We start from the raw sequence: 72,089 nt of genomic DNA, 5'->3' as shown, positions 1-72,089 counted from the left end.
AAACTTTAAATATATTAAATATTGATGTCCCCGTCCCCACCAATTTCAAAATCAAACCTACGCCACTGCACAAATGTATTAGCTATAACATGCAACACTGATATTCCGATTGTCAAATATGTGCAAGTGGATGTGTTTTGTTGTTTAAACACCTTTATAATGATCGCGTTAGTTGAGCTATATTGGGCGGTGCCCAATAGTTGTTATAGTTTACAACACGTCAATTTCTCACGAAATACATGAAAGTAAGTGACCGGTGAACTGGGAGAAGAATAGGGTAAAATGTAAGGCTACTTACACAATGTGTATCTGATATGAATAAAACGTGACGTCTTATTATAATGGAAAGGATTATTATTGACGCTTCCATAGACATCAGTGTATATTTTACAAACTACAAATATATATTTTTTGCTAGTAGTTATGTGTATTTAAATGTCTGAAACCTAAAATAAAAATGATGTGGTTGAAAACACTGAACAGTTGTGATATATGACAGCACTGAGAGCGTATGTCTCTGGCTCAGCGCCAGCCAACGCGTTTGAATTCATTGATAAATAACTTACACGAAGCAGAATAGTGGGTCATATCATATGTCTAATGCTTTTTGAAAACTTAAGGCTTTCTTCTTCATAAAAGAAGTCGGACATCACATTTTTGTATACATTTTTATTTCTTTAAATTAGTAGCCTAAGCTACAGGACACCATCTTTCAAAACATGACCTGCGCGAAAGAGAAAAGTGAATGAATGCGTCATTGTTCCCAAATGCACTTCCGAATGCGCCTCTGTTCATTTCCAACCAAACTGACGCCCATAGATCAAATTCTGCAGGTAAAATTACAATAATAAGGTGACTTGACTTGGACTTGACTTGACCTACTACAGGACTTGACTTGACATAGCCTGTGACTTGACTTGACTTGCCCAGGAAAAAAATACTTGGGACTTACTTGAGACTTGAAGGTTAAGACTTGAGACTTACTTGAGACTTGCACATGTGTGACTTGGTCCCATCTCTGGCTGTCCGTTTCACCAGGTGGGAGGATAAGAACGAGATTTTACAGAAGGCACGACAGAAAACACGAGAATGGCGTGAACGAAGCAACAGTGAAGATGATGGGTGTGACGGCCGAATTCGGGTGTGTGGGATACGGAGAAAGCTGGTTAATTACATGCAAACTCTTCGTCTAAATCAACCTAACACACAAATGTCGCTTCGTTTTGATAAACTTTTTGTGGACGGTTGAGTTTTCACTTATGACACCGAATCTGAGTCTGTGGTTGAAATTAGACTGAATAATAAAGAAACATTTGACACTCGTGTAAGGATGACGGCCTCGGCCCAGATGAATTTATGATCTCAAGATGTTCAAGGGTTAAAGACGAAAGTCAGTAACAGTGAGTTAACGGATACCTTGCGGAGCAAGTCTATCTCTGGTTGACTGAAGTGTGGTCAAAAGATGAGTCTGAATTCTGTCACTTATTGGCTGGTTACAAGTTTTTGTCTCAAACGTGTGGCAGCATTTCCCACGAACGTCAACATTAGACGTGCTGCAGACGTCGAAAAAATACATTGTCTGGCGTTACAAAACAACCCCTTCAGTGGACCGAAATTGGACGTCCGAAAATGACATAGAAAAGACGTCACTCCGACGTCACATTGCGCAGTGGGTATATTTTTATACGCTGACAAAGAGAGTGGATTATTTGGTGATAACATTGTTTTTGCCTTTACGTAGCTATATTTTTCCTGAGGGATCCAGTTCATATAGAAATAGAGAAGAAGAAAAATGGCATCAACTCTCTGGAAAACGATATTTTAAGCGTGCTAGATCAAGTAGGAGAATTAATTATTAGCCTACAGGAGATTTTAATGGTAGAACTGGCAATGAACTGAATATATAGCATGTGGTAGATATTAGCCTACATTTTTGAATGGAATAGAAAATAAAAAGATAAGGTTGTCAACACTTTTGGTCGATGTCTTTTGGATATGTCTCGTAGGCTACTTTAAACATACACTTTGTAAATGGAAGAGTTGGAAAAGATACGGATGGTGACGTTGCATTTGTGTCTGCAGCTGATGACTTTATCATATCCAGTGAACTCTTTGCACATGTTAGGGATTTTGAGATTTTACAGGTGGATATTTCTGATCACTTTCCGCTATTGTATAGCCTACTATGAGAGCAAATAGGGTTGATTTAAGGATTAAAATGAAGAATGACCGTCTTGAACTGGATAAGATTTAAATGGGGAACTGATGGCGAGAGGCAATTTCTGCAAAGACTATCTTATTTGTCGAATGGAAATTTCTTATGTAACTTTTTTACCGCAGTGGAAGAAAATACAAATGTAACAGCTATGATTTTGACAGACTGTTTATATGAAGCAGGCAGATTTCTGATTAATAATATTACTTCTAAAAGTAAACAAACAAGTTTAATTTGACACATTTCTGAGATGAACAATCTGTGGTGGGATGAAGATTGTTCATCTCAGAAATGTGTAAAATATAATGCTTTAAATCAATTCGGAAGAACAGGTAATGTGAGTAATTTGAACAGTTGTCCTTGAGAAGACATTTTAAAAAAACTTATATATAGCAAGAAAAAGCAGTACAACGCTAATGTTTTAGGTAATGTCTTACAGAATAACATGAAAACACAACAGCTGTGGAAGAAAATGAAAAGTTATGGAAAATCTAACACAAGGGCAGATGATTATGAAGGCAGAGAAGTGGTTAAAATATTTTACAAAGTTATTGTCTGAGTCAAAATTTAATATAGATTGTAAATCGTGTGAATACTCATGAAGCTGCCATTTTTTATCAAGTGGAAGTTTTTAATCAAGTTGAAGTTTTGGATAGCAACATTACCTATGATGAAGTATTTAAAACTGTTATGTCAATGAGCAATGGAAAAGCCCCATGAAAAGCCCCATCTCTATGTAACAAAATATTAGACAGAGGTGACTTCCCGTGGCTTGGTGTGAGGCCGTGATTTGCCCATTATATAAGAATGGTGATAGAAACAATGTTGAAAATTATAGAGGAATCTCATTGCTTAATGTAGTTGGTAACATTTTTACAAAGATTCTGAAAAGGAGATTAGTAGCTTTTGTAGAAGTAGATAATATGTTTTATGAAGAACAAGCAGGTTACAGGTCAGGCTATTCCACAATGGATACTATTTTTATTCTACAGTCAGTCGTTCAGAAATATATTACGAAGCGAAAAGGAAGGATGTACTGTAGTGCCATGGGAGGCTCAAAGTGTAGGTCATATAAGAACGTTCACATCTATTCTGAATCAACGACTGAGAGAAAAAGCACATAATGCATGGTACACATCAGTTTTAGAAAATAAGAAGTTGAATATATATTCACAATGCAAATGGTGGTAAAGGAGAGCTACATTGCATCTATATATAACATACAGCTGGTACGATCTTTGTTCTTGTTCAGATGCTCAGGTCACTGTTTAGCCATGTAAACAGATGGAGTAATATACCATTGACAGAGAGAATACCTTGAATACCTCTGTGATTGAAGATGAGAAGCATTTCTTGTATGACTGTTCTTTGTATGTGGATCTGTGTAAGAAATATTTGAGTGATCTCACACTTGTTGGTGATGTTTGTATTGATGTGAACCATGCATGGAGATTGGCATTGTACATATATCATACTATGAAGAAAAGAGCATCCGTCATGCTATGGTCCGAGAGGCCATATTACTGAAATAAATTTGAATTGAATTGAATTGATCTATCTTTAAATATGTCAGTGCCATCGTTTTGTCTCAAGATGCACAACAGTAATGTTTTTTTCTAAAAGCTCCTTAAATATCCTAACTGAACTAAGGCTTAATCCTGGCTTAATCTAAGCCTTGTCTGTGAAACCGGGCCTTAAGAATTAGGATTAATTTCAACATCATCTGAATTAGAATTTCTTTGGGTTCTTTGTGGAATTATAAGGCAGTTATTAGTCGAACTAATGCACACCACAAAGAAACGCCACATGTGCAGATTGTAATTTACAAAGTACTTTTGTTAAGTATATTCTGGCCCGGTTTCACAGAAAGGGTTTAGATAAAGCCAGGATTAGTCCTTGGTTCAATTAGGACCTTTTAAACGCACCTTAGAATAAAATTACTGGTGTTAATCTTGATATAGATATATTTTAAAGGCACACTATGTAGGTTTTTTTCACCACAAGAGGGCGCAGTTTCCAACAATAACAAAGGGGTAGGTTGATGACGCAGTGATGAGCTGAATGATGGGACTTGCTGTCAAGCTGATGGATCTAATAATGTTTATGTATGAGTGCAAACATTCATGTTTTTTAACATTACAGTGGTATGAAGCAGGTCGCGATTGCTAAAGAGACAGATATCACACGCGAGTCCAACGGATATAAAGGAATAAGGACATTTAATTCTACCGAACTACCCGCAAGTGCTGGATTACTCACACAGGTCAGTTTATTAGTCGAATTAAACTTGTGAGGGACCGCAGCGCTGCTTCACTTGGTCTAACGTTACACTATCACACTAAACGGCATTTAAATGTGTGTTGAAAGTTATAATGTTATACTACGTGTTAGTTCGTTTGCTATAATAAACTAGCAGTAAGCTAGATCAACATTAGAATAACATACTGACCATATTCTAACATTTCATCATGTTGAGCTAACGTTATATAACATTGATTTGTTTTATGTACATTTGCTCACCTGTCTAAAAAAGCTGTCAAGTCGTGACTCGTGAAGCTCTGTCAAGTCCAAGTTATGTTAAGTGCATGTTTGAGCTGTTTTAACTGAAAGCAACTTACACTGATAAATCTTAAAGGTACAATATGTAAGAATTTTGTAATAAAATATCCAAAAATCACTTGCACAGTGTGATATATTTCCTGCAGTTGTGTACTTACAATATCCCAAAAGTGTCCAAAGATTTTTTATTTCAGAGAAATTCCAATTTTAAATAAGTGGCCGTCCCGGAAAAAAATGTCGCCTGTCAATGACGCAATATCCGCGCTATTCTCGGTTTCCGTTCGCACTGCCATAGCCATGACGTAACCATGGCGACAGACGTGGAACACTGCGTAGTGCGTAAACACTGGCCGTTTCTCAATACCAAGTACGCAAACTTCGGACTTGCGTCCTTGGTAGTTCGGACTTGCCAAGTTCGACTCAGTATCCGCGCTATCCTATGTTTCCGTTCATACCAGTAGCACCTCATTTCAGTACAAGAGATCCAGGGGGCGGAGTTGGATCCAGATCTAAGGGGTGGAGATGGGTAGGATTAGGGGTGGGGTTAGGGATCAGGGGGCAGAGATGGGTAAGATTAGGGGTGGGGTTAGGGATCAGGGGGCGGAGATGGGTAAGATTAGGGGTGGGGTTAGGGATCAGGGGGCGGATATGGGTAGGATTAGGGGTGGGGTTAGGGATCAGGGGCGGAGATGGGTAGGATTAGGGGTGGGGTTAGGGATCAGGGGGTGGATATGGGTAGGATTAGGGGTGGGGTTAGGGATCAGGGGCGGAGATGGGTAGGATTAGGGGTGGGGTTAGGGATCAGGGGGTGGATATGGGTAGGATTAGGGGTGGGGTTAGGGATCAGGGGCGGAGATGGGTAGGATTAGGGGTGGGGTTAGGGATCAAGGGGTGGAGATGGGTAGGATTAGGGGTGGGGTTAGGGATTAGGGGGCGGAGATGGGTAGGATTAGTGGCATGTAAGGTGGGAGGAGTTGAATCTAGATCCAACTCCTCCCCCTGGATTTCGTGTTCTGCAGTGAGGACCATCTCGTTCATACTGCCATAGCCATGACGTAACCATGGCGACAGACGTGGACAACTGCAGGAAATATATCACACTGTGCAAGTGATTTTTTTATATTTTATTGCAAAATTCTTACATTTTGTACCTTTATGATTTATCAGTGTAAGTTGCTTTCAGTTAAAACAGCTCAAACATGCATTTTAGTCTGACTAGCTTAAGCCTTATCTATGAAACAGAGCAAATTAGTGTTATTTTATGCAATATCAGTTTAACAAATGATTCGTTTTGATATTCAGCAAACAGCAAATGACTCAAAACCATACATTTTAGTTTTGGACTAGGCTTAAGCCTTGTCTGTTAAACCGGGGGAATATGTAGTCAGTAAATACAGTTTATTTGAAGTTTGATACATTAGAATTTGATACAGGGCTTTAAATTTGTTATATTAAAAACACATCATTTATGGATTTTAATATTGACAGATGACGGATGAACCATACTGATGACCTTCATTCATTCTGTGATCTTTATCAGCGAACGCATGAACTGTTGCCTGAAGGCTTCAGGAGCTATTTCAGATCTGCAGTAACATGTCATTGAGCAAATCGTATAATTTCCCGCAAATGAAGACATTTCAAGTTAGCATGAAGTGCAATGGTGAATATGAGAGTCTGAACGTCCTTATTTTAGAAGCAACAAACCCTGACTAACATTACAAGTCTCTTCTGCTCACCAATGCTGCATTTATTTAATCAAAAACAAACACTGAAAATAAAAATATTGTGAACTATTATTACATTAAAAAAAAAACAGTTAAAATTGTAACTTGATCAAAGCTGCATTACTCCAGTCTTCAGTGTCACATGATCCTTCAGAAATCACTCTAATATGATGATTTGCTGCTCAAGAAACATTTTCTGAGTATTACGTTAAAAACAGTTGTGCTGCTCAACTTTTTGTGGAAACTGTGAAAAAAATAAAAATAAAGAAATTACTACTTTTAAGAATGCATTAAACTGATGAAATGTGACAGTAAAAACACTTAGATTGTTAAAAGAAAAATCACGATTATCCACAAAAATATTAAGTGGCAAAAACTGTTTTTAGCATTGATAATTGAACCATTATTAATAATTAAGCACCAATAATAACTGATAATATCTGAGCAGCAAATGATTTCAGAAGGATCATGTGACACTGAAGACACTGGAGTAATGATGCTGAAAATTCAGCTTTGATCACGTGAATACATTACATTTTAAAATATATTCAAATAGAACAGTTTTTTAAACAGTAATAATATTTCACAATATTATACATTTTCTTTCTTTTTAATCAAATAGATGCAGCCTTGGTGAGCGAAAGAGACTTCTTTTTTAAAAAAGATAATAAAAAAAAAGGTAATTATTCTAAACGTTTGACCGGTAGATTAAATGATAACAAACAAACCAGCCTCACTAAAGATGGAGGGATGATGGTTTATTGGCTTTTACACTTGCGTGGTAAGGGTAAAGACAGCTCCATCAGTCTGGGGGAGGCGGTGGCGGCCCGGGCGGCGGGACTGACCCGGTAGGGGTCGTACCCCTCAAACAGGGCCTGGCGTGTCTTGGGTCGAGCCAGCGTCTGCAGACTCTCGCTGGCTACAGCCTTCAGGACACGATCCGGAACCGGCCCAGACACCGGCCTGGCGAGAGCGTGCTCTGCGTGAACCTGTTTAGGAGCTGAGAGTGGAAAACATGAGAGAGAGAAACAGAAAATCACTATTCAAAGCTCTCCTAACGTGCTGATATGGACTCACAGGCCAGCTGCAGTATTCGTGAGGAGGGTGGGGTGGGAACGCCAGACGCGTGGGTGCTTGAATCCACGCTGGGTGCTTGAGTCAACACCATCTTGCCTCGCTTGGGTTGAGCTAAATCACATATCCTAGGACTCAGCTTGGCAGTTTTAACCGCGTAACTCAACTGTAAAGGCACAAGAATCCAGATCTGCCATGTGTCATGCAATAAACCGTGAACACACACTCTGAAGAATGTGCTTGAGGGCTTGTGATGCAACACTTACAACTGTACGCAACTGTAACACAGAGCAACACACTTAGCAATTGAAAGAAACAAGGAGAGCATTGACAAACATTAGAAGATCTGATCACTGCCAGATACTGCAACTGGTGATCAATTTCTGGAGTTTAAAGGGTTAGTTCACCCAAGAATTAAAATGATCCCATAAGTTACTCACCCTTAAGCCATCCCTATTTTTATATGACTTTCTTCTTTCACAGTTATGCTGAAAAATATCCTGGCTAGTCCAAGCTTTATAGTAGCCGCGTTTCCACTGTCAGGCCAGGGCCGAGCCGTGCTAGTGCGTGCCAGGGCCAGTCGCGTTTCCACTGTCACTTCCGGGGCTTGATCGGGGCTTACTCGGGGCCAACGGCCAGGATTTCTGGCCCGTCGAATACCTTGGGCCAAAGCGGGCCAGCTCGGGCTAGAGGCGTGGTTACGAACAGAGGCGGGGTTTACCTGAGTCTGGAGACGACAGCGCCGGATGATTCTGTCAGCATTAAATACTTTTAAAATAATTTAACTCACTTTCATGTTTGAATGCCTTCTGTTTGTGATCCAATGTGGATTATGATCACCGTTTAAGATAGAAATATGTATAGGCCTACTACGCGATGCAAAAGACTATGCGCGTTGCATTACCATAGTAAGCATAGTAGCTAAGATCCGCATGGTAAAAAAAACATGGTGAACGCTTGAAGAAATCAGACCAATCTTAAAGGCTATCACAATCATGTTTTTATTTTATCTGTCAGTAGCATACGTCTCGTCTCTTTATACCGGACTATCATAAAATAAAGCAACTTTTTTTTCGGGAGCTTTCTGTTTATCTGACTGAAAATATCTGTAGCCTACTGGGAGTTGAGAAAGTGCTAAAGCTCATCAGGTCGTATTTTTGGTAGCATATATTTGTAGAAATTATCTTTCTTTCTAAATGTGATGTAAATATGTCCTGTAACTAGCCTACCAAATAAACAGAAACAGACGCGACTGAAGAAGTAAGCGTGTCCTCTTTCTTTTGTGAAACCTAATGGTAATTTATTTCTGTGTGACTAATGTGCAATTTTGACACATTAATTCATGATCAATATATCACTTTTTATTGTAAACCTGTGGTAAAACATCGATCCTTGGGTTTTAAATATTCAAGTAAACAACACAAATTTCAGCAAACGGTCGCTTTTATCATGTTTGTTTTGCAATGCACGCTGTTTCCAGTGATTTATTTCTGATTAGTTTTCTGATAAAACTTCCATTGGTTGGTGAAATGATGGGTTAGTGTGACGTTGTTCCAGAGAGGCGTGTTTTAGTGAAGCGCTGTGGAGCTTCTGGCCTGACAGTGGAAATGCAGGCCCGGTGCTACTGGCCCGAGGCTATTAGCCCGGCACGGCCCGTTTAAAGCCCTGGCCCGCACTGGCCCGACAGTGGAAACGCGGCTAATGGGAGTGAGTAGCCTGAGATTTTGAAGCCCCCCCAAAAAGTGCATCCATCCATCATAAAAGTAATCCACACGCCTCCAGAGGGTTAATAAAGGCATTCTGAAGCGAAGCGATGCGTTTTTGTAAGAAAAATAAAGGATTTTTTTTTAAAATATAGGATTAATACATGATATTTTTTAATATAACTCCAATTGTGTTTGGCTGAAAAAAGAAAGTCACATACACCTACAGTTGGATGGCTTGAACATTAAATTATGGGATAATTTTCATTCTTGGGTGAATTAACCCATTAATGCCTGGTTCAGATTACACGATTTTAGCCCGATTTTGGCACGATCCGTTTGACGTAGGGTGTCGTGGGGATTCGTAAACGACAACGGGCGTCTGGACGCAAGATTCGATCGTATCATCTCGTATAGTGTGTCATAGTGGGCGACAACCTACGTCGCGTCTGCGATGCTTCACGACATCACGATAAAAAGACTAGCATGTTTATTTTTTTTAACGGTCGTCCACGACGGGTTCCGTCACGTATGAGGTTGACCAATTAGGAGCACAGAAGCTTTTCCGTACACAACTTTCAAAAATGGCGAAACGAAAGAGAGACGATGGTGCTATAGGTGGAGTTATGACATGGAGGAAAGGTTCGTGGAGCTGTGGGAACAGTAACAGAAAACAATATTTTACCTCAAGTTCTCTTTGGAGGATTGACAGCCCATACTGTCCTCTTCGAGCAATCCAGGAACGTGTCCATTGTCGGGTTTTTGTTTCTTTTTTTTTTAACGTTTTTCTGAACACAGGACAGCCAACACTCACCGCTTCATCCATTGTTTGTTACTGTCGTTTCCGGAAGTCACTCGCTACTAGTTTCGCCTTCTCGATGACATCACGCGCGTCGTTAAAGACGGCACGCGATGACTGGTCAGGAAGCAACGGGTAGTCTGACATGTTTCTTGTCCACGACAAGATTTTAGGAGTCAAAATCGCGTAATCTGACACAGTGACTAACAGACAAAAAAAAAAAGTCGTGTAATCTGAACCAGGCATAAAGAGGACCTATTATGTTTTTCTTTATAGCCACATTTTGGTTCATGCATGTGAGTTTAACTAAAAACTATTAACTATTCTAAAACTGGGACAATCCCTTCAGTGTCTTCCTGTTTCAGTATGAAATATATTGTCGACACTGGAAACAATACTACATTCATCAAGCCATGTCCTGGGCTCTGTGATTTAGTAAATGGAGATGGATGGTAATCTGAGCTATGAATAGATAAATGAAAGATATCTGAGCTATGAAAGTTATGATTTGGTATGTTTAATGTACAAAAAATTACTGTATGTTGTCTTTCTAAAACAGGGGTCTCAAACTCGCGGCCCGCGGGCCGGGTGATATTTTGTGGCCCCCTACTTGACATTAAAGTTGAATGTTAGTGCGGCCCGTCGTTGCGTGTGCCGCGTTTTAAAAAAAAATATATATATTGTTTATCCCTTATGGGCTACCATAGATAGTCTCGTGACAATTTACGGTGGGTTTGTTGTCAATAGTTGTCATAGACAACCGCGAAGTACAAACATACTGCGCCTGGAAAAAATGAGCGCGTCGCTTCAATTATGAGCGCGCTTGCCGCGCGCCTACATTTGAAATAACGAACTTGAGCGCGCAAAATATGTGAGTGCGATATGTGAACGGGAGCGACGTGTTGGAGAGAGACCCTGCTCTAAAACAATGTGAGAATAATCATTTTGAGCTTGTAATATGTGTCCAACAAGTTGATAAGAAGGTTTGCTTTGATTTGTGCAGTATTTGCCTGAGACACTATGTGTAGAAAGAATTCAATAAGACGGGCAGACATGACTGCAAATATTTTTATTTCAAAAGCAATAATTGTTTTTCTAAGTATAATAAAAGGAAATGTGCCTTCCAAAAAAAACATTCAATATCATTAATGTGTTGTATAAAGAAAATAAAAAGGACATAAGCAAATATAAATATCACAAATATGTGTTATAGACAAAGAAAGTTTGTAAAATGAACTTCAACTGTCAGAAGGACAGCTCATGAAGAACCAATCATGTACAGAAAGGAATGTTCAAATTCAGAGGAACAGATCAGAAGAAACGTTAATAATAAATATTGAGAAGATTGGATCAGTTGTGCTCCTTTTTTGGAATACTTGAATACTATTTTTTGTGGAATACTTGATGCGGCCCAGCCTGACCCCGACTCTACCTCCAGCAGCCCCCAGTTAAGTTGAGTTTGAGACCCCTGTTCTAAAAGCTCAAAGTCTGAACGTTCCCACCACACGGGAAGTATACTTTTATTGATCGCCCAAGTCTCCGAGTTCAAAATGACACAGGCATGTTAGAACGTAAGGTGTAGTTAAAGGGGATCTATTATGCTCTTTTAAAAAATCTTGATTTTGTTTTTTGGGGCTTTACTTGAATAGTTTTTTGTGTGAGTGTGTGTGTGTGTGTGTGTGTGTGCCTTTGGTGGGAATTATTTAAATGAAGAATATTGCGATATATTCGTTCCCTTAATAAACCTCAAGACTACAACAGGGACTTTCTGCTTTTTTATCTTTGCAGACATTTTTCATGCTCAAACAGCAACATTACACACTAAAAAACACACAAGCACACTTTCAAAGTACTAGAAACGGTATGGTATAATACAGTATGAGTTTGGGAAAATGCTTCTATTTTGAATTACTTATAATTTAATACAAATTTAAATTAAATAATTGATAAATAATATTTAAATAATACTTTCCCCATTACATTTACAATTCACCATAGATCTCCAAATTATTAAAAATTATTTTATTGTATTATTATTATTGTAACAGCTTTCCAAATATCATTTATTCCTCAGTCTTCAATGTCACATCATCCTTATCCAACATGATCTGCTGCTCAAGAAATATTTATTATCAATGTTGAAAACAGTTGTGCTGCTTCATATTTTTGTAGAAATCGTGATACAGTTTTTTCCTAAATTCTTTGATAAATAGCACTTTTTTTAAATAGAAATGTTTTGTAACATTATAAATGTCTTTCTTGTCATTTTAATGCATCCTTGCTGAATAAAAGCATTAATTTCTTAAAAACACTTTACATTTTTTTTGTAAAAGTTTTTGTAACCAAGTTTCATTGGTTAACATTGGTTAGTTGACTTAACAATAAAAAAGCACTTATTAATCTTAGTTAGTTAATTTCAACATTTACATTACAATCAAACGTTGTACCTGTTAATATTTGAATGGACCATGAGCTAACGTGAATTAACAATGAACAGTAATATTTTTTTATGAACTAATTACGTTAACAAAGATTCATAAATACTGTAACAAATGTATTGCTCATTGTTGGTTAATATTAAGCAATGCATTTACTTGCATGAACTAATGGAACCATATTTTAAAGTGATACCAAAAATCTTAAAGTGCATGTACTGGTTCTTTAAAGAACACAGAAACCAATATAGTCCAATATAAAAGATTTTTTTGGATTATATTGTGGGTTGTGATCGCATTTAGTCTTGTGGTAAAAAAGGTTCAAGGTTTTGCAGTCTTGGAGTGGGAAAAGCCTACACACGACACCGAGTGGAACTTCCTCCAGAGAGGTGAGAAACACTCATTTGTAACCACTGGGAGTGTGTGGGTGTAGTATTGATGCTGATAAAGATTACAAACCAGTTATTGAGGGGAAAACCACTTTTTTTATACATCTTGATACTACTATGCCATTTTAAAATAACTAATATGATTTAGTTTACATTACAGGCATGACGGAATCGAATGCATATTAGATATGAAAGTCCTTCTCCTTTGAACAACTCAGAACGTCAGTGGAGAAAGGCATTTAGTTCATCATAACATCGTAATATACTGCACATCATATACATAATTCACCCCCTATATTGCTAAATCTATCCATCTATCTATCTATTGTAGCGTATCTGGGCCACATCAGGGTGAATCATGCATTCCAACACTGGGAACCGTTCTAACCGTTGACTAGTGTCAGTCAGTCATATTTATCTATAGAGCACATTTAAAAACAACAGCTGTTGGCCAAAGTGCTGTACAAAGTCTAAACAAGTATCCATAAAACATAAAACCACAAATAAACAATGCACAAAACAATGCAATACCACTACAGCCGCTTATGACCATAAGCAGCAGTGAATAAGTGGGTTTTAAGCAACAATATATCTTTATATACGATGACAGATTGTTCCAAAGCTGTGGAGCGGCCACAGAAAAGGCACGATCTCCTTTTAATTTTAGACGTGTCCTCGGGACAGTCAGCTGTAGACTACTGGTTGACCTGAGATTTTTTTAAAAAACATTATGGTGGGCTGAAAGGAGATCAGAGATGTATGGAGGACCCAGTCCATGCAATCCCTTATAAACAAACAACAGTGTTTTGAACTCAATACGATGTGTAACTGGACGCCAATGGAGAGAGAACAATACTGGCGAAATATGTTCTCTTTTCCTTGTTCCTGTCAGCAATCTAGCAGCAGCATTTTGGACCAGTTGAAGACGTGACAGTGAGACACCCAAGTATACACAAATCCGCCACAAACTCTATGGGCGCCGCCATTACTGCGGGCCTGCTAAGGGTGACGGTGTGACACTTGCCGGTGCCCTCTAATGACATTTCAATGAAAGCGGATCCTGCTCATGAAAGAAAAAGTCTGGTGAAAGGGAACATTGGGTAGATGATGTCAGGTATAGTGGCCAAAACTTACAGATAAAGCTAATTTATTGACAACACTGTATTAATGTAAAAATGCGTCAGCCAAATGTAATGTAATTAAGACGTGTATTAATTGATGACAACAATAAAACCGAACGCTGTCATTACTAGCTGTGTTGCCAATATGTTCACAAGCTTCACAAGTTGCAAATAACTCAGTGTTTCCTATACTATAATACTATAACGTTACCCCGCAATAATACTATTTAAATACGAATCCTACGTGTTCTGTGTGAATGAATGGTGCAGTTGACGCGCAGTTTCATTTAAAACACACGCGCTGAAGCATGTGTGACGCTCGAGCTGTTTATTTGCCTACATGAGGACACACACGACTGCATGAACTTCGTCGAGACGCACGTGCATGGTCTGGTATGTCTGAATGCGCGCAAGTGCGCTCCCTTAATAATTCCTAAAAAGCTGACATCAGTTCATCGCAAACTCACAAATCTCTATTATTATCAATGAAGCTGACTGCACAATGAATCTTTCATAATATACACACTTTGTTTGTTATAATTAGAGGATTTGCCAGCATACAGAATTCACACACAGAGTGAGTGCATTACCGTCCGCGCCCGCACCAGGAACTTTTGTATGACTTGTGTATACCGTATGGCCGTAAACATGGGCAGTCAATGCGCAACAAAGGTTTGTGAATTTCACAAATGGTTTTATTTGTTGTTAAAACAGTCAACCACACAACACGCTCTTCCCGGCAGGACAGCATACGTACTAAAAAAACTACATAGAAATAACATTTCGTACAGCTAACATCTGCTACAGCCGTCTACGGGACCAACGCTACTCCTTAGCAGCAAGGCCCGCAGTAATGGCGGCGCTGCTTTACTTCCGTGTTTCGCCGGATTTGTGTATAGTACATTACAGTAGTCTAATCTTGATGAAATAAAAGCATGTATCACAGACTCCATGTCTCTGGGTGATAAAAATGCCCTTTAATTTCGCAATATTCTTTAACTGATAAAGCAACTTCTGACCACACCATTGATCTGTTTATCAAAAGTCAAAGCAGAGTCAAAAATAACACCCAGATTTCGAACATGTGTATGGAGATTGCCAGATAAAGGTCCCAATTTACTGGCGACACTTAGATGAGCCAAAAATTTCGACTTCTGTCTTGGAATCATGTCTAATAATTCACCAACGCCAGAAAGTCTGGAGTAGATTGCCTTTTTGACACTTTTTATGGGTCCTCAGAACAATACCAGAACATCCCACACCTTCTCCCAGCTCTGGGTTCCAAGCTTCAAAAAGATCTTAATCGGCGCCCCTAGGAGGGTACTCTGCACATAAACTTCATCCTATAAGACATTATTAAGATATATTCAATATGTTTTTAGGCCCACGTCATAGTGGGGTATCTGTGATGTTATCGTAGTATTAAATGACTTAAAAGTGCTTGTTATTTATGCATTGAGATGTATCTTGGTATTCCTATTATTCGTATATGCCTTATTTGGTACCGTCTTGATACTCTCGGCCTCACGGAGTTAGACACACAGGAAATTACAGTAAAATGTATGATTCTATGTGCAACCGCTTTCTGGTTAGAAATTGCATCTTTTAACAAGGCCGTAAACTATGCAGATGAGCCGCTTTGACAGGACAAAGGAACATCTTTCCCGCTCACAACTCTCGAACGTGATTGGCCGTTCACCCCAAAGGAGGTGTGAACTCCATTGTCCTCAAAAGGATGGAACGCCAGTTCCTCTCTCTCTTCATCTCTTCAGCTCCTCATCTCTTCAACCTCTTCAACATCTTCTCTTCAGTCCGTTAGTTTAGTTTTGTTTTCCCGTTTCATATTCTACTTTGTTCATTTCCACAGACGAGTGAAATGAACTTAGCCTGAATTATTTTTCTTTGACTTCACCTTCAAGGGACCTTTAAATCCGCCGCGTCTCCGTACACCCGGAAGGATCACGGAGAACGCGTGACGCTCTGAAGGAACTACACCCACGCACCTTCTTTACTCAGCAACATAAGAGAACCATATGTGCAAGTATTCGTTTTATCGAGCTTTTAATGCGTTTAAGATTTGTTTACCCCATTTAGGGTGATTTGATATCTTGGTGTCTCTCTCTCAAGGTTCCTTTGTCTGTGATTTTGCCATATTGTTGACAACTTCCTACCTCTTCTATCATTCTTCTATCTCTCATTTTCTTTCATTGTTTGTTGCTTCATTGTGTTGTATATACATTTTATTCCATGTAATTGTAGTAACCGGTATACGTAGTTTCCTTTATTAAATACATTATATTCATTTGATTGAAGTCCCTTAAATGTTCGATCAAGCTACGAGCTTCACAAACTTGTCGATACTTAAATAGTATTTTTATAGAAAGGAAAGTTAATCCTCATGGCCAGAGGAATAGCTTCTCTTGAACGTCTATAACAACTTTCATGAGGTTTGATGAAGATCGGACGATCAGTTTTGCTGGACAAGGCAGATTATTCGATAATAAATTGACCCCATGAAAGGTTATCCTGACAATCGATCTATTTTAGACAATTGACATATTAATATTTAATTATAATTCGTTGTGATTGATTATTGATAGTACAATTGATCTAATTTTGCCTAGCTGTATGGAGAACTGATTATAATTCGTTGTATTCTATCTATCTATCTATCTATCTATCTATCTATCTATCTATCTATCTATCTATCTATCTATCTATCTATCTATCTATCTATCTATCTATCTATCTATCTATCTATCTATCTATCTATCTATCTATCTATCGATCTATCTATCTATCTATCTATCTATCTATCTATCTAGTCTAAAAGTTTAATAAACTATTCCATTTCAAAAAATATTTTTAGGAGCGCAGGCCTGATCTGAAATGGTAAGATATAGTGTTTTTACTCACAGGAGCCAGAAGGGGGCGATCAGGCTGCCATCCATCAACAGGCACACGAGGCGAAGCCAGTGAACACACTCTTTGAGAAGGACATGCTTTTAGAGCCGCCGCACTAACCATCCACTCCGGTGACCTTCTGTGAGGACAGACGTGTAAGCTATGTTAAGGATAGCATACTACCATAATACTATTTCTGCAGTACACTGTGCATATGCAAAAATAAAAGGTCAAGAAGCACTCAACTTGACCTTCCATTTCATGTGAAAATGTCTGTTGCTGCATTATGTTTTCTGTTTCACATTGTATTTTTCTAAACTAGTACTGCCATGAATCGTGATCATGATCTTCTAGCTTCTTTCTTTTCTTCAAATCAACTAGATGACACCCGAGAGAGCTGGATTCATATTTGCTTATTAACTAATTTCAGATGCGATCATCAGTTGAGAACGCAGCCAATAAAAGCCCTGTGATGAGCTTTGAGACTGAGTTTAGCGTTTGAATGGAACCATGAGGACAGCGAGCGGGAGAGCAGTTATTACATGAAGATGTCAGTTGTTGTACTGTATGCGTTATTAAACTCTAAACGGAAACTGAAATTATGAGATAAGCATCCTGGGATATTTTGGAAGTGATATTACTGTTTTAACTCTCATTACTCTCATCTGTTGCATATACACATGAAGACGGGGGTGTGTAGTGCATGTGAAACAGTCAATTAAATTCAATTAAAAAAAAACTTCAAGAATGAATGGAAATTATATTAATACATGCAAATATTTCTATAACTTAACATTTGTTAGTATATTGGAGAGTCTAATTGAAATGGCTTGTTACGCACATGGAGTTAACATGCATTTTTACAGCCCTGTGTGGTGACTATTTCTTTAAGAGCTGTAGCTTTACATTAGTTTTAATGGAAGTAAGATTAGTCACCTGCTCTCCTTAAAGAAACGGCTTGATTGTTTGCTCTGGGCGAGCTGCTCCAATCGAGGAGTCAGTTCTGTGGAGACAATCAATTACCTTTTTAAATGAACATCTTTACTGAAAATATTTTCAATATACACAGTACAGATTGTAAACTTTCACACTGTAAAAAAAAAAAAATCATTTTGAAGTGAGGTAAAAGAGGTGCCAGATTTGAAACCTCGCGTCCATTAAGATTATGTTAACATTTTCATAATGCTTCAAGGCGTTCGGTTAATGAAGTGATTCTCATACCAAAGGCCGTTGTGGAGATGTTCTTTGACCTGGTTGGTAGTTCATCAAGCCAGTATACTGAGCGCCTATTTTGATATTTAAAGAATACAAAAGAATTAATTATTGCAGAAAAACACAAAGATAAATGGGTGAATTGAACACATTTAGTATCATATACTCTTAAAAATCAAGGCATTTGCAGTGATGCTTCCATGAAGAACCTTTTCAATGCACAAAAGTTTCTTTATAGTGGAAAACGGTTCTTTAGATTACTAAAATGTTCTTCACACTAGGAAAAGGTAGTTATTTTATGAATGGTTCACTGAAAGGTTGAGGAACCAAAAATGGTTCTTCTATGGCATCACTATGAAACCTTTATTTTGGAACCTTTATTTTTACAGATACATTTCCAAAACTATTGTTGGGGTCAATGTCACTGCAGTGATATTACAGGAATGCGGCAGAGACAAGTTAATGTGAAAAAGCATGAATAATTCACAGAAGAAGCATAAGCATGTGCTGCTGTTTGAATGAGTCAAAGAGCCCCCCTGTGGCCAAACACGCCAGTTCATTTAAAAACTAGGTCAAGCACAGAGGTTTTGACCATGTGAGAGAATGGCAGTCTCTATTTTCCTGGGACACAGCAGTTCAGTTGTGTCCTCTGTAGAGGATGTTGCCACATATAAGTCCTTGTATGTCTTGTATATCTATATTTTCGAATGACATTCAAAGCAGAGTAAGATGTTCTTTACATATTCTGAATTATTACTCATTATTTATCTATATATAAATATATGGTAACTATTAACTATAACTTTTGTTTCAGTAAACTCCTAATTACTGCTTATTAATAGTATAAGGTAGTAGTTACAGTTTAGGTATTGGGTGGATTAAGGGATGTAGAATATGGTCATAAAGAATAAGGCATTGCTTTAAGTACTAATAAACAGCAAATATGCATGCTAATTGCAACTTTAATAATGAGAATTGGACCCTAAACTAAAGTGTTAGCAAATTTGTTTTTTCTCCGGCCCGTCTTTGACTAGGTTTTCTTTGATTAAACCATCTTGAAATCCAACTCTTCATCTTGTTGACTTGACCACACATCTACTTCTCTCCTGAAATTCTGCCACTCTGTCATCTTTGCACCTGTTTCTTACTTCATTGATACATTTCTTACCTTTGCTTCATTTCCTCTGCCACTCAAAACTACCGCAGTTTCCCCAGTTCTCAAGAAACTCAACCTCAACCTCTCAGTTCTATCTAATTATCGTCCTATTTCAAATCTACCATTAATGCCAAATTACTGGAAAGAACGGTTGCTTCCCAGCTTCAGTCTTTTCTAGTTTAAAATAATCTCTTAGATCCCTTTCAATCTGGTTTGTGCCCATGTAATAGTACTGAAACTGACCTTGTTAAGGTGTAAATGATCGACTACTTTATGATGAATTTCTGGTGATCGACGACTGATAATTCTTTATTAATTACTAATGGGTTCCCTGTATTTTCACTTTAGAATACTGTTTCAGGTTCTAAATAATTCCTGAAGAATGATCTAATAATTCTTTATTAATTACTAATAAGTTCCCTATATTTTCAGTTCCCCTCAGTTGTTGCCTAAAATAGGCTACATGAATTTACTCAATGGCATATGCTGAGGAAACAGACACACAGTAGGCTATATAAAATATAAAACTAATCTGAGGTCAGTTTTGTATGACTGTTCATACTTAGCTATTTTCCTTGAAACTTAATTAGTAGATAACTAGTAGTAGTTCTTCAGGAGGTATGACATAATTCATTAGTAATTGATTAACTAACTGTTACTTAAAACAATCATAAAATTATATTGATTAGTTAACACATCTTCCTTAGTAGTTAACAGCAGTGAAGAAGTAGTTAATGAAGAATTAGCCTACCTACTAGTTCTTAAATAATTCCTTATTAGTTATGCAGTGTAAGATACAGTAGGCCTATTCTAAAGTGTTACCCAGTTTTTTTGTCTATATTGAGCGATAAGAAAATTGTAAACATTTATTTGTCAAGTAAATTATGTAATTTGAAACCTTGGCACCGGGATGTTGTATATACACACGGCCGTATATAGGACAAACCCCGCTGTTGCTATATTAGGAATGTGCTGGTGTACCTGTCTGGGAATCTGAGTAGGTTTGCTTTGGGCTGCGCGAGGCGGTCTGTGCGCGTGGCCATGGTGAAGCGCGTTCCTGCTCACTAAACACAACAGCTTACAATAGCCGAACTCTGGAACAGAAACTTGTACTTAACCTGTATAAACATATGAAACCATTCCAAATATATCTGCATATACATGTAGGCTAATTGAAGAAAAATAAAGTGAATGTTGGTATACATTCGAATGTAAAAAAACCAAAGCGAAAGAAGCCTAACCTATAACTTCAGACAATACCGTTAAATACCGTTTAAAGGTTGTTTTATTAGATGAACAGAAGCTTCCACAACTCACTCACCGATCCAAGCGTCAGTGCGCGTTACGTGTCACCATAGCGACCGGTGACGTGAGGACGCTCTATATACCCGGATCTTCATTATATGCGTTGGGGAAAAAAATCAAATGGAGAGGTTTAAAGTCATTTTCTGTAGGAGTCAGATGTTATTACAAGGCCATTAGGAAGGACATTTTCAAATCCCGTATCACGTTTTAAAGACACATAAGAATAGATTCTCTCTCAATTAGGCTACTCACTCGTTGTTTTCATGTTTTATGGGGACTTTCTATAGACATAATTTTATACGGTACAAACTGTATATTCTATCACCTTACTCTAACCCTGCCCCTAAACCTACCCATCACAGAGAACTTTCTGCATTTTTACATTTTCAAAACACTTCACTTCTATGATTTATAAGCTGTTTTACATGATGGGACCAAAAATGTTTTCCCATTTAGTAAAAAATGTATTGGTACCTTTGTGGGAGACAACAATAATGAGTCCCCATGAGTTAAAAAACACACACACACACACACACACACACACACACACACACACACACACACACACACACACACACACACACACACACACACACACACACACACACACACACACACACACACACACACACACACACACACACACACACACACACACACACACACACACACACACACGATTATATATTACAGTTTCAATTTGGACAAAGTTGTGAGGTGAAACCAACATAACCACAGCTAGAGAAAACAGACATTTATGCAATTTATGCAAGATAATCAATTCAATGATAATAAAAGCAATTCTCTTGACTTGCATGAAATAAACAGTTTGTAAACAGTTTGAGGTGTAGCTAATTCTGCTCAGATAAATAACAGTGTCAGTGTGTGAGAGCTCCAGCACACATAATGATCAGCAAAGTCAAATGTTAGACTGTAACTGAGCCCAGGAGAGGGGGAACCACGAGCATAATGCTGGAGATTACAAAAACACAAATGCTTCAGTAAAGAAGGCCATCAGCAGCTGTTGGCACGGACTCATCAGTGTGTGTCCTCTTTCATTCAGATCTCACTGCACCTCCTGCCAACTCAACTCAACCTTTATATCATATTGGGATTGGTCAAACGCACTCTACAATGTTTGTACAGTGACCTCTAAAGTGGTAAAAGATCCATGGTCTCCTCCCTTGTGAAAAAGCATACTTTGAAAAAGTGTGGAATGTAATGTTTTAGGACACTTAATTGCAAGTTATTTACAATTAAGTATAAAATTATTATTATTTAATTACATAATGCATTTAGATGAACACAAGAATGCTTTTTGGGCCATTTAAGTATGCAATCTCACAATTACTTCTATTGTGTTTGAAATATGTTTAAGGTGCTCTGCCGTATGGACTGACAAGCGTTTATGATAAAGTAAAATATAGGTAAATTCTGGATAATTGGGACAAATTTATCTGAATTCACCTGTATTTTACTTATAGGCCAATTCAAGTAATTTGGGACACTTTGTGCCACTGAGACGTCTGGGAAAAAATGTCCCAATTATGCTGAATTTACCATACTTTAATGCAATTTCTACTGAAACTTGTTTTTAATATTTGTAATGAAGTTGCAATTTAGTACATTTAAAAGGAATTTAAAAAAAAACATTAAATAACATGTTAAAAATATAATCATCAAAACAAGTATATATATTTAAAGCATGACAACACATTATTAAAACAATGATTTATGGTGTACTTTAAAATAAAACTTTTATTGTGACTGTTGTGACTGTGTACATTTAAAAGTGTGATAATTGCTGCCTTGAATTTTTAAATACAATCAACTTCGATGTTTAAGTCAAATCAACTTAAATGACATTAAACTGACTTAAAAAATGAGTTGAGTCTTGTATAACTTATAAAACTTGTTTTGATGAGAAAGCAATGTAAAAACATGTTGTCATAACTTATTAATCATGTTTGTTTTAGTGTACACACACTTAAGTGACTTTTTATTTCATTAATATATTATCTGCAAGAGTTTTTTTTAAATGATACACTTAAGATTTGAAGTACACTATAAGTACACATTCAATACATTTAAGTGCACTTATTTTCACAAGGTAAATATTTCATATAGTAAAATAAACTCATTGCAATATTTCACGTCTACTAAGCATTAGTGCAATAAGCTGGATAATATTAAGTATCCATTTACTAAGTTGGATAATGTACATTGTAAATCAATCCTAACAGGACACAAGAACCCTAATTCCTAAAATAAAGAGGGTTCTTTGCTGAATCATACCAGTCATTATATAAATATCATAATGAGGACATCAATATAATCTGCTAAACCATAAAGCTGTTAAACCCATGTGAAGCTTAAAGATCTTTGAAGAATAAAGGTGAATGTTATGATACGGCTCTTAATAAAGGGCTGTACTGTCACTGCAGGGCAAAACTCTGAACATCAGTGTGTTTCAACATGCTGAAGTATGTCACATGAGCACAAATCACTGTACATGTAGACACATGCCAAAAATTCACCACCATATTTGTCTTGCCCGATAATTCATTAACAGGGTGAAATATTACATTTTTCTAGAGTAAAATCCACAAAGGCTTTAAAGGGATAGTTCACCCAAAAAAGTTCACCCATTTACTCATCCTCATGTTGTTCCAAACCTGTATGAGTTTCTTTCTTCTGCTGAACACAACAGAAGATATTTGGAAGAATATGAGCAATACAGTTGATGGACACTATTGACTCCCATAAACTGTTTGGTAACCGACATTCTTCAAAATATATACACTCACCTAAAGGATTATTAGGAACACCATACTAATACTGTGTTTGACCCCCTTTCGCCTTCAGAACTGCCTTAATTCTACGTGGCATTGATTCAGCATTCTTTTGAAATGTTGGCCCATATTGATAGGATAGCATCTTGCAGTTGATGGAGATTTGTGGGATGCACATCCAGGGCACGAAGCTCCCGTTCCACCACATCCCAAAGATGCTCTATTGGGTTGAGATCTGGTGACTGTGGGGGCCATTTTAGTACAGTGAACTCATTGTCATGTTCAAGAAACCAATTTGAAATGATTCGAGCTTTGTGACATGGTGCATTATCCTGCTGGAAGTAGCCATCAGAGGATGGGTACATGGTGGCCATAAAGGGATGGACATGGTCAGAAACAATGCTCAGGTAGGCCGTGGCATTTAAACGATGCCCAATTGGCACTAAGGGGCCTAAAGTGTGCCAAGAAAACATCCCCCACACCATTACACCACCACCACCAGCCTGCACAGTGGTAACAAGGCATGATGGATCCATGTTCTCATTCTGTTTACGCCAAATTCTGACTCTACCATCTGAATGTCTCAACAGAAATCGAGACTCATCAGACCAGGCAACATTTTTCCAGTCTTCAACTGTCCAATTTTGGTGAGCTCTTGCAAATTGTAGCCTCTTTTTCCTATTTGTAGTGGAGATGAGTGGTACCCGGTGGGGTCTTCTGCTGTTGTAGCCCATCCGCCTCAAGGTTGTGCGTGTTTTTCGCCCACAGGACTGCCGCATACTGGATGTTTTTCCCTTTTCACACCATTCTTTGTAAACCCTAGAAATGGTTGTGCGTGAAAATCCCAGTAACTGAGCAGATTGTGAAATACTCAGACCGGCCCGTCTGGCACCAACAACCATGCCTCGCTCAAAATTGCTTAAATCACCTTTCTTTCCCATTCTGACATTCAGTTTGGAGTTCAGGAGTTTGTCTTGACCAGGACCACACCCCTAAATGCATTGAAGCAACTGCCATGTGATTGGTTGATTAGATAATTGCATTAATGAGAAATTGAACAGGTGTTCCTAATAATCCTTTAGGTGAGTGTATAATCCCTTAAGGAAAAAAAACAGCAAAATGTGATCTATTATTTATGGTCAGGCATAATACATACTTCACATGTAAACCTCATCCTTTATCAAATTCAAGTACTTGATCTTTAAGCGTACAGAAAATGAAGATGTGTACCTGTACAAAAGTCACAATCATGATGCAATCTTGAGAGTGATCGTTTAAAAGCATGATTTGAGGTGTCGTCCTCTTTATAGCACAAACATCGCAAGACAAGTTTAATAGTTTGGGTTTAGAGCAATAATAATAATGATGATGCTTAACAAACACCAGTAATAATCTATTACAGCACTAACACTGACATAAAACAGTTTTCAATAATTCAGTTTTTCTCTAATGCTCACCAAGGCTGTATATATTTGGTCAAAAATAGTTATATTATGAAATATTATTTTAATTTAAAATAGCTGTTTTTTTTGTGAATATGTAGAAAAGTGTAATTTATTTCTGTGATCAAAGCTGTATTTTCAGCATCATTACTCCAGTCTTCAGTGTCACATGATCCTTCACAAATCACTCTAATATGATGATCTGCTGCTCAAGAAACATTTCTGATTATTATAAATGTTGAAATCAGTTGTGCTGCTTCATATTCTTTATCAAACCCATGATACATTTACATTCAAATGTTTGGAGTAAGATTAAAAAAATAATATCTAAACTGATCACAAGCGCCAGCATAATACATTTATCATGTTACAAAAATATTTCTACTTCAATTAAATGCTGTTCTTTTGAACTTTCTGTTCATCAAAGAGTCCTGCATTTTTTTCATCATGATTACCTTCATTTATATGGTATAATTCTGCAGAAGGTCTAAATTGTCCACACCCTTCGGTTGCCCTTTTCTGGTCTTGTTGGATCAGGCCGAAGGGATCAGCTGTTGCCGTGGTGATCAAGGTGGTTTCCTGGTGCTTGTCCAGGAATTTTCTTTGACCCGACACTGATGAAATGTTCCTGCTTCAGCGAACAGCACACACACAGACACAGACACAGACACAGACACAGACACAGACACAGACACAGACACAGACACAGACACAGACACAGACACACACACACACACACACACACACACACACACACACACACACACACACACACACACACACACACACACACACAGAAACACACAGACACACACACACACACACACACACACACACACACACACACACACAGAAACACACAGACACACAGAGACACACAGACACACAGAGACAGAGACAGAGACACACACACACACACACACACACACACACACACACACACACACACACACACACACACACACACACACACACACACACACACACACACACACACACACACACACACACACACACACACACACACACACACACACACAGAGACACACACACACACAGACAGACACAGACACACACACACACACAGACACACACACACACACATACAGAGAGACACACACACAGAGACACACACACACACACACACACACACACACACACACACACACACACACACACACACACACACACACACACACACACACAGAGACACACACAGAGACACACACAGAGACACACACACACACACGAATGAACAGTTACAGCCCAAGGCATATTAATCAGAAAACAAATATAGAAAACTACTATGTCATCATGCCTTTTATTTTTCACTATTTGAATCACTTTTTGCCTTCACTAGTTTATAATTGTTGTATAATGATAATTCATAATAATAATAATAAATAACAAAATTCTGTTTAAAATACTTTAGATAGAGTGTAGCATGTCAACTACCAAATGTAAACAGTTATTATAATAAACATCTTGTCAAGCGGACAGTAACGCAGCGAGACATTCTCAGCATACCGACAAAAACACAATGCAAGGATGCGGGACAGTTCTCCTCGTGTGACTCACTCAGGACAGTGTTGACACTGGATTCCTCAGGACAGCATGTCAGAATGTGTCTATGCTCATGAGACGCTCAGGGCAAAGACGCTAGGAGAACTGAGAAGAAAAAGTCAATGCCAGCGAGTCTATCTGGAAGTATATCACACCTGCATGATGCCATCTTTTCAATATCTCGTTCGGAAGCCCGTTTCTGCCACATTATGATTTGGTAAATCATAATTATGACATAAAATGTCATAACTGTGACAAGTCATTGACCTCATAATTAGGACATAATTTTTATTAGTACATCATAATTTTGCATTTGTCATGATTTTTTTTTATCTCATTTATGATTGTTGAATTGAATTTTGACCATTAATTTAAACTTTTGCAGTAATGTCATTATTATTACTGTCTTAGTTTTGATTTGTCACGATTATGACTCTCATTTTTCACTTTTCTCATAATTAAGAAAAAAGCTAATAATAGCATCATTTTGACAAAATGTTAGATTCATGACAAAAAATAAAAAGACTGATACTAAGTTATAATTATGCAAACTCACTGACAAAAATTGACTTCAATTGATCTCATAGTTACATTTTTTATGACTGTCAATTGATTTTTAGCTCAATTATGATTTAATATCTCACAATTTCAACTTGTGCCATAATTATTACTGTCTTAGTTTTGTGCCATATTAGTACTGTCATAATCATGACTGTTTATCTCATCTTTGACTTGTCTAAATTTCAACTTATCTTATAAAGAAAAAAATGCTTTGGTATTTTATAATTATAACAAAAAGTTATATTTATGACAAAAAGTCAAAACTATGAGATACTAAATCGTTATTATGTAGTCACTGACAAAAATGCCTTCATCTTATAATTTAAACTTTTATTACTGTCAATTTTGAAATACATCAAGATATGTGGTTTAAACACCACATATCACGTACAGTATATACATCTGCATATGGCTTAGTGTTTTGAAGCAAACCATCGTTTGTTGGTCTAGAGATGCTGAAGACAAAGCCGCAAGAAGACTTAAGAGCAAACTAATAGATGGCCTTTAAAACAGTCACAGAGCTCTTATCATCTGCAGACAGTGCCATATGAGAAACATTTCAGATGTTATTTCAGTCTTGACAGCATAAATCAGCTGTGTCGAGCCTGAGTCTCATAACACACACATACCCAGAAGCGTAAGAGCTCAGAGTCAACAACAGAGTGTGTATAAGCTCGGTCACATGGAGGAGGTCTGACCTATTTTTTACAGTGTTGCATGAACGCTTTATAAGGCAGGACCCTTTCGCTGCCATCTTCAGCCCAGTAATGCCACATCCAGGCTGGATACAACCGTACAGCTGTACCATGGGATAATAATTCAACACACTTTATTAATTTTTTTAGAAAAAAAAAAAACGATTTATTCCAAAGAAAAGCTGGAAAACAGCAAATAGAAAAAAAACCATAAACTCACTAAAATTAGTCATCATAACAAAACAATAGCTACCGTGTGGATCTCTATAGCAAGTCAAAAATGCAGTAGTGTGTGTCACGTGCAAGAAAACCAATCCCAAACCACGTTAATATGAAAGCTGTTTATCATAACGTACACTATAGAGTGGGAGATTGTGTTTCTTCAGAGGGAAATGCTAGATTTCACCTGCAAAATATACAGTTGTGGTTCACGATTCTGTGGGATGGTGGTCAAACTGACCTTATTTCAAACATCACGTTAACCTAAAGGAACTCAAGAGTAGATAACAGTCATGTAAGAAGCTTTAAGTATTGCTAAAAAGTCCTCGGAAACGACCCGACGGCACTGAGCAGTATCATGATGGGTCGCATTGTGACAGCAGCCTTAAGAGAAGCGAAATGCCACCGTAATAAAGACTGCTTCCTGTCTTACTACAAGACCGGAGCACTGAAGCCAATACAAGCGCAGCATTAGATGGTCTGAAGACATCACTTCCTGTTTTCATCATCCTCTGCCGCCTGGGATTCTGGGAGCAGAACAAATCTCTGCGCAGACCGCCATCCGGACGAGTGAAAGTCACATTCGGAACATTCCAGTGTCGTATCCTCACTTCCCTTGCCATTAAACCATGATTCATCGCTTCTAGTTACTGACAAAAGGAAGTTAAGGACCGCTTTCCTGTTCCTGTTCCTAAAGAGAAGCCCTGATTTTCACCTACAGTCACTCAAAATTAAATTCGGTCATTATTCACGTCATTATTCTAAATGTACAATACAATGAAAGTGGATTGTCACCATCGCGGTTAAGCTCTAAAAAAAAGACAAAAAGCACCATACATGTAGTCCATATGACTTTTGAAGCTAAAATTTAAGTTTCAACTTATTATGTCATAATTTTTATATGGCATATTTTTTTCACATGTTAATTATGGCTCAACTGCAACCTTTTGTCATACTTGATTATGATTTTGTGTCAATTTCAAATTTGAAGTTATTTGTATCTTTCCCTCTGCCCTAGTTTTATTAATGCACATACAAATGAGAATCGAGAGCTGCAACATGGTGAAAAATCGACATAAATAAAATTGTGGTGTTAATAACTATCACATAAAAAGTCAAAATTTACATGAGATAAAAAGTCTAAATTATGACAAGGCATAATTGCCAAAAGAAATGACTTGTCAGAATTGACTTATCTTATAATTTAGACACTGTCATTCTTTCAACTTTTTATCTTATATTTAGACACTGTCATTCTTTCAACTTTTTATCTCATAATTATGACCATGTATGTCAATTTCGACTTTTTATCAAAAGTGCAAATTTTAAGTTATTAGTATCTTTCCCTCTGCCTTAGTTTGAAAATGAGGAAACACAAATGAGAATTAAGAGCTGCGACATAATGAAACATTAATGAATAACAACTAAAATTGTGCTGTTTTCCTCACACAAAGCTGCTGTATGGCTTCAAAAGACTTTGAATATTGTGCACAAGTCATATGGACTATATTTATGATTTTGCCCTTTTTAGTGCTTAACAGCCACGGTCATCATTCGATTTCATTGCATGGAAAAAGAGCAGCTTAAAAAGCATCAAAATATCTCCTTTGCCATACAGGTTTGGAACGACATGATAAGTAAATGATGACAGAATCGTCATTTTGAGTGAATTATTTCACTTTTGAAAACGAGAAACTCTAAAGAGGATGAGATTTGTAGTGTACATCATTGCTTTTTTTTTAGTATTGTAAATCTTTATAAATACTTTGGTCAGTTTACATCTTATCCTCAAATCTTAAATCTATCATTTCAAGAGTTTGGAGCAGAAAAAGAATATTGCAGTTCCCACAGTGATGCAAAGAAGCATTAAAGTCCAGCGAGAATATTCTTCATATGTGTGTGTCGCACATCAATTCAGTGTCATTACAGGCCCACTGTGTTTCCGTTCGCATCACGCTCCGGAAAAATCAAATGCACACTCCGAACACAAATCAAAGATCTGCTCGAGCCTTCGATGTGTGATTGAAAATGAAGTTAAGCCCTAAGTGTGTGTGTGTGTGTGTGTGTGTGGCCTCAGAGCGTCTGCACCAGCACCGGGAAGAGCAGAGACAGGTGTTCGGCTCCGCGGATGGGCAGTTTGTTTGTGGTGTAGTAATGAATGACTTCAGGGATGGAGTCGAACGGAGGACTGTTCTCTCCCAGGATGAACTTGCCATCACGAGACTGCGAGAACTTCATATGCATGAACCCGTGACAGCTCCTGCAGAGAGACAAAGCCATTGAGTTTGCATGTTACTTTTCATGGCATGCAATGAATTGGAAGAAATGTGTCAGCTGGTAGAGACTGCGCTATACTGTTTGCACAATGCTAGCTGTAGCAAGCCTGCTAAACGTCATGTACAAGTGAAATAGTGTTGTTGTTGTTGTGAGGGTGACCTAAAACTATCGAAAATCATTTTAATTCGATGAAATAAAGCTGAAATAAAATCCAATGTAAATATTAGAAGTTTGCCTGCCTTGGCAACTAAGGCCTCGTTTACACTGTCAGTGAAATGTGACCCAAATCCGATTTTTTACTCGTATGCGACACAGATCGGATGTGTTCTATGACGAAACATTGTGTCGTCGTAGGAGAGGAATGTGGACACACGCTGACACAACATATCAAAGGTTGGCTTACTCATCCTAAAATTTCGGACCCACTGCTCCTCGTTAAAGCCCGCCACGATCTCATGAAAGTGGGTTTATTGCACGATTTTTTTTTTCACGTGGCATTTATGCCAAAAATAGTTTTTGCGTGCATGATACGCACTTTATGGCGTTTAATATTAACAGTGCGTATCATATGCAAGCAAAAACTATTTTTGGCGTATAAATGGCATGAGAAATAAAATTTGTGCTATAGATACTCACTTTTATGAGATCGTGTTGTATGTTCCCACCTGTCCTGAGATCTCGCTGCGCGTTCGTCCATCTGAGCAAGAAGACCCCTTTAAACATGCGCGATGTTTCAGTCAAGTGTAAACACATGACTCGGATATGGGTCACAATTTAAAGAACGTGTAAACGGACGGATATAGGCAACAAATCAGAATTGGGCATCAAGAGCTGCAGTGTAAACGAGGCCTCAGTGAAATAAAATTATTCAAAATACAACTTGAATAAAATTTAAGTTGCATAGAAATACAAAACAAAAATGAAAAAAAAAAGCACATGACTAAAACTTAAGATGAAAATATAAAAATAAACGCCAATTCAAAATATTAATAAATACTATAAAAGTATACAAATAATACTAAAATAAATAAAATAAAACTGTTACAGTTTACAGTTTCTGAGCGATGTTGCAACTTGGGGAAAAAAGGGAAAATAATGAAGCAAATATCATTTGTAAAGTATTAAATTCACCGGATCATTCATAAAAAGGTCATTACAACATGAATACATTTTTTGTTTACACTTTATTTTAAGGTGACAGTTACATTGTACTTACTCAAATAACTACTATTAGCTAATTAACAACATGTACTTACTATAGAGTTAGGGTTAGGTACTTGTAATTATGCATAATTTACTGTACTATAGTAAGGACATGTGGTAACGAGTAACTGTCACCTTAAAATAAAGTATTTTTTCAGCAAAAAACAACATGGTGATCTATATAATTTAAAAAACTTGATAAAAGATGCACACCGTGATGTAAGATTTTGGTAATTCTGCTCACACCTATACCCACACCCATGCTTTTTAGTGGGCACTACATTATTAATAGCATGCTAAACACATTCAGACCCACACAAAACCCCTCAAACCTGAATAAATTACACATTAAACCAGAATAACTAGATGTAACTAACTTCCTTCCTGGGGATTGCTATGTGGTTGCTAAGGTGTTCAGGCTGGTTGCTAGGTGGTTGCTTACTGGCCTAAGTCCAAACAAAACCAGCCTCAGATATTCTGGTTTCTATTTCACTCTGGGCCTTCCTTCAATGTACATCTTGAATTACATTATCAAATGATAAATCTGTAAACCGTCATAAAATCTTAATATCAAATGTTTCATTTAGATCGTTTATGTGGATTTTCATAAACCTGTAAATATTAATGGTGGTCATGTGTTTTGTGTACACAGAAAGACTCTGGCCTTAATAACCACATAAACATTTGGCAAAGACGCAGAAGCAGAAACATGAACCTAGCAGGAACAATTTGTGCTATTTATAGAGACAAATGACTCCAACTGTTTCATGAAACAAAAGCGAATATGGGACAAGAACTTCAGTTATTATACCTCTGAAAACAATCATAACAGACAGTACAAAACAGTGGACAATTATACCACACTAAAATAGAGAAACAGCAGTCATTTTCTACTCGGAATGACTCACAACACAGACTTTGATTTGCAGAAGAAAAGGAAATGAAAATCAGAAGAACAGCACAGTGTCCTTCAGAAGAAATGACTAAACTTTAACTGAAATGATGTCACTGCATCAGTTTATTGGGTTCTAACAGTGAGTTTACCTGAGAGAGAGCGAATAGTCGTTTCGGATGGTCTGGCTTTTCCTCACCAGATAACTGCACTCCTTACAGAGCGTGAGCAGAGATTCGGCTTCTGAGCGCGTCAATGCACCGTGGTACCACCTAAAACACACACACCACACACACACACACACACAGATGGGTCACTACTAGGGTTTTCACGATACAATATACTCAGCAGAAGATACATGTAAAATGTCACGATACTCATAACTTCTGTTATTTGAAAATACAAAGAGATTGAATACAATTCATTTGACCAAATTAGAATACACACATAATTAAGCTAAATAATTAAGATAACGGACGGACGGATGGACGGATGGATGGATGGATAGATAGAACAACATACAGACAGACAGATAGAACGACAGACAGTGACAGACAGATAGATAGATAGACAGACAGAACGATAAACAGACAGACAGACAGATAGATAGGGACGGACGGACGGACGGATGGACGGATAGATAGAACAACATACAGACAGACAGATAGAACGACATACAGACAGACAGATAGAACGACAGACAGTGACAGACAGATAGATAGATAGACAGAACGATAAACAGACAGACAGATAAATAGAATAACAGACAGACAGACAGACAGACAGATAGAGACAGATAGACAGACAGACAGACAGACAGACAGACAGATAGATAGAGACAGATAGATAGATAGATAGATAGATAGATAGATAGATAGATAGATAGATAGATAGACAGACAGATAGACAGACAGACAGACAGACAGATAGAACATTTTTTGAACAGATAATCGCTATAAAATAGAACTATATAAATTACTCCTGGTGTGGGAAATTCACACACATCTAAAGTGCAGTGTTATGGAACCATTTCCTTTACACATCCAATATCCAACAAATTTTTTTTTTATATATTTAGCAAAACTAAACTTCTGTATGAAAACAGGTAATGGCAATAAAATAATATATAAATAACAAATAAAATAAATATAGCCTTGCAGTATAAAGATATTTCACACACACACACACACACACACACACACACACGCCTATTGCAATCACTTGTACATCAATGGAAAGTTATATTTCTCAAACAGTTCTTCTCTCATCTGACACATGTCCAGCCAAGCTAAACAGGACAAGTGGAGCATGTGCAGGGAAACGGTTGGGAAATAATCAAAACAAGTTTAAATGGGTACATTTTCAATAAATATTTTTGAGTCTTCATTTTCTTTCTGACATAGCCTAGCCTACTTCAGTTCTTGTTAAAACACACCAGACATGCAAATTCTGTGCATTTTGGGCACTTTTTGTGTGAAATCATATTTATTTTGTCCATCAAAAGTGTGCTTTCACTTTAATTGAGCGCGAGCAGAATAGACTCGGCGCCGAAACCCCCGCTTCACTGTTGCTCACGCGGCGCTCCTGCTCGACGCTCCCGGTGTGAATGCACTCATTGATTAACAAGCACGCCGAACAAAAAAAAAAACGCACTGCTTCTCGCTTGCTGTGTGAAACAGCCGTAATTCATGAGGTTTCCTACATGTGCGCGTTCCGTGTGCACGTGTGATGCTGATGTTGCGCGATTTTAATCATGCGGCGCCCGAGTTGCCGATCACGTGAAAATCCGCCGATTCCGTCTCAGATAGATAGATAGATAGATAGATAGATAGATAGATAGATAGATAGATAGATAGATAGATAGATAGATAGATAGATAGATAGATAGATCTCAGATTTGCAGATGTGAATACCTACACCTGTTTCTCCAGGGCCAGTGTGGGGTCCACCCTCTCACCCAGGATGCAGTGGGAGTGGCTGGAGTGGCTGGTCTTGCTCAGGCTGGTGGCTCTGCTGGACGGGGGACTGATTCTGGACACTCCTGCTTTCCTCAGGGGCTCGTCACAGGGCAGAGTACACTGATCCCAGTCTCCCGCCTCAAACGTCACTACAAAACAAACATTACAAACACACTACAGGTTAGCTTTAGGGTCTGTACCTTTTTTATATATATTTTTGAAAGAAACCTCTTTCTGATGATCAAAACCATTAATATTATTGCAATTTAAAATAGTGTTTTCTATTTTAATAAATTATAAAATGTAATTTATTCCTGTGATGCAAAGCTGTATTTTCAGCACCATTACTGAGTTGTAATCATAAATATTAATGCATTAAAAAATTATACAGTAAACATCTTGAAATTACATCTTTTTATAACAATAAAGCATAACTTCCCTACTTTTTTGCATGTACAAAATTCACGTTTATTATATTATATAGAGTATCAGATATAAGCATAAGTCGTGTCCACAGTACAAACAATGCAAGACGAGTTACAGATGCATTAGCGTTAATACTTGTCGTGAGAGTCAAATCACTAACTGAGTATGGAATAAGCATTAAAGGGTTAGTTCACCCAAAAATGAAAATGATGTCATTAATGACTCTCCCTCATGTCGTTCCAAGCCCGTAAGACCTCCGTTCATCTTCAGAACACAGTTTAAGATATTTTAGATTTAGTCCGAGAGCTTTCTGTCCCTCCATTGAAAATGTATGTACGGTATACTGTCCTTGTCCAGAAAGGAAATAAAGACGTCATCAAAGTAGTCCATGTGACATCAGTGGGTTAGTTAGAATGTGTTGAAGCATCGAAAATACATTTTGGTCCAAAAATAACAAAAACTACGACTTTATTCAGCATTGTATTGTCTTCCGGTTCTGTTGTGGATCCGCGTTCAGTGACGCTGCTGACGTGTGTCTGGTGTGTGTGTGTGTGTGTGTGTGTGTATTCTGGTTCTGTTGTGGATCCGCGTTCAGTGCCGCTGCTGACGTAAGACGCTGCTGACGTGTGTCTGTCTGGTGTGTGTGTGTGTGTGTGTATTCTGGTTCTGTTGTGGATCCGCGTTCAGTGCCGCCGCTGACGTAAGACGCTGCTGACGTGTGTCTGTCTGGTGTGTGTGTGTGTGTGTGTATTCTGGTTCTGTTGTGGATCCGCGTTCAGTGCCCCCGCTGACGTAAGACGCTGCTGACGTGTGTCTGGTGCGTCCGTGTGTTCGGGTTCAAATAAATATGGCTGGGCAAAAAAATGCAAGTCTTCCTCTGTGTGGAAATCCTTAGACATGTTTGCGAAGATTGTTTTGTTTCCAGCGTGCGTCTCCCTCAGACTGTAAACGAAGCTCGGGCGCACCAGACACACGTCAGCAGCGTCTTATGTCACACACACACACCAGACACACGTCAGCAGCGTCTTACGTCAGCGGCGGCACTGAACGCGGATCCACAACAGAACCAGAATACACACACACACACACACACACACACACCAGACACACGTCAGCAGCGTCTTACGTCAGCGGCGGCACTGAACGCGGATCCACAACAGAACCAGAATACACACACACACACACACACACACCAGACACACGTCAGCAGCGTTTTACGTCAGCAGCGGCACTGAACGCGGATCCACAACAGAACCGGAATACACACACACACACACACACACACACCAGACACACGTCAGCAGCGTCTTACGTCAGCGGCGGCACTGAACGCGGATCCACAACAGAACCAGAATACACACACACACACACCAGACACACACACACACACCAGACACACGTCAGCAGCGGCACTGAACGCGGATCCACAACAGAACCAGAATACACACATACACACACACACCAGACACACGTCAGCAGCGTCTTACGTCAGCGGCGGCACTGAACGCGGATCCACAACAGAACCGGAATACACACACACACACACACACACACCAGACACACGTCAGCAGCGTCTTACGTCAGCAGCGGCACTGAACGCGGATCCACAACAGAACCGGAATACACACACACACACACACACACACCAGACACACGTCAGCAGCGTCTTACGTCAGCGGCGGCACTGAACGCGGATCCACAACAGAACCAGAATACACACACACACACACCAGACACACGTCAGCAGCGGCACTGAACGCGGATCCACAACAGAACCGGAATACACACACACACACACACCAGACACACGTCAGCAGCGTCTTACGTCAGCAGCGGCACTGAACGCGGATCCACAACAGAACCAGAATACACACACACACACACCAGACACACACACACACACCAGACACACGTCAGCAGCGGCACTGAACGCGGATCCACAACAGAACCAGAATACACACACACACACACACCAGACACACGTCAGCAGCGTCTTACGTCAGCAGCGTCACTGAACGCGGATCCACAACAGAACCAGAATACACACACACACCAGACACACGTCAGCAGCGGCACTGAACGCGGATCCACAACAGAACCAGAATACACACACACACACACCAGACACACGTCAGCAGCGGCACTGAACGCGGATCCACAACAGAACCAGAATACACACACACACACACCAGACACACGTCAGCAGCGTCTTACGTCAGCGGCGGCACTGAACGCGGATCCACAACAGAACCAGAATACACACACACACACACCAGACACACACACACACACCAGACACACGTCAGCAGCGGCACTGAACGCGGATCCACAACAGAACCAGAATACACACACACACACACACACACACCAGACACACGTCAGCAGCGTCTTACGTCAGCAGCGTCACTGAACGCGGATCCACAACAGAACCAGAATACACACACGCACACACCAGACACACGTCAGCAGCGTCTTACGTCAGCGGCGGCACTGAACGCGGATCCACAACAGAACCAGAATACACACACACACACACACACACACCAGACACACGTCAGCAGCGTCTTACGTCAGCGGCGGCACTGAACGCGGATCCACAACAGAACCAGAATACACACACACACACACACACCAGACACACGTCAGCAGCGTCTTACGTCAGCGGCGGCACTGAACGCGGATCCACAACAGAACCGGAACACAATACAATGCTGAATAAAGTCGTAGTTTTTGTTATTTTTGGACCAAAATGTATTTTCGATGCTTCAACACATTCTAACTAACCCACTGATGTCACATGGACTACTTTGATGATGTCTTTATTTCCTTTCTGGACAAGGACAGTATACCATACATACATTTTCAATGAAAGCTCTCGGACTAAATCTAAAATATCTAAAACTGTGTTCCGAAGATGAACGGAGGTCTCACGGGCTTGGAATGGGTGAGTCATTAATGACATAATTTTCATTTTTGGGTGAACTAACCCTTTAATAAGAGTGATAATAGTGAATCTTGCAAACTCTTTGTCAGTTATTGTAACGCAGCACTGGAGGATTCCTGGTCCCTCTCTGCCCTTTTGAGAAGCTCTTGTCATGTTTGTGTGACAGAGCGTGAGCAATCCATGAGCAACTGGCAATCTGATCAGAAGTGGTGAAATGACAGTGTGTGACATTTCAGTCACATAGGGAGAGATGATCTGAGTGTGTGTGTGTGTGTGTGTGTGAGATGGAGAGCAGAGGTCACACGGTGGCGCTGATCTTTCTGCATGACTGCTCCTCTCCTCTGGTCTCCATCTATCGTGTGCCCCACATCCCTCTCCTCACAAAAACATCCAATAGAAGAGAAATCTTCCTTCCTCATGTGCGAGATAAAAGACAGACTGTAATCTGTGTTTACAGATTAATCCGTTGATGCGTTAAATCAGGGTTCAAAACCAACGTGCCAATGGCTGGTGACTTGAGAAAACTTACTGGCCAAAATAGTTTCAGTTTTTAAATGATGTAATAGTCTATAATTAATTAATAAATGTACTATTATTCAATTATGTACACAAAACTACACAAATCAATAAAGATATATTACTACTACTATAATTCTATCAAGTAAACAATCAATGCAACAGTAAATTGAGTATTTATAATTAATAATAATATTGTTTATTTATTTATTATTATTATTTATTTATTTATATTTAAACTACACAAATCAATAAATAAATATTACTACTGCAATAATACTATCAAGCAAACAATCAATGCAACAATAAATTGAGTATTTATTATTATTTATAATAATATTTGTATTTAATATTTTATGTGTATTAATTATTTTTAAATTACTCAAATCACGGAATAATAAACTGATTATTTAATGATAATAATAATAATAATAATGTTATTTTATAGAACAATAGTAAATTAAAATACTAATATTTATTGACATCTCAACTTATTTGCTTTCAAATGCTAAACCACAGAGGTTTTATTTTGTCCGAACGGTTACCGACCGACACGGTTTCATACACTCGCATTTGCTACTTGGTGACTGATAATTTTGGACCCTGCTTGTAGAGTAGAAAACCACATTGTCAAAAGTATGAAAATGCACTGTTGTGGAACAGAGCCCATTGCTACATCATCTTACCAGCGAAGGCTTTGGAGATGTTCTCCTTCTTCCACTCCCAGGGCTGGTCGTACTCATCGGCGGGCCTCTCGTCGTCCTGGGGCAGATGGCTCTCTCTGTCGTCCTCTGCGGGGGCCTCCCGGGGCCCAAACCTCTCCTCATACGGACTGTCGTAGAGCTGCGGGCTGCTCCTGCCCCCATCTGAGCTGTGCTGGAGCTCTGAACAACATCAAACACAGTCATTAGCACCAGATGACACGACGATATGGCGTTGTTTATTATGAGAGTGTATGAGGACTGGAATTGTCAAGCTTTGAAGAACATGCAAAAAGGCCCCATACCACAAATTAAACAGACTAGAATATCAATGGCTGAATAAAAGCATTTTTTCACATCTCTTAAATGCTGAGAGATCCAGCAGGGAACTACTGTACCGCTTATGAAGCGCTGGGCCTCAAACGGCTCCATGTAACTGCTGGAGGCCTCTACAGCGTTCTGCTCCCAGCCGGGTCTGGGCCGCGGGTCTGGCCTTGCGTCAAACGGGTCCGAGTAATCCGTCTCCCCGACCACAGGAGCTGAGGGAACCACCTGGGGAAAAGAACAAGGAACGAGGGTTGAGTGATGTCCGAGTGAAGGAGAATCAGAAACGAGGACAACTGGAGTGCTTTACGCAATCATAAAGATTTTTTTAATCAAGCGTTTTCATCCAACAGGGTTATTAGTTAACTAAACCAAAAACCATTTTCGTTACTTAAGTGAAATAAATTAAAGAAAACTTTAGTTGCCAAAGGAACATTTCTGATTTTAATTTACTTGATGTACTAAAATAATTAAAATTGAAATAAAAATAATTAAAAAAACACATAAAAAAACAATAAATAACTAATAAAAATTCAAATAATAATTAAAAAAACTCCCCAAAATCAATTCAAAATACTAAAATAACACTGTGTTTTTATACCTTTCAAGGTATTTTAGAGCAAAAATATTAGGGCTCGGTAAAAAATATCGATTTCTCGATATTAATCGATTCTCATTTTTACGATTTTTCGATTCTTAAATCTCAAGAATCGATTAGTCATCCTGTTTTCATTTGATGAATGAATGGGACATTGTAGCGCGCATCCCATCCAATAAATCGCAATAATCTTTGTGCTTTGTTACTATTGATACTAAATAAAGTCTCAAATTACGTCCATTTTCTTACGAAATTCAAAAACATAAATACCGTTTTGGCGCTGTGGCGTGAGATCGCTCTGGCTCAGCTCAAGAGAAGCAGCAGCGCGAGCGCACATGATCTCCTCTTCCGCCTTAATAATACCAGTTACAGCGCGAAATAAACATGAATGAACGTCTGAAAGTGTGTTAAAAGATAGAGTACAACTTATCGAAATCCGTATCATGGTCACATGGAATCGCTCAATCAGTGTTTCAACCGTGGAAAGACGTCAGTAAAACAACTTGTAAACAATGTCATGTAACGTCACATGACCATAAACTCGTTAGTCAGCTAGAAAAATTTACTCTAAAGAGGAGCATTTTGCTAAATATATGCACCACATTACATATTCATTATAATTTTTAATGTTCTTTGATATTTAATGCATGTTTGAATAAATCTGGCAAGTTTTTATGACAGCCACAATTTAAATGTTTATATTTCATATAACTTTATTATTATAAAAATAAATAAAAGTGTAATTTAAGTGTTTTTATAGCTACAAATCGGAATCGAATCGAATTGCAAGCTTGTGAATCGAAATCGAATTGTTAAATTTGTGTCAATCAATACCCAGCGCTAAAAAATATACATCAAATATCATCAAAAGCCTAAATAATATCAAGAAATTGTGTTTTGACCTACATCGGCCAGCCCGTCCCATTCTGAATATGGAGATACATAGTCTCAAAACTAAGGCATTTGCAAAATATAATTCACAAATACATACATTTATTGTTTTACAAAATAAGATTGGCAAAGGAGGAAACCGTTTAGCAGGATGTTCATGATGCTCTTTTCCATAAAATGAAAGTGGATGCGGACTGGAGCTCTCAGACTCCAAAAGTTGCCATAAAAGCAGTCCATTCGACTTGTTTCTACACTGCCCAGCTAAAACAACGTCGCTGTTTGGATTTAAACAGGCAAATACTTAGTCTATGATTGGATCATTATTGCAGTGATTATTATGTTTCTAGTATGTTATATGTTTGGCAACGGTTCTTCTAAACCTAATGTTGATGGAGTGTGTAGCTTTTCATTTCTTAAACACCCATGTATGAAGACGCATCATGGTCATATTCCAGGATGACAATGCCAAGATTCATCAGGATCAAACCGTGAAAGAATGGTTTTGAGGATCATGAAGAATCATTTTCACACATGAATTGGCTCCTCTCAAGAGGGATGTGCTGGAGGAGACTTTACACACACCTGGACTCTTCCATTGCCAAAACAACATCTTGACCAAATATTGATGCACCTCTTGATGGGAAATACATGTAGTGATGTTATTTCCATCAAGAGGTGCATACATTTTTGATCAAGATCTTGTAAAGGCTCCTCCAGCACATCTTACCCTCCGCATATCTTCAGGCAAGATGTTTGATGTGCACATGCCTGAATGAAGTTTGAGAGCTATGCCAGAGATTATTAGTCTCTCAAATAAAGTTATCACATGACTTCATTGTTAACTAAATCTTTTAGGGTGTGTTCACACTGGGTTCGATTAAAACAAACTCTGGATGCGATTGCTCTGTTAGATAGATTGGTTCATTTGAATAAACATTACCATCTGAACCCTGGTGCACACCAAACAAGCGGACCGTGAGCGAATGCGACACGGACCAAAGACATGTAAACGAACCAAAAACAGGACATGTTTCATAAGATGACAGAGTGCTTATGCTTAAACCTGTTTTTTCTCGTCATAATCGTGATGTTGCCCATCACAGCTCAGTTCAGGCATCAGAACCTGCTGCAGAACTCGCGCTCCTCGCTGCAGATTCTGGTTTGTGTGACGGAGGGATTCCTGACGCTGTTTTGACCTCTTTACACATTTTATAAGCTCTTCACGAGTTCTCAGCTTCATCAGATGTAGCTACACTAGAGGTCTGCTACCCGACCCGAGCCCGACGGGTCCCGAAAAATGTGCGGGTTTCGGGTCGGGTTCGGGTTAATGTTTAATGAACAGCCTCGGGTTCGGGTTTAACTAAGAAAAACTAAATAGGCTATATATAGTTTGCGTGCCGTGTGCTTTGCCTGCTTGCTGTGTTGTGGTGACCGGCACGCGAGAGAGAGAAAGTACATACGTGCGCAGATGTGCAATATGTGCATACACACAGACACACAGGCTCTCTCTCTCAAATATAATGATAATGATAAGTTTTGTTTTATTTTATCATATGATTTGCGCATGAGCGCATGTACCGCTCTCGCGCACTATTTCAGTCACAATACAGACAGACAGCAGACGTGAAAAAATGGTATTTGCTGTGAGAAACAGAATGGACCTCGGGTTCGGGTCGGGTTCGGGCTTAATATGTAAATGTAATTGTCGGGTCGGGTCGGGTTAAATGATCGCGGGTACGGGCCGGGTTCGGGCTTCAGTTTAAAGCCCGTGCAGACCTCTAAGCTACACACACACAGCAAGCGCATTTAGCCCAAAACACAGCATTGTTTTGGATGTTTGACAAGTTCCGTCGCAAAATATCATAAATATCTTTTTTTTAATCTTTAGGTTCTGTCTTAAAAATTACAGTGTGAATACTAAGCGAATCAGGACTAAATTTATCATTTAATTTATTTTTTGGTCCGGACTAAATGGACAAAGAAAACAGAAATACAAGTGTGAACACAACCTTAAAAATTATTTGAAGTAGTTAAAAGAAAATTTTAATATTAGATGAAAAATTTAAAGAAAACAATTAAAAAGTTAACAGATTTTTTTTAATTGATTAAAATGACAAAAGCAAATAACAAAACAACTAACAATTAAACAAATTAAAACCTGACAAAATAGAACAATAAAAGCCATTTAAAATGTATTAATTTTAATAAACAATGTAATAGAATATAAATAATAGTTAAAATGACCTGAAATACAGCGCACGAGCCAAGAGGACTTCTTTTATAGTGCTTTTTGTCCTTTCTAATGATTGACAGTCACCGATCATATTATGCTTATATTGTACAGAAAAGATCATTTTGCTCTTTTGTTTCCCTAAAGAAAAACCAGACGAATGAAACAAGAATCCTACAGATTTAGTGTGATCTTTAAAAGGGAGAAAGAATGGTGGTGTGTGATAGTCTATAACCCGCAGGCATTGGGATTAAATGTATTTGGGTTAATGAAATGGATTCCCTATTCCCCCACCTTTCATTTCCGACAAGACAATCGTCACCCGGACAAGCTCTGGAAACACGGCAGAATCGTGCGTCTGGGTTTGGTTTGTTATGACATCCGCAAAACTCGTTCACACGTGCACCAATCAAATCTTCTCTAAAAGAATCACACATCAATGTAAACAATCTCTGCCACGGACATAATAACCACCTGATCTGTGATATATCAATCTATTCATGAGACAGAAGTTGACTGGAGGGTCTTTATGCCAAGAGAACAGACCATATAAAACCACCAATAAAACACTTTCACATAAACAAACTAAAGTTTACTTGACATTATGATGATATTCAAGTACACATTAGAAGGATGAAGTGCTTAAAAAACACAATTATCCATTAAAAACATAGCATAGGCCTACTACTAAACAACATTTTGATACTTTCTGAAGAGGTGTTTGTCTAATCCCAAACATTTTTCCAAATATCAACCCAGAACATCTTTCAAAACACTCCATTCTTTCTGATAACAGTCCAGTAAGACCAATTTAAGCTCTCTGTATGTTAAGAAAACAAGAACTTACAGGGGCCTGCGGTTCCTCAAAGGTCACGATGTTCAGCGGTACTTTGCTACGCCCGAATTCCTGAGATTCCACTTTTATCAGTCTGTGTTTGGGAGACACAATCTTCACCTCCAAGCCATTGGACAGCACTGTGCCAAATGCGGGAAACACTTCCAAAGACCCCGAGCCGTTCACCACGCGGTTCTCGGGGGGTTCGTAGGGGTCCTCAAAGTCCAGCTCTTTCTGAGCCCTGTAGGCCCGTAGGATCTCGCTTTCGGTGTAGTCTGGTTTCGGGGGCTGCGGCGGTCCTTTCCTGCTGCCAAAACTCAGGTGATCTCTAAACCACTTTGCCATGGGTCTACGACCAACGCGAGAAGGAAACAGATCCAAATATATATAAATGAGCTGTTATGCCTCTTAAAAATCCCTTTATCCTAGTTCTTCCATGGAACACCATCCATAAATCTTGAAACACCTAACCAATAAGTTACTTATTACTCACAGTGTGTCAATAAACGGCACATAGGATATGATATTGTGCAATAGCTCACCTCAGTTTCCCCAATGCATCGACCCTTTAGAACATCCAACTTCTATTTGGTAGCAATAAATTGATCTGGAAAGTAGAAGCAGAGTCATATTAATAAAGAGAGAAACGAAAAAAGTTGTGACGTAGCCTAAAAAGATGTGGATTATTTTAAGCCTCCACCACTAGACCTGCCCCAGTTGAAGACATAGCTATTAAAGGGATAGTTCACGCAAAAATGTACATTATGTCATCATTTACACACCCTCAAGTTGTTCTTTCAAGGAAAAAAACTAAAAAATAAGGTCTGTAGGAGTTGACAAATTGGCCGCTAAGCACTAACTAAACCTAACTTGCTCTAATAAGGACTTTGGACAAACTAAGTAAATTATTAGTGAGTACATTATGGGATGATTTTAATTTTTGGGTGAACTAACCCTTTTCCATGGAAGAAAGAAAACAATACGATTACACATTAGCATAATTAAAAGGTTTGGCTGAGCGGTTCCTTTAAAAATACACATCATACTGTGGAACAGGCGATAAGCCTGTATAACCTGATCTACTGTAGATCAGGTTATACGCTAATGCATTTGTACTTGGGTCATAGATTAAACATAACGGCGATGATTTCTTATTTAAATGAAAACATATAATTAAGTATTACTCAAAGAGAAAGTTTCACACTCCCACAACTCAAAGAATCCTGTCAAAACAAAAACATGCACCAACTGTACACACCCACTTTAATACTGTTCCCATTTAACTTAACACCTAACAGGGAGATATTAACGTATTTTAGACTGAAATTATACAAAAACTGTCAATATAGATTACAACTAATGTTAGCATGCTGGCTAACATCTCTAAACTTCGCCAGACGACATTATTTTCACTTTCTTTGTCGACAAGTGTGATTATATACACGGATACTAGAGTATATTGAATATAGAGGTGGAATTCTGCATTCATTTGGAACTCAAAATTAAAAAGCAACAAATTTAAGCTGCATTTTGTTAGCCGGCTTGCTTGCTGGCTAACTATGCAGCGCGCGAGCCCGATGGATAGTCACTGAGGAGCGTGTGCAAATTGTTCATCTAAAACGGCAGTTTTAGTAAAAACAGTTCCGAAACAAACAAACCCCCAAAGCATTTGCAGAACACTCACCTCTTAATGACGGACGGATGGAAGCGGGTATATAAAGAAGCTGTGAGGAAAATCTCAAAAAGTGGTGAGCGTGTGCACGTGCACATGGATGGATGAGTTGCATCGGATTGCATTGGTTGCAGCTCAGCTGGTGAACAACACATAAGCTCGACTGACTTGTTGTTGAAGCCCACTGGAGAGTTGCATTGTCTTTGTTCTTGCTGAGGCATTTCATATGGTGCCTCGTGCTGTTTTACATGCATTCTGCAAAATGCTGCATGTCTGCAAATCAATTATGAAAGTATGTTTTAGGTGAAATAAAGAGATTGAGTGCAATTAAATGCATATAAACAGGGGCTTCTTCTAGTCAACCACCCACAAAAAGAAACGATCCGATTCAATACACGTCGCCAAACCTCATTAACACCTTATCCGTCAGCAAACAGAGGTCAGATTGTAAGGTTAGAAGGTCACCAGGTGGATCAATATGACAGATGGTAAACAATGGAGTGTTGACACATTAGACTGCATTTACATACATTAGCACGTGTTACCTTGCAAATGCGCCATTAGCGATTTAAATGCAGAATGTCAAAAATATTTGATACACAAGGTAGAACACGTTACATGTATTTACCATAGTAATAACTAAATGTGGCATTATTACATGTAACTAACCCTAAACCTACCATAATCCCATAGTAAGCACATAATCAATCAGGTCCCATTTGTTAGCGTTAGTTAATGCATTAACCAATAATGAAAAATACATGTTACAGATTCTTTGTGAACGTAAGTTAATAAAAATACAAGTATTAACAGATACAACTTTTGATTTCAATAATGTATTCGAAAATCAAATGTATAATAATATTTCAAATTATTTTATTTTTTTGTGAAAAATGTGAAAATAAAACAAATGGAAAAAAATAGTCTAAGCTTGGAAACGAAACACAAGGAACATTTTATTAGTTTGATGTTTGGGAAGAAGAAAGTCTATTGGAGATGATCAGCCTAAATTAGATTTAGATTCACTTATCTCCACTTTAACCCTCAAATGCATTTCCTCGTATTGACTGAACTAACATGGAGAAACGAATACTACATTATAGTGCATAATACATTAGAAACACATTACAGAGTACATTAGAGACACTGGGATGACGCAGATCTAATAGCAAATAAATGTCAGGCAATGGAAACAGCTTCTTATAGACAAGACAGTGCTTCTCCAGCTAAAAAGATCACTGAAAAATAAAAATCTCTCAATTATACTTTTAAAGAGCCCAAGTAAAGGAACATTATAATGGTCTGTGAAAATTGAGGTGGTCATTCATTTTTGCTGGTCTGAAAATAAACATTTAAAAACAGCACACAGTGTTTTCTCAGCCTAGTCAGAGTTGGTGTCATCGCTGTCTGTGTACGCCCCCAAGAGGCTGAGCGATGAACCGCTCTGAGACGAGACTGGCTGCCCGTTGGAAGCACTAGCTGAGGCTATGGAGGACGCGGGTTTGGCAGCACCGGCCCCTGAATGATCCGGAAACACAGAGAAGAAGCAGGTTAACAGATGTGAAGGAATGAGGGAGTTTGATAGGTAAATTCAACATCAAGCTTTCACTCACAGGCAAGGCAAGTTTATTTATATAGCACATTTCATACACTCTGGCAATTCAAAGTGCTTTATAGAAAAGGCTAAAAAAAAAAAATCACAAAATAAAAGCAAGGAAAATTAAAATAGATATAGATGTATATATATATAAAAGAGATATATGATACAGTTATAAAATTAATTAAAAGAGTAAAAAGATGATAGATATGCTTTTCATCTGGCAAAACACCGGTGTCTCATATTTTTCACAACTCCCAGTTTTACTCTGAGATTTTCCCATGGTGATTACACATTAGGGTTTGTTGGTGGAAACTGTAGTTGGTCAGGCATAATTTATTCAAGCCCCCTTATTTTATTAAATGGTCAATTTTGTCCACACCCATTTATAAAATAAAATAAAAAACAGCTTCGCAATCCACATCTGTACCATTCCTTGATTCCAGAGAAATAATAAAACAAAAACATAATACAAATACTCTACGAATCCTGATATACATCCACTGATGTAGAATTGCAATTTTGGTTTAATAAAAAAAATAAACAACAAATATCAATTTATTTATTAAATAATATTAATAAAACAAGTCGTCAAGAAAATAACCATTAATTAGCAATTTTAGTGTTTTAAATATTATTATTATTATTATTAGTAGTAGTAGTAATATTAATATTAATATATACACTACCGTTCAAAAGTTTTGGTCAGTAAATTAGTTTTTAGAAAGAATAATACTTTTATTAAGCAAGGATGCATTAAACAAACAAAAACTTTCAAATAAATGCTGTTCTTTTGAACTTTCTATTTATCAATGAATCAACAACATTGATAATAATGATTAATGTTTCTTAAATAAGTAAAGTAAATCAGCATGTTAGAATGATTTCTGAAGGATCATGTGACACTGACTGGAGTAATGATGCTGAAAATTCAGCTTTGATCACATGAATAAATTACATTTGAAAATATTCAAATAACAATTATTTAAAATTTATTTTAAACTGACCTCAAAATGTGCTATTGTGATAGTTTAAATGACTGAATGAATGCATTATTTCTTTCATAATTGCTGCTTACACCCCCCCCCCCCCCCCCCCCACACACACTTGTTCTGACCAGACTGTCCCTCACACTTTTAAAGTAATCACAAATTGACTAGTTTTAATAGATCATGAACCTTTCTGTGTGTCAGGAGCCTGTGGTTTCTTCCTCACCACCAGAGACCCCAGAGCTCCCTTCCCGCCCAGACCCCCGACACTCCTCTCCCAGCTCTCCAGCTTCTGCTTCTTCACAACCACAGACGATGAGCCCTGTGGAGATCAGGAGGAAAAACAGCACACAAATTAATGAGAAGCATATGAGGCGTTAAAATAGAAAGACCAACAAAAAAAAGACGGCAAGACAAATTAAGTGGGAAATGTACTTTAGGACCACAGATCATCCTATATGAACATATAAAGTATAATGTATAGTTAAACAATCTGACAGTGAATTTTCCTGCTTATTACATGGTTACTTGGCAAATAAATAAATGAATATTAAATATTGATATGAGCTGAAATTATTATGTGAAAAGAAAGAGTGTGGAGTGATAGAAGAACCATGAAACTAACAGCTACATTACCGGTCAAAAGTTTGGAATAATTATATATTTTTTTATGTTTTTGAAAGAAGTCTCTTCTGCTCACCAAGGCTGCATTTATTTGATCAACAATGCAGTAAAAACAGCAATATTGTGAAATATTATTACAATTTAAAATATCTTTTTTATTAGAATTTATTTTATAATGTAAATTATTCCTGTGATCAAAGCTGAATTTTCAGAATCATTACTCCAGTCTTCAGTGTCACAGGATCCTGTGTTAGAATCATTGTAATCATTCTAATTATTATAAATTATGTCGTTTTGTGGAACCAAAATACACTACCATTCAAAAGTCTGGGGTAAGGTTTAATAAAAAATAAATAAATAAAAGAGCAGACGAATAGTTTTATTCAGCAAAGACACTGACCAAAGGTAAAAAATAAAAAAAGTTACCAAAGATTTCCATTTCAAATAAGTGCTGCTCAAAGAATGTATTGTTTCCACAAAAATATGAAGCAGCATAACGGTTTTCAACATGGATAATAATAATAATTTTTTCTTGAGCAGCAAATCAGGATATAAGAATGATTTCTGAAGGATCATGTGACACTGAAGACTGGAGTAATGATGCTGAAAATTCAGCTTTGATCACAGGAATAAATGACATTTAAAAATATATTAAAATAGAAAACAGTTATCTTAAATTGTAATAATATTAAAGTGCCCCTATTATGCTATTTTAAAGTTTCCTAATGTTGTTTTGGAGTCTCCTACAACATGTTTAACATGTAAAATTTACATGCATCAAAGGTCTGTTTAATTTTTTCATAAAATACATTTCCACATCACCACATTTTCAATGATTCTCAAATGACTCGTATCACGTGTCTCGTGATATTAGAACTCAGATTAATGAATTAATTAATTAGATCAAAAGTAATTCCATTTTGTAAGATCATTTAGTAAGATAGTAAGTAATTCCAAACTTCGCGAGGCAGACGACAACATTATGTGATCAAATACACACAACTTGTTAACACACTCCACACCGCCACCCAGTGGATTTAATTATAACTGCGAGCTAGTGCTTGGGATTTATCATGGATTCACTGCATTTACGGCCAGCAAAGCAACATAGTTAAATTCGAATAGTATTTTACTTTTAGAATAATAATTACAGATTATTCGAATATTCGTGCGCACCCCTACTTCCTACACCGTAAACTAAACACAATAACGAACAATGACGTCAATTTTACCATATCAATGCGAGCGCGAGTCCGATGATGAAACATTGGAAGAACTAGTTATTCAACCCGAAACCTCCATCACAAGGATGACTCGAGCAGGACGTTTCTCAGTGATACGCTACTCAGTTTCAGGTACATTATGAGATGTTCCAACCGTAATATGCTAATGTTTCGTCTTGGCGTCACAACGAAACGGCTTATGACTCGTTTGAAAAACGAATAATTTCATTGACTACTTTTGAAAGACAATGACTTCATATACGGTGCACTTTCAGATTTTAAACTTTGCAGGACGTTTTCATTCTTTTACAGCTATGTTGCACCCTACATAAGAGGTCATTTTCAAAAATCCATAATAGGGGCACTTTAAACAATATTGTTGTTTTTACTTAGCCTGGGAAAACCCAGACAACTTCCGGCAAATTTAGATTTGCTCTGAAAGTTAGGGTGTACTCACACTAGCCAGTTTGAACCGTGCCCGAGTGCGTTTGACCACCAAAGCGCGGTTCGTTTGACTAGTGTGAGTGCTCCGAACCGTGCCCGGGCGCGGCTCGATTAGCCGGCCCTGGCCCGCTTGGAAGAGGTGGGCCAGAGCACGGTTCAGTTGGACTCGGGCGCGGTTCGCATGCAGTGTGAGCGCTAACCGTGCTGGAGCACGGAACAGGACGCGTGACGTCATGGTTTTGCGACGCTCCAAAACCAACACAGTCCGTAATCAAAGCTGCAAAGTCCTTGCTGCACTTCAGCTGGTACCTTGCAAACCTCCTCATACGAGCAGCACGATTACGTGAAAATTTTCCGCGCCACTAGGCGACGCATCTGTTTAACAACAGGCTGTGGACCACCGTGGACCAAACGACACAAAATTATCCACAAAGAAAACAGAGCGATGGACTCCATTGTGTTCAGAGAGCGCCGCTCTTCTTGTTTATCCCGAAACCGTCGCACGCACCATAATGACGTAAGCGTGCTCCGGCACGAATGCTGAAGCCCTATGTGAGTGCAGGCCAGAGGGGGAGTGGGGAGGGGGGACAATCGTACTCGGGCCCGGTTCATGGCAACCGTGCCTAGTGTGAGTACACCCTTAGTCTGGCAAAGAGCTCATTCAAGCCCATTTCCAATCCGTCGCAATCGAGGCACCAATCAGAAACGTTGGGGCGGGCTTTACACGATGACGACAGCGCTGGGATTTTGAAGCAGATTTTGTAGCCTACATTACAAAGATGGATGCCGCCGTCGAACATCACTCGTTCGAATCAGCTATCGCGTCTGTTTTAAGCGATTTGAACGTTTCCTTTTAGTTAAAAACCGAGCAAAGAACAACACTCGGAGATGTTTCTGCCGCTCTGCATACGTCATCTCCTTCATCGCTCTGATTGGGTTTAGGTCTATCCGCGACGTCCGTTGGTGACGCCCCTCTGGAAATGCCAGACCATAATTCAGTTACAACTGAGAATGCTCTGGTTTTAACCAGGCTAGTTTTTACTGCATTTTAGATCAAATAAATGGTAATAAAATACTTTCAAAAACAAAAAAACTTTTGACCCATAGTAAATGTAGGAAATTGTTTGCCTGAGAGCTGAAAAAATAATAATATTTGATCACAGCATGTGTTAAAAAACGAAATAAAACGGTAGAATAAAGAAACTCTAATGACATTGAGGCTACTGTCTTTCTCTCTACCTGTGATCCTGCGTTCCCGTCTGTAGTGAGGATGTCTGTGGGTTTATCAGCCGTGTGTTTCCTGCCTTCTTCTTTTGCATTTTCCGTCTCTTCCTCAGAGTCCGAGTCCCTCAGTCGCTTAATCAGAGCTCTGTCTAACATCTCTCTATGCGGAGCAAGAGAAGAGAGAAGTCTAAATCACAAAACATACACTATATAATTCACGTTTCTTAATCTTGACATTAAGGCCTGGTTTCACAGACGGGGTTTAGATTAACCATTTAAGAAGATTTTATAAACGTACCTTAGGAAAAAACATTATTGGTGTGCATCTTGAGACAAAACTATTTTAAGTTATATCAGTGTAAGTTGCTTTCAGTTAAAACAGCTCAAACATGCATTTTAGTCTGGGACTAGTTTAAGCCTGGTCTGTGAAACCAGGGGCACGTGCTTTGGAAAAACATACTTACGCAGTGAATTTACATAACCTCAAAGAGGTGCTACTATTGTCACATGTAAATGTAGACAGTAAACAATATGAACACAATTATGACATTCAAACATTGAAATTTTCAGGTTCAAATGCACAGGAATATCTACATATTGTACATAAACTATATTTTAGATAATGTAATCTAGGGCTGCCTGATTTGGGGAAAAAACTAATTTAAGATTTTTTTTTTACAATTTGCAATTTAAATCTTTGTGCACTTAATTGGACCTGAAGTGTGACATTCATTTTTAAAAGTACAAATATTTCACCATTAAAGGATAATTCACCCAAAAATGAAATTGTTCAAAACCTGTATGAGTTTCTTTCTTCTGCTGAACACAAAAGAAGATATTTTGAAGAATATGGGTTACCAAACAGTTGATGGACACTATTGACTTTCATAGTAGGAAGAAAATACTATTGTAGTCAAAGGGGCCCATCAACTAGTTACTGACATTCTTCAATTTGTGTTTGTTTCTTCAATCATCTTCTTTTGTGTTCAGCAGAACAACGATATTCGTACACAGGTTTGGAACAAATTGAGGATGAGTAAATTATGACATAATTTTTGGGTGAACTATCCCTTTAAATCTAAAAAGCAAAATGTCCAAGACTTTCTCTTTTCATACTTGGTCTCTCGTTCGTCTTCATCCAGCTCTCTTTCTCTCTGTCTCCGCTCCATATCTTTATACTTATCCAGCATGCCCTCGAAGTCCACCCGCGCCTGCCTCTGGTTCAGGTCCTTCAGCTCCTGCAGGTTCTCCAGCACCTCCATCTCCATCTTTGAGTCCCGTGTGCGGTTCTCCAGGACCTGTGGCAGCATTCAGGGAGATTAGCTTTTAAGTTTTTATGGGTTTTTGATGGTTTGCTTACAAAGACACTGTATAGGCTTTTATGTACACCATATGTGGAAACCAGTGGAAAAAAACGAAATGCTTTTGTCACAAAAATACGCTGATGGAAAGTGGAAGTAAAAATTAAACACGAATAGCACAGAATAAAACAATAACCCCCTGACAAAACCTCTAAAAGACTACATGTGTGGTTTATGATTAAAGTTTCTAACAGACCTTCATGGGGTTATTGAGTTCCTCTTCCTCTCGCTCCAGCTGGATCTTTTTCTCCTCCTCTTCTAGCAGTTTCTCAGCCTGAAAATTACGCGTTGCACCATGTTCCATGGCATAGTCTGTGTTCTCTGGATCTGTCTGCGAAACACACCAATCAGATGAAGTGCAACTGAACAAACACACAAGAACATCTCCTGTAGTGTTGCAGTATGATGTGTGTGTTCATTCGAGTACCTTGAAGGTGATCTCAGCCAAACATCTGGTGCATTTAATGTAGAATCGAAAAATGGGAAGCCCCATGTACAGTTCGTTCTGAACGGTCTCCTTACGAGCGTTGAACTTCTTCCCTTTGTAAATGTATTCTCCACATGTTTTACACCTGTAAAACAGCAAGTATTATTATCTGAAAGATTATATATATAATCTCTAATAAATCAAACTACAGATGGTTTACTCTCAAATCAGAGAAATCAAGAGATTCTTTGCCATTAAAATTGTTCAGTATGCCATTACTTAGCTTGTTGTATTTTATTTATATTTATCAGGTCAAAAGTATGGAAACATTACTATTTTTAATGTTTTTGAAAGAAGTTTTTTTAAGGCTGCATTTATTTGATTAGAAATACAGAAAAAAACTGTAAAATTGTGAAATATTATTAGAATTTAAAATAATGGTTTTCTATTTTAATATACTTTAAAATATAATATAATTCTGTGCTGCAAAATGAATTTTCATCAGCCATAACTCTAGTCTTCAGTGTCACACAATTCTCCAGAAACCATTCTAATATGCTGATTTATTATTATCAATGTTGGAAACAGTTGTGCTGCTTAACATTAATAATTTCTTTAAAAAAAAAAAAAAAAGAAAAAAAAATTACTGACCCCAAACTTTTGAACGGTAGTGTATATTGTTAGAAAATATTTATATTTTAAATAAATGAGAAAAAAATAAAAAATATATTTAAAAATAACTTTTTATTCATCAAAGAATCCTGAAAAAAGTATCACAGGTTATTAAAAATATATTAAGCAGCACAACTGTTTCCAATCATGTGACACTGAAGACTGGAGTAATGATGATGAAAATTCAGCTTTCATCACAGGAATAAATTATATTTTAAAGTATATTCAAATAGAAAACCATTATTTTATATTGTAATAATATTTCACAATATTACAGTTTTTCTCCCCCTATATTTTTGATCAAATAAATCCAGCCTTGGTGAGCAGAAGAGACTTAATTTAAAACCATTAAAAATACTAATGTTTGCAGCCTTTTGACCGGTAGTGTATATTGTTGTTCTTCTTTGTAATTGTATCATTAGTTGAGAAGCTGCATAAAGTGCTGTATGAAATAGTTGAATATTATTGTTTATTATTTATATCTAAAAACATGTCCTTTTATAAAACCTGCAATAATTCCAAACATTATAACTTAACGTTACCTCATGTCATGACAGACTTGTGTTTCTATCTCAAACCATGTGTGATATATTGGCAATAGTTATATAAACTAAAAAATAAAACTTGTCTCACCTCATATTAAATGGTGCCATCAATCTGACCACATACTGACGGTCTTTGGGCAGTTTGAGTTTCGGGATTTTAGACGGATCAAAATCCGGAGGATAGTATTTCTGAGGAAAAACAAGAAGAAATGCTGTAAGTGACAGTTCACCACAGAAGCGTAACTTTGCAAACAGAAACTTATTTCGAGGTTCATCTTAATAACTGTTAAGTGTGTTCAATGTTATGTACTTAAAGTGCATAGAAAACATTACTTAAATACTTAAACTTAATACCTATACTGTCTATGCTTAATACATGATGTATAGACTGCGTTGCTACTTCATTAGCATGCTGTTATGGTTATCTGGATACTACTCCTCTAATCCACCTTAAGCCGCAGCGCAATAATAATATAGAAGTAAACAAAGAGGTACTTACATTCAAAACTTTTCTTTCCGACATGGTTCTCTTTAATTCACTAAAATGTACACTTAAGCCGACAACTGAGTGCTCAAATGTTTGTTACTGCGAGCTGGACGCTTCTTCCTCGCTGTCTGTCAGGCGGTGTGTGTGTGTGTGTATCCGTCACTCACGCGCTGCAGTGCTGCCACCACCGGCAGAGCATCAGTATTACAGGACACAAGGCAAGAATTAGCATACAGAGGATGATCATATGTAGGCCTACATAATAATACAGGCCCAGTAATATCATATGACCATGATAAGTATGCCAAAAATTGTTATAAACAGGAAGGTGCTAGGGTGAGTAAGGTGGTTTATATATTAAAAACAGAAGCAGAAATCTTAAAGACGTAAAGACTTCACTGAGGCCACTAGAGGGAGATGCTGAATAATAAATCAATTATTAAACGCTAAAGAGTTTTTCGTGTTGCTTCGATGAATTGTAGCGCATGCATTTCATATTAAAGTACAAGCTGTGATATTAATCACGATTCACGTCATAGAAGAAAGCAAACCAAAAGTGTTTGGGAGAGATCCTTTGTACTAAATAGAGCGAGTAGTTGAGTGCAACCGTTAAGAAAAAGTAAAAACATATATTTACTACTTTTTAAAGATATGACAGTCACTGGAAACACAAATCCTGACGTTAAAACCATCCTTTAAGGACAACCCAGCCGTACCCAAAGTGAACTCTGCATTAGGCACCAGTCAAAACAATCAGTACTTACAATAAAAAAAGTCTTACAGTCATTTTTTCTTGTTTATTATCTAATTTGGCGCGCGCAAATGTTTGGTTATGATGCGCGTAATCCTGCAGCAGCTCTAGGGCGCGCGCAGAGACGCGCAAACTCATGCTGTGCGCCAAACAAGCTGGACACATCCGTAAATGGCTTAAAAATTCAGTCACATCTTCAATGGGAAGCACGGACAACGTTTGGATACAGAGTTCTTTCTTAAGTGAATGCTGGGATATAGATAAACTTTCAATCTGGATCGCGTAAAACACGTAAAATGAGCGTTGCGTGGGATTTAAGAGTAGCCTACTAATGCATTTGTGCGGAATCCAGATTTCAACGAACAACAATTTGTTTACCTACAGCAACAGAGACAGTCTGAAAAATCTTCCAGAGTCCTTGACGGAATACTTTATCTGGGATTGGGGTTATTCCCATCATGGATCAGTTTGGGATTTTGGATTTACATCAGCGCAATACATGGAAATGCGTGGACGCAGTGCTGCAATTAACGGAGTTTACATGTAAGATCATTTTTTTATTTGCATTTAAAACGATAAAAGTTAATACATTTTTGAAATCTTTGTAGAGTTCCAATTCGTTGCAGGTGTAATTCCCCATATGCAATATTAAAAAGGCATTGAACTATAACAGTTCAGACATAAAAGTAAAAATTATTCAAGGTTCTGCAAAGAACCTCCTTCTTTTCTTTAGTTCTATACTGTATGGTTCTTTGCACATTAAAAAAGTTGTTGTTCCAATATACTGCAGGTTCTTCAGATCAGTGTTGATATTTCCATATTTTAACAGAACAAAACTGAAGGTCCACTAAAAAAAAAAGGAAAAATAATTTCTTTTTCATTTCAACTGAGATATAAGTTGAAGCATTTGAGGATTTAGAAAACATTGAAAGAAAGAAAAGTTTAAAGAAAAATAATTTAGTCTATATTCAAAAAAATCATCTGCACTATTACTAAAGTGTCAGTGATCATGTGACCCTTTGTACAGAATTGCAATGCTGATATAGTGCAGAACTGAAGCATAAAGACAGTGTAAACATTTTAAGAGTGAATTCAACCTGAAAAGAACTCATTCACTCATCCTCGTGTTAATGGTTGTGGGTTCAGCACTTTGGACAAAATCATGTGTCACATGCACTAATGAAAAAGTCCAGGAGGATGTATTTCTCTGCGCTGAATGTTTGAACTCTGTCCTCACTTCTCTCTCATCAGCTGGAGTTCAGATGGCCTGCAGGGTGGACATAGATATAATGCATTATGGGTGACCATAATATACATGACGCCTCCCATTTAATGATCCTTAATGGATCTGTTGGTTTTATCAGGTCAGAGTATTGAGAATTCAGTGAAAGCATGACTTGTGTGCTGTTGTAATTTTCAGGAATTTTAGTCGTGATTTCTTTCCAAATCCCAGTAAAATTGTTGGTACTTTATTTTACCGTGTCCTTGTGTTACATGTAGTTACTGTAGTAATAATAACTATAAATTATGGATACATGCAACTAACCCTAAACCAAACCCTCTTCCTAACCCTCAGGTAAGTATATGTAGTTATTACTCAGTACTTAAATGTATAATTACACTGTTACACGGACGCCTTAAAAAGTGTAACCAAATTGTTTTTAAAAAAAGATACTGCAATATTATAGATACTGAAATTGTCCTTTGTCCAATGTGATCGTTATGACAAAAACACACAGCAATATTACTAAAACTTTTAAAAAAATTCAAAATATTAATAAAAACTATAATAGTATCTCAGTTCGTTTTCCTAATGCGTTCATAATGCCTTATAATTCATCATATGTACTTGCCATGCATTATAATATTTAAACACTGTAATACTTTAAATCACATGGTCAGCAACTTGTTTCATAAGTTTATGCTCTTTAACAGTTTAAGCATGAATTGATAAGGATTTAGAGTTTCAATTAGTTTTAAGCAGAGGTTTTCAAGTTCAATCTTGCCCCAAAAACTGCAAATAATTTGCATTATATAATTTAATAAGCAAGTGAGATGTACATAAAATTGCTTAGACATATAACAAAAAATTAAACAATATTTACTCACTTCACACACACAAAAAAAAAAAAATATTTACAGAAATTCTCAAAATGGCCAAATATTGATTTATCAGCATGACTTAATTTTTAGTTTATTTACGAAAAGATATAATGCCTTACTTAATGTACAGCATTATGATTGATATAGGATATAGAAAACGAGTGGATGTTTGTAATGATTACGATGCCTTAATTCTTCGAAACGTCTCTGTAAAAGTGACTCAATAATACAATACCTGTTTGCTCTGAGGAAATATTTGCTTCAAAATGCTTGCATTGGTTCCACATTGTCTGAAAGAATAAGCAATTCCAATGTAAACTTGATTAAAAACTGACAGGTGTCATTTGTCTGTTGGATGAAATATTACAATTGGCTTTGTGCAATTATCAATAAGCTAGCTGTATTGAAATGTATGACCATATGGCTGACTATTTTGATCCTTTTTTCCTCAACCAATGAAAATAGATAAAAAAAAAAGTGGCATGATGTAAACCATGAAACATAAGATTAAAATTTAAGATGCATAAAAAGAGAATTTGGTCTACTAAATCGAATTTTGATGAGGCCGTGCTGCATGATCAGAGTCTCTAAACCCACAAGTTTATTCAACGTAAAATAACCTGCTGAAAAAGTTAATACAATCAAGAGTAGAGATACAAATGAAGAACCTGGAGGAAGCACAAGTGTGTAGCGCTTCTGAAGACAGAATATAACGTGTGTTTGTGAAAGTACTGCCTGTTAAGACGATTAACAAAATCCTGACTTTGATTACATTACGTTTGAGAGTCATTTAGACTGATATCACATAAAAATCTACGACACACACTGATTTTGCATTATTAGCTGAAGAAGTGTTAATTTCAACACTCATCAGCTTGATCAAAGGTCAGGAAATGATACGGCGGATTTGTAATTTAAATGACTCTTTTTATGTTCCGAGTGGTCTTTGTAATGGCTGTAAAGGCTCATCTGAAAGCTTCAGAAATACTGTACATGGGGACAGACCTTTAATTTTAAATGAGAACCGAGAAAAGTATTATGATCCTCTAACACACTCTTAGAAAAAAAGGTTCAATGGAGTTCTATTTAGAACCCTTGGGTTCTCGACTAAATTTTAAAGAACCCGGTTTGCCAAAAAGGTTCTATATGAGGAGATATCTCTTAAATGATTGCATAAAACTTTCATGTTTAAAAGGTTATTTCAGTATTTTACTAGTGATCAAGTGTTTATGAGCCGTTTACAATTGAATTAAAATAAATACCCCTTTAATTTAATTACATTTGTAAAGTTTGCAAGTTTCGTGGCATTTGTAATCCAGAAATCACATTTTTGTCGCCTGAGAGTAAAGCCATCGAGAACACATGCTGTTGTAGTGCAGTGTTTTGTTGTGTTTTGTACACGACACTTGCTCAGAGTGAGGCTATATAGGCATCAACCACTTCAGTTCATTTGACAGTTTTTTTAATTGCTTTGGCACAATTTTCACAAGCAATTGAAAACTCTTAGGCCTAATATCACAGCAGATCATAAAAGGGCACTTTTTTCAAACATTCCATATATTTTCAATTGTATTATTACAATACACAAAACCACAAAGTCCTTTTCACTACACAAAATGAGGTTTTTATCTATATGTTTCATGTATAAGTAGTAGTAGTAGCACTTTATTGATCCCAGTTGGGAAATTAAAGTTTCAATATAACGTTATATTGTATATTTACAGTAAGAGCCTTTCATAAAGCTCTTACTGTCAAACTTCTGATGTGCATCTCTTCTCGTTCAGTTTAATACATTTGTCTAGTATTTAATCCAACTGCAACTTCGGATAGGGTAACCAAATGTTATGAATTCTGTGTGCATAAGTGATTTATAGATAAGAATCACTATGTTCAAAGTGTGTGCACACGTAAGTGTGTGTGTGTGTGTGTGTGTGTGAGAGAGAGAGAGAGAGAGAGAGAGACAGAGATTTGCAATTTGTGAACATATAGCAGCATTTTCCATTACAGTATGCCATGTGATGCTGTAAACAGAGGCAAAACTAGAGACTGCCAGATTATATTAAACAGTAGTATAGATTGAGTCATATACAGAGAGAACATTTACTGTATTGGCAGCATATACTGTTTTATAGCACAAAACTCCCATAGGTGTGTCATAACTTCATCACGTTTCGAACACACTGGCTAGATACTATTACAAACAATATGGATTCAATTACATAAGTTAGGTAATGCAAGTTGTCTAATGTGGCATCTGTAGCCTATTACAGTTTTTTTTTCTCACAAGGTTTACATTTTCAAAACTCTTGAAACTAATCTAAACTGATCACACTTGTAACTCAGCTAGTCATTCTTTCAAAACCTGATCCAATGCTTTCGTTACAGTTATACACATTTCAGTCCACATAATCATTGTTTCAAACACTTTATTATTGTAATGTGTAATGAGAACATTTGCTTTAATCACCGAAACACAAGAGTATGATCTTCTTTCAGTTTCGTACTTTTAACACTCAGTTCACTCAGCAAACAATGCAAGATACATGTTTCAAATCACCCTGGTTGCTGAATCAATTACAGTAATACAGGGTTACACGTACATTACCTAACTTATGTAATTGAATCCATCATTTTTGCAATAGTATCTATCTAGTGTGTTATCAAATGGTGTGATGAAGTTATGAAACTGCCATGAGGTTCTGCACAACAGAGTTTGCTGACAATACAGTAAATGTTTTTACTGTACATTGTCTCAGTCTATACTGTAGTAGTTTACCTTTATAAGGGTGAGTTACAGTAATGTGTCAGTCTCTACCATGGTAATCTGTTTACAGTATCACATGGCATACATACTGTAATGTAAAATGCTGCATTTGACGCCATCTGTCTCCCTTCTACTGATCTATCTCTGATCAATCTGATGTTACTAAACTCTATCCTGCTCTGTTCACAAACTGCAAATCTCTCTCTCTCTCTCTCTGACACACACACACACACACACACAGTGTAGTGAATGTTTGAAAAAAGTGCACTTTTGTACACCTTACTTGTGAAAATACTACCAAAGCGAATAAAAAAAAACTATTTCAGGGGTGATTTGAAACATGTTAAAAGTGCTAAATTGAAAGAAGATCATACTGTTGTGTTTCGTTGATTAAACCAAATGCTCTCATAACATATCACAATTATCTTGTGTTTTGAAACAATGATTATGTAGAATGAAAATAATGCACAACTAGAATGAAAGTATGAGATCAGGTTTCGAAAGAATGACTGGCTGTGTTACAAGTGTGATCAGTCGGGAGTTTTGTGCTAAGAGTTTTGAAAATGTACAAATTACTTTTAAAAATAGTACCAAAGTGAATAAAAATACAGATGCAAGCAGAAATTAACGGGGTTTAAGCGCTCTAAGCACATGCTTAAAAGATGTTATGTTTTATTTAGCAAGCCTGTAACCACCTAGATCATAGATGGTTATTTTAAAGCTTTTTATCAGTTATTGAGGTTGAAGACAAAAACCTAGGACTAGTTCGCGAAAGTCGGTCTTTGAAATAATCTCCAATATTTAACGAACGATTCGTTTGACAACGGTGGTCCTAGAGGCAAAATTGCTCAGAATGAAAAATCGCGTGATATACAATCCTTAACGCATGTGATAAACACGAAGGCGCCCCCTGTGGCCGATTTCTTTCTAATTCACACAGTCCCAGCGAGTTTCGTTCCGATCGGCCTCCGCTAACCTTGTCTGACAGCCGCTCAAATTTCATTGGCCGATGGCGCCTCGTAGACAAGCGCGTCATTGACAAAGTCAATCGGACTGACTGCGTAGCTGTAGATCATCAAGTGGCCAGGCACTGCATCCCTTTTCATCCGTCCACAGACCAGGGCCATATATAGGTGTGCCGAGTTTGGTGAAATCATCTTATTCTGTTCAACAGTTTTAGTAAAAGTTTCCACAGCCACTTCAAATGTTTTGGCATCCCGTCATGGGCGTGAATCGAAATTTCGACTTTCTTTTTGTGATGTCTATTGACAATCAGACTCCAGAGAATCTTTCTGCACTGGTTTAGTTCCAATCGGGCAAAAAACTATAGAACTAGTTTGCAAAAGTAGGTTTTTCCAAAAAAAAAAAAAAAAACGAGTTATGATCCATTACAGACTTTTGATCGTTGTAGCGCCACCATCAGGCCGATTGGGGCGAGCCTTGGTGACGTTGTAGATGGGGTTGGTACTACCATCCCTCAAAGTTTCAAGTCTCTACGACTTAAGAGCCCCTTTCACACAGAGATTCCGGAAAATACACGGATAAAGCGACCCGGGAATTGACCCGGGTTCGTTTGATTTTGCTTCATTCACACTGCCAGTGATTTGCCGGAATCAGAGAGCGCGTTCACACACAACCCGTGTATGTTCCGGAAAGACACGTGACATCGATGTGACATGTAATGTCTCAGCAACGTGTATAGTTTTCTTATGAGCTGCGATTTCTCTCTGGAGAAACCACGCTTGTGCATTTTTTTCTCTGATTCGATCATAAACTAGCGCATTACGGACCGTTTCACTAGCCTGCTTTCACTTCACTTCAGCGTCATCATTACGACACGGCATTGGTTACGGCTTTTGTTCACACAGCGCGCGTTCCGGGTCTGAACACGGCAATGTTACTAGGTCCCCAACCCGGCATCGATCCCGGCATCAGTCCCGGGTCGTGTTTGCGTTCACACAGAAGGCACTCTGGCAATTTGCCGGGTTCAAAGCGCTGTGTGAAAGGGGCTATGGTTTGGTCTGCCCGATCACTTTAATGGGAGAATGCTGATCCTTGGAAATTATAACAATTACAATAGGTTTTCAACACTACACGCTTGAACCCCTAAAAAACTGTAAAACCAGCATGTTGGTGCCCTCAACAGGCCTCTTAACTAAACTTCACCAGCTAGTTTTGCTATTCTGGACTAGCAGCACCTGACCAGCTTGGAGAATCGTGTTGGTATATGTTTTTGCTTGTTTTCTTACAAAAGAAGCACTATGCGTCTAAACTGACAGCTGAGTAATTTGCTACAGCCTAGAATTGTGGGTCAGATCAAGCCGCCGTAAGCCACTTTGAGGCTGTGGGTTAGATAACGCTTTCTGGCTCTAGTTGGCGGTGAAGAGTTTGAAACATGTCTGCCAGGGAAGGAACAGGAACTTCCTTCTCCATGCGCTAATCTTCAGAAACACGTCACTCCAGCTGCTGAGTTAAACTGCAATAAAAGCACAGGCTACAAATGAGAGCGGGTTAGGCCTGTTAGTCATCAGTTTTAATGCATGCCCTGCCTGACACCAATTTAGTCTGATGTTCCATTCAGGATAAGAGATGAAGCAGGAAGTCAAGGAAAAGGTCAAGGCTGGATAAGCTTTTCTTCACGCTGGACTTAATGGATGATTCCTTTTTCAACATACTGTATAAGTGTACTGAATGAATCCGCCTCTGGTTCAGTCATGAATTTCTAAACATTGTGTAATGAACATTCAAGAAACAAGAAATCACTAGATGGAATTGATAATCGCTTAAGATTTGAGAATCTTACACATGACTACTGGAATATGTTTCTGTAACTTTCATGCAAAGTCACCATGAACTACTTGGAAGAATCATACAAAACCTGTCAAGAACATGTCCAGATCATATTCCTTTCTGCATAAAAATGCATGCATTTTGTGACTATTTTCATGACAATTAAAGCACTTAATTTGAATTAAAACACAAAAATTGCATTTAAAGGGGCTATATGTAGAATTCGGAAACTCTTGTTATTAGCGACACCAATGGCTGTTAAGTGAACTGCAGCAACACTTACTGTTGGTGCTCACGTAACGTTGTATGAATTTCTTTTTGGTTCTTTGCTTAGTAGTAAAAAGAAGTTGGAAATACTTTTAAAGTGATATACTGTTAACGAAAATCCAGACACCGTCCACGCTAGACTTTTTTTTTTCTTTTTAAAAGCATTAAAACATTTTTACCAACCCCAAACTTTTGAACAGGAGTGTATATTGTGTTCAGACAGGATGATTTTAGTTACTGCATTACAGTAATAATACAATGAAAATGATCATGGAGGAGGAGAATGAGAATCATAAATTCAATGGAAGATATGTGTGCATTACAGTATTGAGAATGGCAAAGAACAGATTCTCTATGTAAAATATAATTTCTTATTCATACAAATAAAATATGATCTATACATGTTCTTAGAAAGATTCGCCCTATTACAGGGTCAATATTACAGGACCATTAACTGACTTCAGAGAACCGTAAACATGCAAATGTGTTAAAACATTACCTTCAAATCTCAGGCTTCAAGAACATATTTTAGGTCAAATGGGTTCAAAAAATGTCTGAAATAGATAAAATACCAGATCAAGTGTCTGTATCTGCATGTGCTTTTCTCTTTACTTTCCTTCATTATTTTTGCTCAATGTGTTTGAATCAGCTGGTGTTTTGATGATTTTTAATTATGAAGTCAGTTCTCCTCATTTTCACACAGATGCAGAAGAGCCACATGGCACTCTCAGAAAAAAAAAGGTACAAGAGCTGTCACTGGGGTTATACCTTTACATATTATTAGTGTACATATTAGTACCTTTTCAAAGGGTACTGGTCCAGTGACAGATTTTGTACCTTTTTTTCTGAGTGGGAAGTTCATTTTAGCGAGTTGGAAAGTCGTGTTTATGACTTAAGGTGCGTTTAAGTCACTTTCGTTGGAGTAAGATGGCTGTGTGTCTTCTCTTTATTGACTACACAAAATAACAGCAAGGCTTTTAAACTCCACTTCTAGAAAATGTAGAACAAAGAATCAGATGTGTTTTGCTTTTTTATGTTATGAAGACACTGTAAACTTTATCCTTGCATATTATATTATTATATTACAATGCTTTCATATTGTGTGCAGGCAATTAGCTTATTTTGTTTGATAAACAAGCATGACAATGCCACTGCTAAATACCTATAAACAGGGTCTAAAACTAACTTTTTGCCACACCTGTCAATGGATGAATTCAGAATTCTTTTAATTCAGATGAACTCAAAAAAGACTTTATATCACGCAATTCTGACTTTTGTTCTCACAATTGAGTTTATATCACGCAATTGGAAGAAAAAAAAGTCAGAATTGTGAAATCATTTTTATTCAGTGGTGGAAACAAGCTTCCACGAGGCTCCGTATTCAAAGACTGGTGATTCGATAGTCTGGAGGTTAACGCTACTGTCTTAAAAATAAAGGCTCTTTATTGGCATTGATGGTTCCTTGAGAAACATCCATTCCACAAAAGCTTCTCCACAGTGGAAAAGTGTTCTTTTGATTATTAAAATGTTCTTCACACTAAGAAAAAAAATGTTTTTTTTTGATGAACTGTTCACTGAAAGGTTTTTTACGGAATAAAAAATGGTCCTTCTTTGGCACCTCCCATTTGAAACCTTTATTCATAAGGGTGTATGAACTAGGAATTTAGATGATACAAGTCTAATCCCTAGTACATCCCGTGAGCATGAAAGTCCCTGAGGAATCCCCATCATGCCTTAGAGTACACCAGGTGACTCCAGGGGGACTCAACCCACAGTCATTGTGCTGTAAATTGCAAAACAACAAGCTAATAGAGTGACTAACTATATTTTTCTCTCTGTCTCATGGCCGACTCCATCTAGCTTTGAGTAACTTCTAGTACAGGACGATCAGGATGAAAAGATGGCGACCATGCTCTTACCAGCGGGTCCTGATGGCTTGCGACCGTACACACGTGAGTCTCTGGCGGCCATCGAGCAGAGGATCAGCGAAGAGCGGACGAAGAACACGAAGGATTACAAGGCGGACCCCGGGTACATGGAGGAGCCCAAACCCCGTGCTGACCTGGAGGCCGGGAAGGGGCTGCCTCGTATCTTTGGTGAAATACCCGCAGGACTGGTCGGAGTCCCGCTGGAGGACATCGACCCTTTCTACTTCAAGAATCAGAGGGTGAGTCAGTCTGAGGTTACAAGTGGCCTTCAAGATGTTTTAGTGCATCTTAAAAAAAGACTAAGTGCTGTAAATGAGGCCTAATGGACGTGAAGTTTGTGTTTTTAGTTGAATATTGCCACAGTCCATGAATAAACAGATGTATCTATATAAGTGCATGTCTTTTTGTCTTGCATAGCAGCGAGATACGTACTTGTGCATTTTTAAACCCTGTGGAAAAACATTTTCATTTTTTTCTGAATCATCTACCTTGAAATCACCCTCTTGGTCCTGCTCTGGTTTCTCCAGGAGAGCAATGAGATTACCTGGAGAGAAAATGGAGAATATTTCCTACATCTCCTGAAAAACAGGACCCTTGAACTTTTGTCTCTTTGGCTCTGTTTACAGCTGGTATTAAGATGAGTTTCGGTCGATTGGATCACAAGTAGACGAGGGAGAGACATTCCCGATTACACATAGGGCCCTATTTTAACGATCTGAAACGCAAGTGTCAAAGCGCAAAGTGCAAGTAACATTGTGGGCGGATCCCGGCGCTGTTGCTATTTTCCCGGCGGGATAAATGACTCTTGCGCCTGGCGCAAATCTAAAAGGGGTTGGTCTGAAGTAGCTTCATTATTCATAGGTGTGGTTTGGGCGTAACGTGAAATAAACCAATCAGAGCGTCATCTCACATTCCCTTTAAGAGCAGGCGCGCTTGTTCTAAAGCGGATTCCTATTATAACGGCGGATTTGCCAGGCGCGCGCCAGGAGCGGTTCACAGCCGAGGAGAGCAACGTTCTCGTCAGGGCCGTAAAAGCCAGAGAAGTGACATTGGGGATGGAGAAACCCACCCAAATTAACTTCTGTTAAACAGGCGTATGATAATTTGGGTAAATGTGTAAGCTACATGTATGCTTTTATAATAAATTGTTTATCTATCTATCTATCTATCTATCTATCTATCTATCTATCTATCTATCTATCTATCTATCTATCTATCTATCTATCTATCTATCTATCTATCTATCTATCTATCTATCGTAATAATGTATGATTTGCAAAAATGAAAACTGCTGCTTAGATGAGAGAATCAAAGTGTATGCGCGTTGTGCACACGCTACATTAATTATGGCCTGCGCCCTTAAAATAGCATAATGAACAACGCGCAACGCGCCACTGACTTTAGACTAGGTTTTTTCTGGTCAGTGGCACAATTGTTTTATAGAACAACAAAATAGTATGAGGGAAAGTTTGCGCCGGAACACGCCTCCTCTTTGCGCTGAACCGCACCGGGGAGCGCAAGTGTATTTCTTAGTTAACATACGTGGGTCTGTGGAGGGAAAAGTCCGCTTTGCGCGGGTGCAAAATAGGAATGATACATGCGTCAGTGTACAAAGTCATTTGCGCCGAGTGCAAGATAGAGCCCCTGGTGTTTTAATCCGTCTCTTTTGTCCACTTTCAACGACTTCTGTCCTGATTTCTTCGAGGGAAGGGTCTATGGGCGGGTAAATGTGTGGGGTTTTTCAGATCTTTCGATCTAATGGACAAAATAAGCTCACGCAATTTTCTCTGATAGCCGCAAGATATTAGAAATCAGGAATGGTGAGAGAACATTGTGCTTGGTACATTTTTCATCTTCGAAACCAAACTTGGGTCTCCAGCTGACAAAGTTTAAATCCCGTCTGGCTAGTGCACTTCCCATAATGTTTACACATTAGGTCAGTAGACGGAGAGTAGACGGTCTTTTGCGGCTGTTCGAACACATTCAATCACATGAGCGTTTACACTACGAAAGCAATAGTGTTTCGTAGTGTAAACAATATTGCTTACACTAGTCCAATGCGTTTTCAACCACCTCTGGAAGTGGTCGAAAGTGGACAAGCTCACAATATTTTAGACCCCGTTCACACCTGTATTTAGTGTCGTCCACTTGTGATCCAATCGACCGCAACGCGTCTTATTACCAGGTGTACACAGGGCCTTTCAGAATAGATAATGTCTCAAATTGTGCTCAGATTTGCCAAGATAAAGTCTGCAATCAAACGATCAAACTGCTGTCCACATTTATTTACAGCGCTCTACTATTACTATATGTTACCTATTGACTTATTTCTTTCCACTTAATATTAGGAGAAACATGTGATCTGACACATAATTAAGAATTTCATCAATTCTGCATATCTATTCGATAAAGCAACCTCTGAAATGTACAACCCATTAACATAATTGACAGCAGAAGACAAATCAGAATAAACTATTACAGAGAGTGAATATCTATTATTGGCCAATTTGGTCACTGGTGTATTGTGATTCGTCTGATTAAATATTAGCTGAACATTTAATTTATGTATCTATTTAATCAATTGTCTTTTCTAAAAATAGTGGTATTGTGAAACATGATTACATTTTAACCCTCTGGTGCTCTACACGTGGTGGTAAAAAATGACAGATTATTTTTATTATAATAATTTCAATGAAATTACTGTACTATATTTTAGTTTGATAATGTTTTTTATTTAATATTTGTGTCTTTAGGGGATTTTATGGTACTAAATTATATTTATGCAGTAGTTATGCATTAATCCATTTATTTACTTTTTGAGCATAGTCTAGTCTTCAGTGTCACATGATCCTTCAGAAATCATTGTAATATGCTGATTTGCTGCTAAAGAACCATTTCTGATTATTATCAATGTTTAAAAACAGTTGAATGCTTAATATTATGTTTTTTTTTAAAGAATAGAAAGGTCAAAATAATGATTTAACATTATTTGCATTTACATTTAACATTATTACATTATGAATGTCTTAAAACGTAATTTTTTCTTTTTTAAATCATTCTGACAACAAATCTTTGACCATTATATATCTTTAGATGCAGAATAGTGACATTTCATGTGTTCAGACTGACTGTTTCTCTTCTTTTTTTTCTCTTTTTACAGACTTTTATAGTAGTAAACAAGGGAAAAGCCATCTTCCGCTTCAGTGCCACATCTGCACTCTACATATTCAGTCCGTTTCACTGCATTAGAAGAATCTCCATACGAATTCTAGTCCATTCATATCCTTCCACTGAACGTTTCTCTATGTGTGCATGTTTACTTGCTTGGAGAATTACACAGAGATTTGGTCTGTTTATAGCCGTGCTTCTGATTCGTGTTTAATAACTTGCGCAGATATCAGACATTAAGACCTGATTTCCTTTTTCATTTGCGAGGTATTTTATAACCATATAAATCTGCTTTCCAAAAGCGCCATTCAAAAAGGTATGTATGAGAAACTAGAGCTGGGTGGCAGGCTATTTTGACTTGGGCCAGTAAATAACCACCTAGCAACCATTAGAACTTCCTAACAACCACAAAGCAACATGCTAAAAAAAGAAATCTACCCCAAATATCACAGAGGAACTGCATCGCAGTGCATTGGCAACCATCCACAACATCGTAGTATCATGCTGGTGGTTTTTGCACGGGCAAACACATTATCAGAAAACGTAGAAACAGAATTTAAAGTGGTTTGTTTTTTCGCATTAGGCCTCTGAAACTAATGAGGATATTATCAAAAGGCATCAAAAGCCAAAAATCTGGACCAACAGCAAAATGATATCCAGCTGCTCACACTGTGAGGCGAATCTGAAATATTTACCATCAGAGTTCTATTGGATTTGGTCTCATCTCTGAAACAGCTCTGTAATGTTCTTCCCTGGCATCGCCAACCAAATCCGCTGATATTCCTCTTCTAATTCCCCAAATGAAATAAGAGCGCAGTGATTTGTCATCATGTGACAGCTGCATGCACAGATGTTTGAGTGTCCGCGGTCATGATGCACGCAGGTTTCCAGTCCTGTCTCAGTCGTTTCTGTGTTAAAACAATTAAAACCATTCATATTTTAAAGAGAAAGGGACAAACAGACTGTATCACAATGTCACTCCAGGTTACTGTCATCATGCTTTACCAGAATACACATATATTACATTCTACATTCAACTACGGTAACATTTCTACTGTACTGTATGTTAAATTTATTAAACTCATCATTATTGAAAAAATTATAATAATGATATTAATACAAACATGCTAATACTTTACTAATTAATTAATATATTGATATTTTACCTAATTTCAAACAAGGTCACAATAAATAATTGTAGTTTTTTTATTTATCACTACCTGTTTGTTTTGACAAAAAAACAATCTAATTCTTCTTCTTCTTTTTTTTATCATAACTAACCACTAACTTGTTTGTATTGACACAAAATATACATAAATTGATCTGAATTATAAATGTTTTTGTATAAAAAAATAAAATCACATTTTACCAACGCCCACTTGCTATTGCAAAAATTCTAATACTTTATACCAATCAAATAATATATTGACATTTTACCTAATTTCAAACAAGAAACATTTTTTTATTTATCACTACCCTGTTTGCTTTGACAAAATAATCGGTAACACTTTACTTGAAGGGGTGTGCATAAGACTAACATGACACCTTCATAATCATGACATGACACATGTTATGAATATGAAGGAAGTTTTATGCATGTTTGTGACAACTGTCATTAAGTGTCATTCGTTCAATAATGACATTTTTAATGCAAATATGACATTGTTTGAGATGTCTTTGTTATGACACCTTGACATAAACCAATACATCATAACCTGTCAGTGTCTTTGTCATGACAACTTGACATTACTAAGACAACAGAACCTGTCATAAACATGACATAGCAGATTAATTATCAAACTTAAGAAACCACTTAGCTTTATTGGTTAACATCACATTAAACTGTCAGGTGGCTGGTTTTGACATTGGCTGTCATGAAGCCCTTATAACTGTTTAATGACAAATTCAATTTGTACCACTGTAGTTAAGGTCAAGAAAAATATAATATAATATAAATAAAATATAATATAGTTGTCATGACAAAGACACTGACAGGTTATGATGTTATGGTTTATGTCAAGATATTTGCATTCAAAATGTCATTATTGAGCGAAAGACACTTAATGACAGTTGTCATAAACATGCATAAAACCTCCTTCATATTCATGACATGTGTCCTGTCATGATTATGAAGGTGTCATGTAAGTCTTATGCACACCCCTTCAAGTAAAGTGTTACCAAATAATCTAATTATTTATTATTTTTACCATAACATTACTGAGACTAAAAAATACTGTTTTGTAAAAATATTTGATCTGAATTTAACAACATTATCAGTTTGTTATAGGCTATACTTTTCACATATTTACAGATATGGTTTCATTTTTCATTGTGGGACAGATAACGGAGTTCTTTGAATGTAATACAAATACGTCAGTTGTTGCCTTTATAACGCAAGAGTTTACAGACGATATGAGATGTAAATAGCGACCGTGTTATGGAGGATGAACAGATATTTCTCTTTTTAACTTGTGTTTACTTCGCTCAAACAGTGTGCTTGGGCAGCTACAGGGAAACTGGCAGCCAGTCAACAGACAACCGAACCAGGCTCACGTGGAAATACAACCGTAACTGTTCCTTACTGTTCTTAGAACCCGACGGCGGAAAAGCGGCTTTATTCTATCCCAGCTTTTCTATATTTTCATGCTCAGAAATTTACAAACAAAAAAGTTTTCAAAAATTCTGATAATAAGATGTAAAATATACTGAGTTACTGTTATTAGGAACATCAATACTACATTTTCTAGATACTAGAAAGACTTTAGAATCATTTGTAGAATGACCCACATTTAGTTTAAACACGTGTTGTGACGCAGAGTCTCCTCTGACTGGACAGTTCAGATATCTTGTTTTGTCCCCAAATGCCACAGGCTCTGAAAATCCCTCCACTATGTCCATGTTCAGGCTCTATTAAAACCTCAGATCCATAATACAGAAAACAAGAGTAAAGGAACAGCTGCTTGCCAATCACTAGGGTGAAATCCGTCCATATTTTCAGTTAGGATAAGCATAAATGACATCATGAATATTACAGGATAGCAACTTGACATGACGTACACCCTAGATCAGCAAAGTCCTCATTTACTGTGTAGTTTGGCCTACAGTAGATGCAACTTACTTCATTTCATGGATTTAAAAAATATTTAAATGTTTACTTATAATGTTCATATATTTTTTGTTTGCACAAAAAACAAATATATCACGCGTACTTTCTTTACAAAGTGACATCGCCAAATGACTTGTCTAGCATTCATAATACAGCGTTTTTAGTCATTTCTACGGATCTGTGTGAACGAGAATCATTTTGACAACGTTTTTATCATACAGAGAAAAAAACTCTTGTAGTAGGAAAAGGATCTACTGCCTGCAGTTGATATAGGTATTATC

General features: G+C 37.7%; 4 protein-coding genes and 1 long non-coding RNA gene across 7 annotated transcripts in view; 1 reads left to right on the top strand and 4 right to left on the bottom strand.

Annotated features, from left to right (window-relative positions):
- Window positions 1-7,243: 7,243 nt before the first annotated feature.
- Window positions 7,244-20,400, bottom strand: spmap2 (sperm microtubule associated protein 2). Of its 2 annotated transcripts, XM_056271659.1 has the most exons (6): window positions 20,276-20,400; window positions 18,148-18,212; window positions 17,863-17,929; window positions 16,939-17,065; window positions 7,579-7,741; window positions 7,244-7,501 (listed from the first exon to the last, which is right to left on the bottom strand). In XM_056271659.1, exons 1-6 carry the CDS (start codon window positions 20,335-20,337, stop codon window positions 7,260-7,262), a joined length of 726 nt encoding a protein of 241 aa, XP_056127634.1. In that variant the 5' UTR covers window positions 20,338-20,400; the 3' UTR covers window positions 7,244-7,259. The 2 variants fall into 2 exon arrangements, with proteins under 2 accessions (XP_056127634.1, XP_056127635.1); XM_056271660.1 differs by lacking the exons at window positions 17,863-17,929; window positions 18,148-18,212 and having other exon boundaries at window positions 20,276-20,399.
- A 9,521-nt stretch (window positions 20,401-29,921) lies between these two features.
- On the bottom strand, window positions 29,922-44,314 carry shda (Src homology 2 domain containing transforming protein D, a). 2 transcript variants are annotated; one of them, XM_056271704.1, is made up of 7 exons: window positions 44,209-44,314; window positions 43,679-44,015; window positions 39,187-39,340; window positions 38,774-38,971; window positions 34,161-34,350; window positions 32,396-32,515; window positions 29,922-30,131 (listed from the first exon to the last, which is right to left on the bottom strand). In XM_056271704.1, exons 2-7 carry the CDS (start codon window positions 44,009-44,011, stop codon window positions 29,945-29,947), a joined length of 1,182 nt encoding a protein of 393 aa, XP_056127679.1. In that variant the 5' UTR covers window positions 44,012-44,015; window positions 44,209-44,314; the 3' UTR covers window positions 29,922-29,944. The 2 variants fall into 2 exon arrangements, with proteins under 2 accessions (XP_056127679.1, XP_056127680.1); XM_056271705.1 differs by lacking the exon at window positions 44,209-44,314 and having other exon boundaries at window positions 43,679-44,122.
- A 1,955-nt stretch (window positions 44,315-46,269) lies between these two features.
- yju2 (YJU2 splicing factor homolog) lies at window positions 46,270-55,082 on the bottom strand. Its single transcript, XM_056271700.1, is given in 8 exon segments — window positions 46,270-46,856; window positions 48,093-48,246; window positions 51,455-51,599; window positions 52,556-52,737; window positions 52,997-53,131; window positions 53,228-53,372; window positions 54,533-54,633; window positions 54,944-55,082. Coding segments are annotated over 8 exon segments (1,023 nt in total). The 5' UTR covers window positions 54,968-55,082; the 3' UTR covers window positions 46,270-46,719.
- Window positions 55,083-55,793: 711 nt separating this feature from the next.
- scn12aa (sodium channel, voltage gated, type XII, alpha a) overlaps window positions 55,794-72,089 on the top strand; it is an 83,470-nt gene continuing 67,174 nt past the window's right edge. The window contains exons 1-3 of the mRNA XM_056271591.1: window positions 55,794-56,225; window positions 65,467-65,773; window positions 68,695-68,813. Coding sequence (XP_056127566.1) covers window positions 65,507-65,773; window positions 68,695-68,813 — 386 coding nt within the window. The 5' untranslated portion in view covers window positions 55,794-56,225; window positions 65,467-65,506. The remainder of the gene's footprint in view (window positions 56,226-65,466; window positions 65,774-68,694; window positions 68,814-72,089) is intronic.
- Window positions 69,379-72,089, bottom strand: part of LOC130105548 (uncharacterized) — a 34,122-nt gene continuing 31,411 nt past the window's right edge. Inside the window, exons 5-6 of the long non-coding RNA XR_008809628.1 lie at window positions 71,505-71,619; window positions 69,379-69,610 (exon numbers count right to left, since the gene is read on the bottom strand). This is a non-coding gene — a long non-coding RNA (uncharacterized LOC130105548). The remainder of the gene's footprint in view (window positions 69,611-71,504; window positions 71,620-72,089) is intronic.

The sequence above is a fragment of the Rhinichthys klamathensis genome, unplaced genomic scaffold (assembly GCF_029890125.1).
Source record: "Rhinichthys klamathensis goyatoka isolate OS25496 unplaced genomic scaffold, OSU_Roscu_1.1 h1tg000323l_1, whole genome shotgun sequence".
NCBI lineage: Eukaryota > Metazoa > Chordata > Actinopteri > Cypriniformes > Leuciscidae > Rhinichthys > Rhinichthys klamathensis.
This window is presented reverse-complemented; position numbering and strand designations above follow the sequence as displayed.

What these genes read in the sequence shown, in the direction of transcription:
- shda (XM_056271704.1), bottom strand. Translation starts at nt 44,011, where the DNA reads ATGGCAAAGTGGTTTAGAGATCACCTGAGTTTTGGCAGCAGGAAAGGA. An exon ending in CATCTCCAAAGCCTTCGCTG is followed by an intron (nt 34,351 to 38,773) that starts GTAAGATGATGT and finishes TTTGTTTTGTAG; the next exon opens with TGACGTTTGAGGCGGGAGAC. An exon ending in GACTATTCGCTCTCTCTCAG is followed by an intron (nt 30,132 to 32,395) that starts GTAAACTCACTG and finishes GTCTCTCTGCAG; the next exon opens with GAGCTGTCACGGGTTCATGC.
- spmap2 (XM_056271659.1), bottom strand. Translation starts at nt 20,337, where the DNA reads ATGGCCACGCGCACAGACCGCCTCGCGCAGCCCAAAGCAAACCTACTC. An exon ending in CGTTTCTTTAAGGAGAGCAG is followed by an intron (nt 17,066 to 17,862) that starts GTGACTAATCTT and finishes CTGTCCTCACAG; the next exon opens with AAGGTCACCGGAGTGGATGG. An exon ending in ACGAATACTGCAGCTGGCCT is followed by an intron (nt 7,502 to 7,578) that starts GTGAGTCCATAT and finishes TTCCACTCTCAG; the next exon opens with CTCCTAAACAGGTTCACGCA.